The 61,540-nt window shown below is 32.6% G+C and overlaps 2 protein-coding genes across 2 annotated transcripts; both read left to right on the top strand.

Annotated features, from left to right (window-relative positions):
• Positions 1-1,145: 1,145 nt before the first annotated feature.
• On the top strand, positions 1,146-8,288 carry LOC134699407 (universal stress protein Sll1388-like). The gene is made up of 4 exons (XM_063561010.1): positions 1,146-2,086; positions 5,433-5,513; positions 6,458-6,564; positions 7,834-8,288. Exons 1-4 carry the CDS (start codon positions 1,816-1,818, stop codon positions 8,056-8,058), a joined length of 684 nt encoding a protein of 227 aa, XP_063417080.1. The 5' UTR covers positions 1,146-1,815; the 3' UTR covers positions 8,059-8,288.
• A 5,021-nt stretch (positions 8,289-13,309) lies between these two features.
• On the top strand, positions 13,310-22,616 carry LOC134699408 (stress response protein NhaX-like). Its single transcript, XM_063561011.1, has 5 exons — positions 13,310-13,587; positions 18,426-18,506; positions 19,120-19,152; positions 19,849-19,955; positions 21,237-22,616. The coding sequence occupies exons 1-5, from the start codon at positions 13,482-13,484 to the stop codon at positions 21,480-21,482; spliced, it is 573 nt and encodes a 190-aa protein (XP_063417081.1). The 5' UTR covers positions 13,310-13,481; the 3' UTR covers positions 21,483-22,616.
• The last annotated feature ends 38,924 nt before the right edge of the window (positions 22,617-61,540 follow it).

Raw genomic sequence — 61,540 nt, 5'->3', positions numbered from 1 at the left:
GTTAAGTTTTGAGAAATGTATACAAACACAGCAACTGTCGATGAAAATGAAAACGATTTGGTTCCACCTATATCAGAATTCCATGTTATATACCGTTTTAAGAGCATTTAGAAATGTTCTTCGATATGTTCAAACGTACCTTCTTGCATCAAAAATTTGTCCTGATATAATTAGACGTAACAGTAGTTTGTCGATGTTCAAATCTCATATATACATACTGAAGATTCAAACAAACGCGGTAATAAGTGGAATTTAGTAGGTCACATTGGGAAAAAGTGGAGTAGTTTCGACATCAAAATATATCCGCTATCATATCTGAAACAGAACTGATGCCGAATATTCGAAAGAGATGATTGATAAACCTGGATACACAGATATCTAAATTAAAAGTTAAGCTAGTGCCATGTACAGGAAGTTTATATATTTGGCGTATGTTGTGGGCATCAATATCCTACAGCCACCTGGTTCATTTTCACTGAACTTTAAGGGCTCAACGTTATAAAGCCGATATTTAGCAAACACATTTGGTAAATTAACAGAGGAAGATGTTTTGCCAACACAATTACAGCAAAAGTACCAATTGATTGCTTTAATCCGTTAAATATTTATGTATTGCCATAGTCCCCAAGTCGACAGATTTAAAAAAAAAAAACAAAAAAACAAGCAAGACGTTTGGGTCACCTGATTGACATGTTCGTCAAAGCTAATTTCCACCGCAATTGAATTAAGCCTTGAAATATCATATATGAGTATTTGTAACTTGATTTTATCCGTACCAATTAGAAATACAATAGTGTTAATCCCATAAAGCTGTGCCAATAGATAACGTCACTGAAAATTAGGCTATTGCATTGCACATGTATGCGACTGTTGTTTTTTAAATTTTATTCAGATTCCTATATGACATTCGTGTGTGTATCTTGAGCTTAATTTACCAATGTAATGCTGCAAAAATGACTTGAAGTACACAGATTTTACATTTTGAAAACGCTTACTGCTTTTGGCAAAGTATATACTTGTATCATGTTTTTGAATTAATGATATAAAAAAAAACTCAGGTAGTCGTTAGTGTATGATACAACTCTCATACTATGCTTCCCTTAATTAGTAACTACGGTAAATCGGATAAGATGGTGACGTTTGGAATTCCTCACTTTAACTTTGTCGTAGGTGCATGTTTGTTTTTCCCGTCCGTTCAAGGTTTGTTTTAACCTCGAGGAAAAGTATATTGTACGTTATACTGTTCAATATTTAAACAAGGAATAATTCAGCCAATTACGCCAAGACTAAGTATGAACGGAACTACTAAGAGAATGGGATTTTTTAACATCGACTATTAATCTTCAAACAGTAATTCTCTAACACAGTTTAGAACCTACGCAACGGAAATAATACAGAAGGACCTCCGTAAAGCTTAAATCATTGAGCAACAAACTCACATATATACAAATGAAACGATACCAAAACAGGATAACATGTATCAAGGACCGGACGTAATAATCCTCTCTTTATTTTTTCAAATATTTATGCAGGAAACATATAAAGTTCAGTAATTGCATTACACATATTAAACGTTTCGATAACATACGCTCTGGTAACCTTGTTTACTTCAGATATCGAAATGATGACAGTCATCGATCATTTTTTTCACGACAAAATGTAATTATAATCTGTGAAAAACAAGGTTTGTCATGCGAGAGATTCAATATTAGCGATATAAATTAGTATCGATCAATTGGTCCAGTGACAGAAGACACAGAGCGGATACATATATCATGTTTCGTATCATCAACAACACTTTACCGTTAGTTATAAATGATTTGGTTTTATTGCTCACGGACATTTTATATAATTCGTTTGATTATAGTAACCAATTACAATTTGGAATCGACATTTTGTGTTATATTCGTTGAGCTGATTAGTGGTACCGTTCGACTGGTCTTATTAACTCCGTATCTGGTATTTGATTTAATTATGGCAGATGGAAATGCAGCATCAGCATCAGAAGCAGGTTGTCTTAAGGATGGGGGGAAAACTGTAGTAATTGCTTTTGATGGGAGTGATAACGCTAAGCATGCAATGAAATGTAAGTAACAAGTACTATGTTATTTTAACTTTCTTCAAATATAATGCACTCAAGTAGCCTTCGATTGCATAAATATGTTCACATTTCAGCAGATTCACATGCAAATTACTGTCAATAAAATAATAACAGCCAATCTGCAAGCGTTTACAGACAATCAATGTAAACGCAACCTTTGATCACATGTATAATATCGACTAGTAGTATTTTGCGCCGTGGATGATTAATTATAGCTTGTCCAAAATGTAAGTATGATAATTATCTATATTATGCTTTGTTTTTATCAGTGTGCGTAATGGTTTGTTTATTCATATGTTATTAACCAGATGTTTTATTGACAAAATGATGCATCAATGTTTTCCTTTTTTTCAAAGAGTTTGTAAACATCCCTTCATCATCAACGACATAATGTCAAGGTTGACATGGTTAATTTCCCTACTACAATACGTACTTTGACAATGAACTGTACTAATAATAATTATATAAGAATGGCGTAATGTGACAAAGCGGGAAATCTAAGTAAGACCACAAACTTCAATTAAACGAATTAGTAAAACAAAAGTGCATGACTACAAATGCACAAAAAGCAAAGTTATTGCTCAATGTTGATGACATTACAGTCCTGTCATTTTTAGGTGAATAACAGCAGACAAAGCAATGTTCCTTCGCTTTTGTTTTTCGACTATTTCAAAAAGTTTATTACCATTTTATCATTGCTTATTTATACTGCCAATTTGCAATAAAGACCTCTGGTCTTTCGATGACCTTGTCAACGATTGTTAAGAAATTAAGAAATCAATGTAATGCGCGGTACACAACAAGTGTTTAAAGTCATTTTACAACAAAAATAAAAACTTATAACTGCACAGCTTTTTTCTAGTATTAAAATGTATAAATACAATGTTAGGAGAAAGTCAATGGAACAATATTCCAACAACATAATTACTATGTAAACAAAAATAGGCTGCAAGTCAACATGCGAGCAATCATCCATAACGCATATGTTTACAACGAATTAATCGTCTAAATATGACGCGAATTAATCAATCGCAGAAGATAGACATTCTGACAATAATAATAAGTAGAACAGAAACAAAACGAACACATAAAAAGCCACTACGAGACGTGCACTGGAAACAGAGTTGTTGTTCTATTCCTTGCATGTTGAAGGAATCGATGTAACATTAAGAAAAAACAATTCAAATACAGCTCTGTTTCTTTGCTTTATTTTTTTCACGAGGGGTGTAGTGATTTGTGTCCTGAATTGATAGACCATTCGTATAGTATTTCTTTCTCTTTGGTAAATTGTGATACAAAATGCGGAAACTGATCAAATCTTTGTGAATCGATACTTGTGTTATTTCGTCTTTCTTTTGTCACTAATGTTTGCAGCTCTTCCCTATGAAAGACATTGTATATTAATTAGCTACAACAGTTGTGATACTATCAACACTTTAAATGTTGAACGCAATTAATGTCTAAAGGCAAACAAATGCTTACTTCCAAACAATCCTATATCGAAGCTGCCATGTCTTATTAAAATATACGGTCGTAAATTTACGTAATCTGAAGGTTGTAAAGATTTAGCATTTTTAAATTGTTGAGTTTGCTTAGGTCAATCTAAACATGTAAAGTATATTCTGGGGACAATATAACGCACAGCTTAAGTATACACTACGTGTGTACTGAACATTGTTAAAATAATGTAGCTGAACTGAACAACAAAATTGAAAGTATAACAACATATATAGAGAAACGAGGCATCACTTGAACCACATAACAAAAAACATACGAAAAGGCAAAAACGGTGTATAAAACACTATAGAGTGCAGATACTAACCCTATGAAAGTCATGGGTATGATATTAGATGCATATGCTCTAAAAGGGAAGAAACGATAGAAAGAATTACTCATCAATATGATAATTTACGATAAAAATGTAACAAATCATTCTATGTAAAAACATTTATATAGAAATGGCGGTAATGTAACTACTTGTATGTATTAAAGTATCAGTTGGTGCCATTGCATTTCTCCAATAGCAGTGTTGTCTTTGTGTCGTTCGGATGAGTCAAGACTTTTTCAGTTGATTTTTATAGTTTGCTCTAATAATGTACTGGTACACCGCTGTCCCATGTCTGGGTTCAGGGAAGCGGATTGCAATTCCAGAAACAAAGTTACCTCTGCAAACTTTTATTTCTGTCTTTCCAAAGTCAGAAGTGTGTCATTCAGTGGATGTCTTTTGTTGAGTCAGCATTAATCGTATTTGTTTCTCTTTTCCGTTCATTTCTTTTTACATGAACACAAATTGGTCCGCCAGTTTTCTCATGTCCATTGTTTATCAGCACCTGAGATCACCCCAGTTCTTGTGGGGTTCGTGTTGCTTATTCTTTAGTTTTCTGTGTTGTTTCTTGTTTACTATAACTTGTCTGTATGTCATTTTCCCTTTAGCCATGTTGATGTCTTTTTCAGCTTGCTATACGGTATTTATTTAATCTATAATAATTGAAGGTGATGATTAATTTATAAATGCTAATTTCTTGGTCGATTTCACTCTGGTTCAAAGATTTCTCATCCGCAATTATCGCACATCTTCTAAATTGTATATTTGATTCAGTTTCGCATTTATGAGACACATTCGCCCGTCTTTAATCCAAATAAATTCAATTGTCCAATAATTGAAAATGACACTTTATAAAACTGGTTCATCAGAGGCGCCAAATTGTATAAGAAGTTTGACACCTAATAAAATAAAATAATCGTTTTCCACTAGTTTAAGTAATTAAACTTTGCAAGCGAAATACAGTAACTGATATGGGCGTCATCTATCCATTCAGTTAAACAATTAAAGGTTACTGAATGTGAAAGTCCATGTTGGATAAAGTGAGAAGGAAAAGAGGAAAGACGAAGGTGCCCTTTTTATATAAAAATAATTACGAGTTCTTGGTTTTTGTTTTAATAAATCATAAAACGACCACCTTAGAGTAACTAGAACTTGCTGATATCAGCCCTCACTTTTGAGTGTCTTCTTGTTTATTTTAGAAAACTATGGTGACATCAGTAAAATACCTGCAAACATTTGAATCAAAATTTATCCAAATGGTGATAAATTTATCTATATTTCGTCTTTACATTTATTGGTAAATTTTATTTTAGACATGTACATCATTACAATTATTTCCTGTTTCCTTTGCTTTCTCGTAGTTTGTCACGATTCTGATTATTAATTTGGCCATATCGTGTAAAAATCAGGAAACCACTATCATAGCAAGACTGCAAACATCTGTGGCGAGCCTGAAACCCATTAGAAGTAATCACAGCAAGTAATTTATCATTTCTTCTCTTGTAGTTTATGCAGATACAGTACACACAACAACAGATAATGTAATAGTTGTATATTGTGTTGAACTGGGCGATGTCATTACGACAGGTAATGAATAATATATTGTAAGTCGTTCATTTGAAAAGGTTACAATTTGAACGAAAAACAGAGAGAGAATAACGGTCTTTATTCTGTTTAAAGACGAATTAACAGTGTTGTCCTGAAAGCAATTAGTTGCACCATATATTAATGTGTACACTGTTGTTTGTTGTTGTTGTTTTTTTATTATTATTATTTTCGTCTTCATATTCCTACTGCCATGTCCTGTATTCATTAGGTGAAATACTGATGTTCAATTTTGGCATTTGAAAACCCGTCATTTTTCCGATGAAATCACTAAATGGTTCCTACATTGTATCTCTCCTCAAATAGCGTTTAAACGGCAACCTCACTGATTTGACATGGAAGCATCAAGCATTTGTATACGAAGAATTACTTTGTATGAACAAGTAGTGGCACAAACTATATGTATTCGCATTCTGTACTGGTTTGTTCGAGGGTTAACTGTATTTTTACATTTAAATTTCTTGAATGGATATATGTCTATTTTCTATTTTATCATACATGTACGTATGAATGTTATTTTAATTTAAAGTCAGAACTTTCCATTTTGCTTTAAAAATTGTATAAATTCGCTGCCATGACCTTAAATTAAATGTTTTATGTTTTGAATAAAGAAAGGCAACTGTAGTATACCGCTGTTCAAAACTCATAAATCCATGGACAAAAAAAATAATCGGGGTAACAAACTAAAACCGAGGGAAACGCATTAAATATAAGAGGAGAACAACGACACAACACCGAAACGCAACACACACAGAAACGGACCAAGCAACAGACAAAACACCACGAGAATAACAAATATAACATCAAAACCAAATATGTGAATTTGGGATAGACAAGTACCGTGCCACGTCTTATGTGTTGTGTGCACGTTTAAGAATGCATCGATCAACCTTTTATATGACACAATTGTATTCTTTTTTTAACAGCCCATTTTTCTGTGGATCAGGAAGCATTCAAGGAGTTGATTCAGCATGAATCAGACAAAATAAAAAACAGATTAGTAGAATTTGCCATGTATATGCGACATATTAAGGTAAAATTCACGATGCATGATTGACTTATGAATTATTATTTGTCCAAGCAGAGCGTAGACAATTTCCAGACATACTTTATATTCTCAATTATGCATAGTTTTTGACTTTGTCCCTATAGTTCTATACTATTAACTTTGTCAATAATTCAACTCATCAATCAAGAATGGCTAATGCAAAATATGATAGATTTATATGTCCAATGATTTGACATATACTTCTTTTCAATATATTGATAAACTATTTCGCAGTTAAATTACTGTCAGCGCCTCCATTGTATCAGTGGGGACCATTTAACAAATGTATATCTGGGTTCATCTGAAAAAAAAACATTCTGATCGCGTATTGACAACTGTCGTTTGAAATCTTTACCTTGTTTGGTGAAGTAAAAAAACACAACACTGACATACAAAAGGTCATTTACTGAAGAGCTAAACTTTGTTGCAACCGTTGCATCCTACATAAATTTACTAACACTGGATATCAGATTCGATTAATTAAAATAGCGATATCCGTATTTGATGAACATTCCGCTTTTAATGTGCTGGTTTTATAACGATAACGTATTTTCTTCTGTTTTATCCCTGAAATATATTTTGAATTGCACTTAGATGATTGAAGAATAACTGTTAAAAAATAAATAACAATGTATTCAAGTTATTCAAGTACAGTCTCAAAAGGCTCCTGGCCTATTCAAGTTTATAATATTAAAAGCCTTATAGGGCATAACATGCATTTTCAAATATCTCCCTCAACGTTATTAATATTTCTAGAAAGCATTTTTTATACCAGAGTGCACACTCTACTCCTTCTTTGATCTTGATTGGTCAAGAAAAAAACGAAACTGATATATCCATAGTACAAGCGAATAATCAAATATAATATGCTTTCATTGAATCTTAGATCTATCAAACAGTTTCCAATGTGTTTCGCAATTTTATAGATCTTTATATCCAACATCGGATGAAACATCAGGCATTGAGGTGAAAATCATGCCATGTTTACCATCTTGCTTAATTACGTTCTCATGTAAAATCAAAGAAAATATAACATGATAAATATTTGTGCTTGCAGGAATTTTTTAGGAAAACTATGATTATATTTTTTGTTTGAACTTTATGTTTAACGGTGTAATTACAGCAATGAAATTTAACACTTACAAACATTCAAACCAATTTTCTATAATTTAAGTATGTATAATACGGTTTATTGTAAACATTACCGACGGCAGACTATTCTTTCTATAAACAATTATCTTTATGACATTTCAGCTAAACGGAATAGTTAAAAGTACACATGCAAGTACACCCGGGTTGGGTGTTGTCAACTTAGCCAACGAGTTTAATGCTGATTTGATTGTGACCGGAAGCAGAGGACAGGGTACTTTACGGAGGACATTTCTCGGAAGTGTTAGTGACTACATTCTACATCATTCGAAGGTTCCTGTTTTGGTCGTAACACTTCAAAAGGAAGTCGATGACAAACATAGAACCTAACATTCTGATTGTTTTCCAATTGAATAGGTAACAAAGATGAATATTCAAATGTGAAACGTGCACTTAACATGAATCCTTGACATCACGTATATTAACGCCTTATCTTTTAAATCATAATAGACCGTCGCATTATTCACAACAAAATTGACTACTATACTTAATGTTTCAGTGGAAAACAAAAACATTATCGACAATAAATAAATTAAATAATTACGCACTTTAATTGGCATTTATAATCAGTTGCTTGATAATCCCGTATCATCAACAATTGAATTTGTTTTGTTTTGAAAATGATAAGTTCTAGTTTGAAAATCTACAATTGACAAAGTAATACTATTATTTTTTCCTCAGAATTGTAAACAACATATCATTTTATCTAAACGTATAATGAACTTTGCGATATAAAAACCTGTGGTATGATTTCCGTATTAGACAACTACTACTCGAAGGACATTGTTTTTTTCACGTTTTAATTATTTGATATTTTGGAGTGTCATTGGTAATTGTTGAAGGTCGTACACCTCAATAGGTTTCAGTTGTTCAACCATTTCTGACTCGAGCATCACTGAGGAGACATTTATAGTCGAAATGCGCGTCTGGTACAATACTATAATTGGTATCGTTTATGTAAACATAAGGTCATTTGGAATTTGGTGAATAGTTTCCTCATCGGTAGTCATATCACATTCCTTTATATATTAGTATAACAGTTATTTTAATATCACCGTTTTGAACAATATTCACATAGTACAGGGATATCACAAAACTTTGTTTGTACAACTATATTCCACAGAAAAGTACATGTATGATTGCTGATTGCAGGATTAACATAGATTTGATACGATGATATTAATACAATAATCCAGAGTTTGCATTTCCTAGGCTATAACAATTTCTTTGATAGAAGCTTGATGCTAACAAGAAAGTTATTTAACAAAAGATTCAAACGAGGCCATCACTAGTTTGTTGACCGTTATGGAATATCTTTTTTCACATATCACCTCTTTTCAATGTGACATCACAGAATTAGGCTTATCGCCGAATTTGTACTTACGTGAGCAACATGTGAAGGGTGTCACACGAAGAGCAACATCTGTTTGCTCTTACCGGGCATCTGAAAACACCCCAGGTAGTTTATTGGTATTTTTTTTGCCATGTCGGATTTGGTTTGACAAGGTCGATTTATAAGTTAGTCACACCTTCTTATTTATTTAGTGCGAGAGGTGCGTTATGAGAAGATTTTGCTAAATTCGAAATATATGGTGATTCAGGATTTGGTTTGGTTCAGGAGGGTCATTGGTTGTATTTTAGGTGGGGATTGTCTATCTCGACGAAAAGTTAGTAGTAAAGAAAAGAAAATTATATATATTAAGGACATTAATATCGTAAAACCGGGTTTTTAGCAGATTTTTTTTTAAAGAGGAGTAGTTTTTAAACATAAACCAATGACATAAAAGACAGAATTTGACTATTCTCAAAAAGCTAATCGCCTACTATTCACAATGACTCCGATATTGACTGGATGAACGCAGAATACAGATACTAGTACGGGGGAAAGTGTTCCATCACAGTTAGTTAATAAATCATAAGTATATGTGTGATAACTCATGAAACAGTAGCTATACTTAATGAATGAAACAATAATTTAAAAAAGAAATTTTCAACACAATCGACACCTACTATGATTGGAACGGAAGTTGGCTGACTGAGACGACTAAAATTTGAAGCCAAAACAGCACAGAATAGAATAGACAGAATAGACAAGAGTAATTACAAATGTACCATAAAAAGTGGAACAAGGTTTTAAAATCAGATTTCAAGATGGCATGCAACAGTAGGTAAAAACTGTGAGCATATTTAAAATTCAGTGGGAACAAACTTTTTAAAGTAGACATATGTTAAAAATCAAGCTGTGTTTAAAACATATGTTTTACTAGAAAATAATCCCCTGCGGAAATAATCTGATCTTACTACCATTGTTTTCATTTGATGCTACATAGGAAGAAATAATATCAGGGTGTCTTTAAAATCTTCCGCGTAAAAACATCAAAAGTCAAGGTCCGTATCAAACGGGAATATATAAGACCCCACAACATGTAATGTACGAGAATAGAGTGATGGACGACATTGCACAATTAGAGAAGAAACGATCAATTAGTAATATACTCTTGAAGCTTAATTTAGTGCGTAGTTTCCACATGTGTGCAACACATGTGACACTAGACATTTTAAGTTACGTAAATATGATGAACTGCTTTGAAGTGATGCATACATACACATATCACTGTTATCCTCAATATCAGAAAGGAGTTTTATATAAATTAAAGGTCTACGTATAGACTACTAGTACATTGAATTAAATAAAGAATAGAAACGGGAATACTCAGAGGCGAGCTTTAATAAACAATTATGTGGACTGGACGCCAAGTTTTAATTATTTGAAAAGCGGTTGTAGCATGTACAATCCTCTTACTAACGACAAGGTAAAAATATGATTAAAGACAGTAATTGTTTGCTTTAACTACGCCTAATTTGTGTTGCAAATATCTTTTTTTTTTAGATGAATTCTTTGATTTGCAAATTTCATAAAAAAAGATATCAGGAGTTTATAAGACTACAATACATGAGACGAACCACCATCACTCGAATCCCAAAATTCATATTTTATTTTTACAATGAAATCTTTAATAAAAAAAGAAGATGAAAAAATAACACTCCAAGCCGAATAATTGAAAACTAAAGAACCGAAGTAGAGGAAGAGCTATGTGACTTAAATTACCTCAAAATAAAAGCCAAAGTTATCAAAGTCCTAGGGGATTGGAAACCGAAGCTTTTTTTATTTAATAAGTACATATAAATTTATAAACGGATAATTGCATAACATATTTGCGAATGAACATTAAACGATACATCATTAAAGCATGACAACTAACCCTCATAGAGTTTTATGAATAGATTTTAATGCATGCCTTTTGTGAATAGATTCTAATTTATGCCGTCAATAGAGTCTAATGCAAGCTTTCAAATTTCTGAAATGTGCTGTAGCCGATCCAATAATTGAAGAATACAGTATTGTACAATGTTTCAAGACATTTATTGAATGTAATTTAAATGATTTTATCATGTCCATTAATGATTATATACGGAGTAAACAAACAGTTAACTGGCGTTCTGCATTATGAAACATTTTGAGAAAAACAAACTTATCGTTGTAATTATATACATTATTCATAATTGTTTGTGATGTTACCTAAAACATCATGCAATTAAAAAAAAGGCTTCCACAATGTCCTGCTTATGTGTTTTAAAAAGAAACATTAACTTCATGAAATCACATCTGTATCATGTGGGTCAATGGATAAGGGTGAACAAGGTTGATGAGAAGGCAACTAGACGTAACGAAATGCTATGCGATTTGGTCGGGTTGTTGTCTCTTTGACACATTCCCCATTTCTATTCTCATTTTTACATAACTATAATAGCATGCAGGTTAAACTTTATATACAAACAATAAAAAGCAATACCATGTCTTAAGTTTGAGCACTAACTGGCAGAAAGCTCATCAAATACTGTACCTGCGAATATGAAATGAATTGAAAGACTTTCCAGATTTTTATGAGGACCGTTGGCTGTTTTTCCAAATAGGAATCCTTCAAATGTAGTTTTATTTTCCGGGTCCTCGGCTTTGTCAGTTGGGGTAGATTTTGTTTGTCTTTCATACATTATTAGTAAGGTTTTTATGGTACGATTGAAGTTAAGACACATAAGCAATTGAATATTTACAAAGATGCACCCCTTATAATTGTTGTCTTGTGCGGAGTATTTTGGATAACAGGTATCATTTCTGCAAATTTCGAGTTGAAGTGATTAGATTTATTTATTTACAATACTTTGTGGGCTGCAAGGGTTTGTTGTTGATGTTGCGAATATAAACACAAGTTGTGTTCATAGTCTCTAGTCCGGAATCAAAAGAAACGAAATATAGGTACTTAAACATAATGTTTCTGTTGTTGTTGAAATTATTGTGTCTGCAAATGTGATGAAAGGATCAGAAAAGTTATTGAATAGAACTGACAAATACTTATTGTTGTAACACGTTAATAAAAGTCAAATGTCATTAATTATATTTTCTTAGTGCCAAAGAAGTTCATTTACATAAACGTAAGCCTATTAGCAACATCTACCTTAATTTATTTCAACTTTTGTTTGTCTTTTCTGTAACTTATTTTACTAAAGGAGGAACTGTTGCTTTTTAAGACTTGAAAACACTTGAAAATTAGTTACCTTGTACAACTTACTACTATACACAAAATGTCATGTGTTTACAATGTCCCATTGTCTAGTGTTAAAGTCATATGAAACGTCATGGGCATAGTACTGGACCAACTAAAGTATATTCCATGAAAAGGGGACATCACCATCAAGGATAAGAAATTAACAGAAGGAAAGGAAAAAATTGACAACTGATTTCGATATGCAGTTTATGTTATGAATTTTATGTGATATATGTTAGTTTCTCTTATTTGACTGAGTATCGGAACCACAGGCACTTGTTCTATCCATGGAAAGGTCGACTATCCATAAAAAATGCAACTATATAACAAATGGATTGTCGACCTTCACATAAATAGATCCAAGTGCCTGTGGTCGTAATGTCATACAACAGAGAAGATCAGAGAAAATGTTATATGTCGATAAGTTATATAATCCGAAGACGGTAAAATGAAAATAATCTAATGTTTTGACCTCACCGAACAGTCTAGCATCGATGTAATGCTAATTAAAGGTTCTTTTGTGGCTTTCCTTTTTACGACATTAGATTGATGGCTTGAAATTTAATATTTAATAAGTCAAGATGTAGCAAGATGGAGTGCTATTATAAAACACTAAATGCAAAAAAGTAATTATGAGTTGCTTTTTTATTATTCGTTTCGAGTGATGCGCAAACGAACAATTACCGTTTTCTTGTATTATCAAGACAGAATGTTTACTTGTTCAGCTGTTTGTGCTTAAAACAATTCTCCTACAAGTGGTTCACATGGCTATTTAAACGATCGAAGTGGTTTAATAGCCTGTTATCAATAACACGAGTTCAAACATATTATTTGATTAACTCAAAACCAAAATTCAATTGTAATGTTTTTTATATAGATTTTGCGTCGTTTTTATAATTCTGTTAGTCGTCCTGAAAAAAGTTGGAAGCGACTTATACAACATGTGATAAACATTTATTGTTAATAATATATAATCATTTGATGTTTGGTAAGCTATTGGTGTAATTGTTTGATCGCTGACTCCAATTACATTGACTGATCGACATTTATTATTTTACTTAATTGTCGATGATACATGACTTATTAGTAGTTTGCTTGATAACAATTGTCTAGTTAGAACTGCATCTGCGTCCATTTTAGACGTCATTCATGGCCGAGCACAATGCTGTAAAAACTACTGCTGCCAAAGAATCGGGAGGGAAAACAGTTGTAATAGCTTTTGATGGAAGTGATTATGCGAAACATGCGATGAAATGTGAGTAATAATTATACATTACAATAAATATGATTCGTTTACAAAGTTTGATCATTGATCTAATAATTGAAAGGTCGTACAATTTTAAAGAACCATAATTTTTTGAAGCTAGTACTTGTTTCGAAGTCTACGATAAAGTTATACTTGTTTTGTTTTTAAATAGTCTCTAGTCAGTGTTTATGTATACGAGACCAAGTGAAAAATAAAATAACAAAAATACGGAACTTCAAGGGAAATTCAATACAGTAAAGGCCCTTAAAAAATGGCAAAATCAAAAGCGCAAACACATCTGACGAGTGGAGAACGACTGTCATATTCCTGACTTGACTTTCTTTGTATGAATAACATGGTAATGTAGAGTTCTCAGGTGCAAATACAGGATTTGATGTAAAAAAGGGGGGGGGGGGGGGGGGGCTCATGAGAATTTGGAGTAAGAGCATCACAAATCTTAATCCGCGTATGAATTGTTTACAGAACCTGTTAACAATATGTATTTTAAAAGAAATGCTGATAAATCTTCAGTATACAAGTCATGTATCTTGAACTATCAGTAATTAATCGACAATGTGTTATTTTGTTTTAGTGAATTGCCTAGTACTATATTGTGTAGTTGTTTACAAAATAAGTGTTTAACAGCATATATCAGTAACACTCGAGCTATCAGAAATTAATCCATAATATCTTTTTTTGTGAATTATTATAACGAGTTGTTAACACGATAAGTGTTTTACATTAAATGATATGATATACCAATTAGGTTTTAAATTAGTTTATTAAGATAATGTTTACGATTTACATTTTCGGTGATTTACATTTTATGTGAATTTGTTGTACATTTTTTTTTAAATGTACTGCTTTCAACACCAATATTAAGGGAGTGTGAATAAAATATTAGTTGAAAACAAAATACTACCAAAATGTACTTCAGCCGATCCAGTAACTCCTAAAATAACTGCATTCAGTTCGATGCTACATGTAGCATAATTATATGAGAACCTCTAGTTTCATTTTGGTGTTTAGACACACCAGTTGAATGTTCATGCAAAACATAACCATCTTTATGGAATCGGCGTTGTGGTGTTGAACAGTTCGATTTCAAATTTAAATGCCTTTAAATATCAATACTGGCTATTATTCTTTAGAAGCCTTATCTTATATCAAATATCTAGTAATTAAAAAGCAACAACATTAAAAAATCAAATCAAGTTGAACCACGATTAATTTTTCTCATTTCAATAACATGTCGATATGTATATGTGTGGGAAACTGCACCATCTGATGTAAGGTCCTCTTTTTATAAGCATGTACGACTTCAACTTTTTATTAAAGAAATATCATGTAAAACTTTTATAAAATGCACAATATTTGGAGTATTAAAATGCAAATAGATAGTTTATGTAGTATGAGTCTGTTTTTTATAACCTTGATTTAAAAAAAAACAAAAAACAAGTATGAATTAAATTTTGTAAATATCTAAATGTTGGAAGACTTTCAGAGGGAAATGTTTTGCTAGCATATATTGACGTATCGACTCCTATCGAATATAAATCAAACTTATATTTAGTGTTCATTTCGGAAAAGTACATGGAGATACTAATGCTGAGTTCACACGTAATTCGAATTCGATTCGCATTAACTAATTCGAATTAGTTTAATTCGCATTCGAAACGTTTTTCGTCCTAACGTCAATTCTAATTCGAATTGCAATACGCGTCAAATTCGCTTTACTGTCCAAACGACGTTAACTTTTAATTCGTATTAACAAAAGCGTATTTCTAATGCGAATTGGATAATTCGAATTAGCTAATTCGAATCAATTCGAATAAAAAAAGAAGAGTGTGTGAACGCGATTAGCGAATTCGATTCGCATTCGATTCGAATTCAATTCAAATTAAACGTACGTGTGAACGAGGCATAACATTGGGATCGATATATATTTATAGGCGGTTTCAGTGCATGTATATTTGGGGTCTATGTTAGTTTACACTTGGGAACAATTTATAAGGGATTCTTTCGTCATTACATTATCTTAAATTATAGTTTGTTTGAGAACAGATTACTATTACATGTAATAAATTGTTGTGGCTAGACTAGTAAAATAATGATTGATGTTTCCCCAAACAGAACGTTTAGACTATTTCGGTCTGCAAAGGTTAAGAAAAGAATTACGCTATTTGTAATGTCATAATTCACCTTAAGCAGGTTTGTGATGACGTAACAGTTGATTTTTACCCCACGAAATTGTGTGTCTCTACCAGGCTATTCGTCGTTCTTCGGTATTTGTCGATTTGTGTACGTCTTTTTTTTTCGGAAGATTTATAAGTTGGTGGTAGGTGTGGTCTGTTATGCTGACTAATATTTTTGATACTTCCTGTTATCTTTTTTTTTGTATTATAAAGTAATCATAAACTTGTTATTTTTCTATGTTTTGTTTAAAAAGGTTACATTCATTTTTCAAAGTATAAATTTATTATAAGGAGTGTTTAATTTAGAAAAAAAATACTTCTTTATAAAATATATATGCAGTTCCTTGAGATATTTTAACAAAACTGTGATTTCTCATTTATTATCTAAAATTCTCATACATGGAAAGTTAAAATGAACAAAACAAAAACATATTTTTCCTTCGGAATTCAAAGGTGTAAATATCTAACCAAACCAAACTCATGAACACACTCGTGATCATTATTTATGCTTCGGTATTGATATATGTATCATACATTTTGAATGGTTTTACACTAGTAATTTTGGGGTCCTTTAAAGCTTTTTGTTCGGTGTGAGCCAATGCTCCGTGTTGAAGGTCGTACATTGACCTATAATGATTTACTTTTATAAATTGTTATTAGTTGGACGGAGAGTTGTCTCATTGGCACTCTCACCACATCTTCCTATATCTATTAGTATATATAATTCTTTCAAAAGAAACATAATTTTCTGAAATTCGATTACAAAGATCGAGGAATTTAGAGAAAAAAGTATTTTAGTTAACTAGAAACAAGCTAGCTACAAAATCTTTTTTTTAGAAATTTATAAACATGTAGTAAACTGGGAACTTGCTCGTTACAAAACCTGGATTAATTCACTATTTTCTACATAGTTATTCGTTTGACGTGTTTGAGCTTTCCATTTTGCCATTTAAAAATAAAATAAAAAGAAAATTTCCGTTTTGAATTTTCCTTGGAAATCGGTTTTTTTTTTTTTTTTTTACTTCTTCATAATAAGCATAATTATGAAAAGTAGGTTCTGCTAACGTTGCCTTTATTGGATCGAGTCACTTTAATACATCGAATTCTGGGATCCCGTCAAATTCATTCTTGAATGATCGTACGGAATAAGAATATCAAAATCTAATTCTGACTTTCGAAAAAAAACTGTAAGTTTGCAAAGTTTACATACATTTACACAAACTACTTGTATTCACTCGCTAAAACTGCAGTATATTTTGACGTCCATACTTCTTTTTTACATATGCTGCAGTTGTTTCTACCTTGTTTAAATTAGATTCACGTTTTCTGTTGTTGTAAGTACTGATTATGTTAACTTGACATATTACTCGGAATAATGTTTCAGATGACCGAATTGTATGTAAATGATCCTCCTATCTATCACTGAAGCTGCTGTCTTTATTATTATTTTCAAATAAAGATGCTGAACTGTCAACAAAATATCGTAGCACTCAAGAGTATCTTTTTTGTAGCAACCACTTTCTCGCGTAATCACATTCAATTTGTTTATCAACAACATGTGCTTACAATATTAGTAAGGTCAAATGAGTGATTAAACGATGTATTCTGTTTAGCGTTAAGCAAACGATAACAACAGACACACAGAGTTTTGAAAAATGCAATGCAAGCGAGAATATTCCAAACATAAGATTTTAGAGGAAATTTGCCATAAAAAAAGATGTGTTGTTTGTATTTTTTTTAATTTTTGCTAGTGTGCTTTGTCTGTGAAACTTTTTGTGTTTCTTTGATACATGTACAATGTACTATATGACGTGGCTCTGTTCTTTAACATCCCACCATTATGTTATTGTTCTATTATAATTTTTGCATACTTTGAACGACAAAATATTTTTTTCTCTACCTGTGTGACGTTTACAGTTTGACGTCAACCGCGCGATTCTACACCAGAGTTGATGTTAATCTAGCCATTCGGTAACCATGGTAACAGGACTTAAAACATTTCAATCCTTTATTGGTTGATTTTAACATAGTAATAAATAATCATATACAAAAATATGTAAGCAATGAACGTGATTATTAAATTTGATATATGCTTTTTTGTGCTTCTTTGTTAAATATTTATTTGTTTTTGTTCTGATTGCGATTGTGACACGATGATGACTGCTGTATCCTTATTTTGACAATTCTACCTATTATGTCTGTTTTGTTAACGCATCGTTGTTGATATAATGGAATTTGATGCGGCTGTCATACAAGTGAGATGTTTAGCGCTATGAAACTACATGTAGGTTCAATCCACCATTTTCTACATAAGAAAATGCATGTATTAAGTCAGGAATATGACAATTGTTTTCCATTCGTTTGATATTTTTTATCTTTTGATTTTGCCATTTGATTAGAGATTTTCCGTGTTGAATTTTCTTCGGAGTTCAGTATTTTTGTGATTTTACTTTTTGAGACAACACACGAAAAGAAAACAATACTGTTTTTAAATGCAGTTCCAATATACTTGATTGTATTTTGAGTATCCGTTTAAGCATCACGACCATAATTTTGAGTAACTGTATGTTACCTCTGTTTCATAAAAGTCTTTATACATACATGTACATGTTTATAGGCTAACTTACTTATTATATTTGTATATTATTTAAGATTTTGCAGAAACCATCTACCTGCCAACAGATAATGTAGTTGTTGTGTATTGTGTTGAACTTGGAGATGTCATTACAACAGGTAGAGATTATGTGATTCAGGAATCAACCACTTATATATCATTGAGTTACTGGGGAAAAAGGGGGGGGGTAAAAAAATGTTTGACAATACATTTTGTTAAAAAAAGGAAGAAAAAACTGTTTACTTAATGATTGAAAAATAAGGGTGTTCCCGTTAGCAGGTTAGTTTTTATAATATAAAACAGATTTGTTTGTTTGTTAATTAAGTAAAAATAACACTGTTTGAACGACGAAAAAATCTACTAGATATATCTATAAAAACGGCTAACCAAGTTAAGTTATATATTATCTTTTATTTGTCAAGTCTTTATTCAAGTACATACATGAAGTAACAAAATAGTCTTTCTTGGAGGAGTAGTCGTGACTTCATATATCATCATATCATGTGTATGAGTCCCGTTGCATTGGTTGAATGCTCTCCAACTTTGTACTTGTTTGGCTTTATAAATATTTCGATTTGAGCGTCACTGATGATTCTTATGTAGACGAAACGCGCGTCTGGCGTACTAAATCCTGGTACTTTTGATAACTTATTGAACTATTCTAATTTTGGATATTTACTGGCCGGCCCGGCAGTATGTTTTCAGAGTTTTATACGTATATTTTTGTTGTAGAAAGAACAATATATGGCTTAAGTCAAGCGGGAGGTAAGACTCTCTATTGTATAATTAAATGATCTTCAACTATGTTTAAGATAGAAGAAAAACGATCGGATCTTGATGGTTCGAATATGGAAGCCCTTGAGTGTTAATAAAAAATAAAAAATACCACTCTTGCGCACAAAGTACGAACAGATGCCCTGAAGTCCGACGCAAACATAAACATACAACTTGTGCGCACAAGGTACCCGAATTTTTCATATGTTTTCTCAACTATATATTTCTCTGATCGCTGATAAAGATTATTACAAATTAAAAAGAAAATGTGTTGAATCAGATGTTTTTCAGTGTTTTGCAACCTTGGGTGACGTGATTTTCATATGGCATATTGCTTGTACTGTATCGTTTTTACTACGATGTTTCTTTTAGGTGCTTCAATAAAAACAAATCCATCATTTATCTAATTATCATAAGATACCCTTTTAATACTAGTCTAGGCGTATAAATAATTTATACATAAGAAAAACGGTTTTAAAAAGCCTGCCACAATTCAAGGAACATTATGTACTAATAATCTCAAAGTGTTTTATATTAAATATTGAATGCATGTCTTTAAGTGCACTATACTTTAATGGCGTCTTTTATTTTGATGGATTAACTAGTGATTGATGGAATACAATAAATCCGAGGCAGCTTGATTCTCTACATTTAGTATATAAGAATGTTCATTAATTTTATTTGCAGCACATATCTCCATCGATCATGGAGAACTCAAGGATCTAATCCAGAGGGAAATAGGAAGAATTAAGAATAAGCTGGTAGAGTTTGCTGCTTATATGAAAGAAATTAAGGTACCAAAGCTATCCAATTATGTACGTGTATCTGTCGATTTACCATTGTATAATTATTCATAAACACAAATTGTCTGACATACATCCGTATGTAAAGGATGATTTAACGACTTTAAAAATCTGTTAGGTCTTGAAGTATCTTCTTAGCAGTTAGATACTAATTTATTATTATATTTGAGTTATAAAGAAGCACTAATATGAACTAGGCAATTACCATCATACATTCTGTAATGTTTGTTTACATACAGATGTATATTTATGATGTGGATAGTATCTGTATATCTTGGGTAAATAGCGACTTACTGTTGAAGACATTAGTGAGGTTCTGGATGGACGTCCTTTCTTTCTTTTCTTTTTAAGACTATTTTCCTATTTTCGTTGTTGCTTATTACCTATTTCCCTCTATTCCTGATGTGTTTACCCTTTATTCTATTCGTTTTGCTCATTATTCTTTATTCTGTTAAGTAGCTCCATCCAGATATTAATAAGGCCTTACCATTTTTGAGTAATATGACTATCTTTTATTTAGACAAATTGTAGCACCTTAAAAGTACATTATATTATGTTTATCAATAAGTAAGGCTATCAGAGTTTTCTATTTATATATTTTTCCCTAATCCTGATATTGCTGCTTATCATTTAGAGGCAGTTTACCATGGTACATGTATTTATGTAAATTCAAAATGATCTTTTTCTTGTTGTTTCGTTCTGTCAAAAGATTATTGCTTATTCATTTTTTTAAGTACATACAGTAAACTGACAACAACGAGGCAAAGATACCTAAAGACCAAAAGACAGTATACAAAACACAATATAACAAAACTAAAGACTGAAAAACACAAACACCACCAAAAACCGGGGGTGATCTCTGGTGCTCTGGAAGATAAGCAGATCCTGTTCCACATGTGGCACCTGTGGTAACATTATTTCTCTGTAGTGTCGGCCTCTGTCTTGTACCTTAGTTATCAAATGATTACATTTAGAGAACAATCCATTGTATAGCATTTTAAATTTATTCAACAAAAAATGTTCTAATCAGTTAAAGAAAAAGCATATAGTCTGAGAGTTCGAATACAATAACAATAGATAGTTTTCTCAATCTCTGAGAAAAATATATTGTTTCAGAATGCAAACGAAGTGTTTGGAAACTTTTATTTTGTACTGAACTTAGTCTTATGCTTTTCCGTTGTAAAACTTTTTTTTAGTAATAAAGGTGGATTAGACAACAAAGTTAAATGTTTATCACATGACTTTTTTCTTGTTTATACTTTTTTCTTTCAGCTGAACGGCACAGTAAAGAGTACCCATGCAAGTTCTCCTGGACTTGGAGTTATACATGTGGCAAATGAATTGAACGCTGATCTTATTGTAACCGGAAGTAGAGGTTATGGTAGATTCAGAAGGACATTGCTAGGGAGCGTCAGTGATTACATATTACATCATTCGTCTGTGCCTGTCATGGTGGTCACATATCCGAAAGATCACCATCACCACCATCACCATCATCACCATAAACATAAAGAATAATTTTGATGCAAGAGAAATAAGGCGACACAAGCGATATACAGACAAATGTTATCTCTTCACCTGTACTGAAATGGTTTGAAGGATTTCATTGTATATTTTTAAATTATGCAATTATACACAAATTCAGATGTACATCTCTCAGTTTGATCTGAAACAACTAGGGCTCTTGGATATAGGTGGTGTTGGTGTTGATTCCCTTAAAAGTTTTATGTGTTTGGGTTCCGAACTTTTGTTCTCGAAGAACGCGGTGAAGGTTATCTTAGAAACATTAGTGTCAACACTTTATTTTAGAAACATTTGTACATGTATCAACACTTTAGTCGATATCTTGCGTTTATTTCCAAACATTTTCAATGATGTGACTACTAATGATCTTCTAGCACAATTAAGTTAAAAAAGTAATGACAAATGCGTATGGTGCGATGACATATTATTAAATTGCATGTTTCAAGCCAAAAGCTGAAAATTGTTGATATGGACGTACATACATTAAATGAAGTGTTCTCTAAAAACAATTGTTTTACATGAAAGCTTAGACAAAGTTACCGGAATAGAGATACAAAGATACTTTAAATACTACTATTATATTATTGTCTATAAGCGTGGTCGAAAAATCCTAGCTTTAACTGTTTCTCACCATTGACAGACTTTAATTATAGAATCTGGATGTCTTTAATCTAAGTGCGATTAATCTGACAGTAGAAACAATTAATGTCAACTTAAGATTATATGTTCTTCATAAAGAAAATGAAAGCCAATGCTGAATACTAGTATATATTTTCATTAGGACTATATCAAATCGTCAATATTTCTGAGTGAATTACTTGGTGGTGTATTTTCATATTTTGTCTGTCCTTTTTTTTTAATTTATTTAATAACTAGACCGCTCTTCCAATCATATTGAATTTAAGAGCACCAATGAAATGAAGGTACGGTTATTATAATAAATATTTGATACCGGGCTCTACGTGCACGACATATTTTTTGCTTGGGGAGTTGCAATCCAATATTTAATCAGTCATATCGGTAAACTTGTCGAATAAAAGGAGATGGTGTGTAATCGTCAATGAGACAACAACCCAACAACAATACTTTAATTTAACAACAATTAAGAAAAGTGGGTTCAAATAGGCAAACACCTCTTGACCATGGAGAGCTAGCGGTAAGATCAGATAGATCTCTGCTTAATATGTTTGTTTATCAAATTTGTTAAATTTTTGATTACTTCTGTTTACGAAGCATTTACGAAATACTGCGTAAAAAATATTAATACAACGAATGAAAAAAAAAATTAAAAAAAATTAGATAATCATATTAGTAATATCCGAAAAAAAGATAGATTGAATTTTAGCCTGCTTAACATATAATGGCAAATATTTCATGCAGATTCAAGGCAAGAATATTTATTATCAATTAATGTTAAAAGTAGGTAGACCGGGATAAAGATCGAGGAATTTGGACTGCAGCTAGAAAATGAGGTAATACTGGATACAGGAGTAGACAGTTTACCTGTCAACAGGCCATCTACGGACTCCTCAGAGAGTTGTTGCAATGGTTCTTTCGCGAGCTTGGGACTCGCTTACACAAGGCATCGGATTTAACGTACCCATTGCGACCGGACGTGGCTGCATATTTATACATTCCGCACTGTTGAAATTACACCCCAATTTGAAAGTCTGGTATTTCTACTATAAGAGATGTTGCAAAAAGAAGTATTTAGGCACGTATACGAAAACTATCTTTGTAGCGTTTTGTAGACTTCCATTTGTACTCGCGTCGAGTTTTCTCGGTTTTGTTGCTATGGAATTTCCTGGGTTTTTGTATTGACCCCCCGACATATTCTTTCTTTTCTGAAATTAAACATAAGTATTTTTACTGCTGATAATTTAGTGCGAAGTATACTGACTAATCGTTTTGATAGGGATTTAATCGATTTGTTAATTATAGATGCTCAAATGTCCAATGGTAAATATTAATGTTGGGATCACTGTTTTGTATTAGACCAGAACGACGAGTTAGATTTTATTATGCTAGATCACATGGTAACGGTCAAAAAGTAAGCATATCTTCCCAGTTGGAAACAATATTCCAACTGAAAATGCACGCCGACCAGTATTTGCTCTTACCCCTAAATACCACAAAACAGCAACTACATATTTTAAAGGTTTTGGTTTTGACCCGGTCGGGAAAGATTGATCAAATGAAACTAGTAAATTTGATATCAGTGGTAGGTCGTTGATAATCTCTATTATATGTATTAAACTATTATAAACTCAGGGCTCTATGCATTTTGGATATACACTGTCCATTATTTAAGCCTGATTTTCATCTAGATTTTGTAGAAGTCTTTTTGATATAAAAATAAGGTGATATGGAATGATTGCCAAAGAGATAACTGTCAATCAAAATTCAAATGAAGTGGATGTAAGCAATTATAGGCAACTGTACCGCCTACCGTATTGTCGGCTATAAAAGGCTCTGACATGAAAAATATGAAACAATTCAATTGAGAAAAATAACGATTTAATTTATAATAAAACAATTAACGGAAAACAAATATGACAGACATGAACCAACGACAACCACAGTTTTTTTTTTATTTGTGTGGTTGAAGTCTCGTTGATGTTTTACACACACATTATTTTAATCGTGTTTAACTTACTTTCCAACTATTTAACACTATGACATCATATGTATTTGAATTTTATATGAGAATACTCTTGACAACCTCCAGAATGTTGAGAATATAATGCAAAAGGCTAACATTAAGCTTCCATTAATGACATAGTTGTCTTGTGACAGTATCTTATTAAAATATAAAATATAATTTTTCTATGAGATAACGAGTGGATAGTTTAAACGTTCTGGAGCAAAACATTTCTTTCATATTCAGGAGGAGAACATGTTAATCTGATATGAATTTATGAATCATGCTTTGTACTATACCGACAGACTGTCCTGAATTTCTAACGCAGGTCGGCACGCACTCTATCCATATATATTATTCTGATTCATTCAGTCATTCTTGTCACGAAATGCCTGAAACGGCAGGAAAGTGCCAATTTTCGAGTCTTTCGGCATCAAACCCATGACATTACTCATACACGAGGCCTATAGTTGTTAATTTCTGTGTCATTTGGTCTCTTGTGAAAAGTTGTCTCATTGGCAATCACACCACATCTTCTTTTTTTAAATATCCAGACCTCACGCCCGAACATCTAATATATTCTTTCAGAATCGTCATCACATCGCTTCACAAATTTGTAGCTTAAAAAATAAATGCGTCGTTGTAGCATTTTATATCTGCATTTTACACTTTGTTTTTCTTTAATTTGTGTTCTCGTTGATTTGATTTCTATTTTCATAACGACAAAGGAAAGTTTGTTACGATATTTTACCAATTAAAGTAATGGACTAATAATAATTCCATTTTTGCTATCTAAGTTAAAATAGGGACAGTTTTAAAACACCTTGTGTGTTTGCATCTTTCCTGGACGTAGAATTTAATTGCTGCTTAAACGGACTTTGCACTTTTTTTAAAAGGCTAAAATGGCTCAGTTTTAAAACACCCTATACATTGACGGTAACTTAATCGGCTCCAATGTGAACCAAGGTTGTAATTTAAAAACCTTAACATACATGTATATGACTCTAATTTAATTAACTACTGATGTGGGATATCAATCAGCTGCAGCCTCGATTAACACTTATCTCCATAGCAACTGTACAACGCTAATATATATTCATTAGATCAATTAATTACCTATTACGCAAGCGGCCATTGGAAAGAACATGTGTATTCCGAAAGACTACAGAGGTCATCAACCTAGGGGTTCACGCAAAAAGGCAACAATTAGATAAAACAGACAACGCAATGAAATCAGGCAGTAAGTTTTGTCGTATAAATTGTTTTAAATTTGTCATTTTGTAGCTTACTATGCGGTATGGATTTTGTTCATTGTTAAAGGCCGTACAGTGACAATAGTTGTTAATTTCTACGTAACTTGGTCTCTGGTGGATATTTGTTTCATTGGCAATAATACCACATCATCTTTTTTTTTTATATAAAGATACCATACTTAATATTATTTTAAAATAATAGTCAACCCTGGAAATTATGACGAAATTTAAAGGCACCTTTTAGGTGTGTTTAATGTAGAAATTATATGTCATATCGAAACAGTTCATGAATATGCGTTTAAGTCCTTAAAATAAATCTATAGATATGAAACGATTTACAGACACCGATTGATAATATTTGGAGTCGAGGTGACGGGGGAAAAAAATTAAAAAAAATTTGAATGTCTGAACAACTTGATGTTTGGATTGAAAACTATTATATTTAAGTTACTAACGGTATGTGATTGCAAAAATAAATTAGCAATTGTCCAAAGAATTATAATAACAGGGAGAGGAGCTCGAGTCGATGCAATCTGTATTCATAAGCGAACTTATAAAAACAACAACTTCATTATATTTTGGCTAATTTACAAAAGGACAAGTTATAAAATGAAAAAGTGAGATTTGTTTGAAAAAACTTATTAATTAAAAGTATAAAGTTGAGGTTTCAAACTGTTTCTATTCTAAATACCTGATTTTAGTTTGTTGCCTGGGGTATAAATAAATTGAGATCAAGCATATTATGAATTTGATAGCTACATGCATGTAATGACCAAACCATACAAATTAGTTTAATTGGTTTTAGTTCTGGATTAACAAATGAAATATAGCTTAGTGGTTTTGACCTATTTTCAAACTGGCTACAAAAACTATATATATATATAGCTAATAATCACGATTCATTTCATTAAACTTCTTTACAACAAAGACTGTTTTCACAGTTACATTTCGACTTCAGCCAGGAAGCTAACTTTAATTCCCACAATAGCACCTCAGAGAGGAATCAACATACAGTGGTTGCTTCTCATCATTTTGTAATTTTATTTATCGGAAGCGACTGAGGGATGGCAGAGAAAGAAATTATTTCTTTAACAAGAAAATTATGCCCAACATAGAACATCAATTTCATTAAGAATCCATGTCAGTTTATCTACTGTAACATCTTATATATGGGTCATTTTCAAAAAATGTCGAATTTTGAAATTGAAAAAATGATTAAAAGTTACTTATTCAAACAACCCTCTTCATAAGCAAATCAAAACAAACAGTACTTTAAGAACAACATATTAAAAGATGCAATCTTAATGATGTCAAACAAGAATATGTTGAAACATTTTTTGATCGGTGATACATTATTTTGTCTATCCTGTTACCATTTTCAAAAGAAATTTTGGGTTATTAAGAAAAGGTTTAGATAAAATGTTAAGCTTGTTTTACGTAGTCAATTAGATGGTTTTCAAGAGAATAAACTTCTATATATATTCATTCTGTAATATAATAGATTATTTGCCCATTTTCCAGGTTGTACTGAAAAATGCCTCTAAAAATTGGTTTTCAAAGGTTGTAAAAATTACCACCAGTAATGCAAGTCTAAGATATCAATTCATATTGTTCGGCATTTTTTCACCCTTTCAAATAAACCCAACATCAAGTAAATCCCTCATAAGTTAGTTTACTTTTCTCTGTATTCCATTGGTAACAGGAACATACGTTTCTGATATATCACTATATAAAAGTCTTTTATTTTTTTAATTTTTGTCTAACTACAGGATGATTTTGATCATTGTAATGAAAAAATATCCTACATTAAACAACAATTTAGAAACGCCGATTGTATTAACAAGGAAAAGTATTTGACTTTATATATACCTTTCAGAAATCATATTCAATTTGGTAGATTTATCTGCACAAACCAAAATTGACATAATGTGTTGGTATATTGGTTCAAATGGCATTGCTGTTCATTTGCATATAATAGGGAAAAACATTAATTTTGAATTTGCTTTGTAAAAGATTTCATATAAAACTACAAAATTAATGTATTTGAAAGAAGAGAAACTTTATTTTGTATTTGTTTATCTTATTACATGTAATGGAACTGTAACCTTATCATACAATAAATAAATTTGGTGTATTTACTGTCTTCTGATTGGTTAAAAGTATTAGTTTTATTTTCAATGTTGTCAATTTTTATGGCGACACGCCCACTCTGACGTTGTGTATTCATACGCCAACATGTGTGTACGTTGTTATTGTTAATATAAATAATATAAAATGTTTTTTGAGCTTTATTTTTGATAGAAATTTATTAATAATGAATGGCAATAATTTATTTTGAATTCATTGAACCATAAAATAAATTAATACATTTTTGACTCTTCACATTGAATATTAAAAAGTTAATTTTATGGTTAAATAAATTCAAAATAAATAATAGCCATTCATAATTAATTAATCTGTAAGTAATTTATGTAAACCATTATATAAATACTACAATAACGTATTGAACGGATTGATTAATTATGTTTTTTTTTGTCTTATTGTACATTGTCCAGTGGCAAATATACCATGAACATTCAGGACAAAAACAAATTAATAATAAATCTTCAAGAAAAGCTATGCAAAGGGATTTGACTTGGCCGAAGGACGGTGAATATGAACTGCCGTTGAAAACTTTGGAATACATGCATGTTTGATTTGGATGAAAGTTTACATAAGATTAGAAGGTCGATTATTAAATACAGAATATATAAAATTGAGAATGGAAATGGGGAATGTGTCAAAGAGACAACAACCCGACCAAAATAAAAAAATACAACAGCAGAAGGTCACCAACAGGTCTTCAATGTAGCGAGAAATTCCCGCACCCGGAGGCGTCCTTCAGCTGGCCCCTAAACAAATATATACTAGTTCAGTGATAATGAACGCCATACTAATTTCCAAATTGTACACAAGAAACTAAAATTTAAATAATACAAGACTAACAAAGGCCAGAGGCTCCTGACTTGGGACATACATGAATATTTTATTAATATATTTGTTAGTCCTAAATTATGCAAAATTAATTCATAATGAAATGAAAACATCGGCTATTCCAAGGATTGAAACATTTGACTATAAGTAGGTATGCAACTGAAAATGTTTGCCGAAAGTATTTCTTTTCGCATTGAAATATCATGATAATCATTACTTGAGTTAACGGCAAAAATTAAACGGCTACACGTAAAAGTAGAATCCCATCGAAATTTGTATTCTGGTTGTTCTCATTCAGAATAAGGTATATGCTTAACTAATACACGGGTATCATTCGGTTTATCGAGAGAAATGATCGTGAAAGAATATCTAACGGCGGCCAAGTATTGAGAGACGATCGTGAAAGTTTTGGTAACGGATCGTGAAAGACATTTAATGTAAATTCTAGTTCAGAATCTTTGAAGAAATCGCTTAATTTTCAAAACGCGGAACAAATCCGAACAAAAAAATATGTCTGTCAAAATGGTTTAACTTATGTCTTTAAGTGCACTATACTTTAATGGCGTCTTTTATTTCGATGGATTAACTAGTGATTGATGGAATACAATAAATCCGAGTCAGCTTGATTCTCTACATTTAGTATCTCATAAGATTGTTCATTAATTTTATTTGCAGCACACATCTCCATCGATCATTGAGAACTCAAGGATCTAATCCAGAGGGAGATAGGAAGAATTAAGAATAAGCTGGTAGAGTTTGCTGCTTATATGAAAGAAATTAAGGTACCACATCTATCCAATTATAATTTAGTGTATCTGTCGATTAATCATAATTTGTATAATTATTCATAAATACAAATTGTCTGACATACATTCTTGTGTAATAGAGGCTGATTAGTGACTTTAAAAATCTATTAGGTCCTCAAGTTTCTTCTTAGCAGTTAAATCCTAATTTATTATTATATTTGCGTAATAAAGAAGCACTAACAGGAACTTACAATCATACTTTATGTAATGTTTGTTTACATCCAGTTATATATTTATTCTGAGGATAGTATCTGTATCTCTGGTAAGACATTCGTGAGGTTCTTGATGGGCGTCCTTTAATTATTTCTTTTTTTTAAGACTTTTTTCCTCTTATCTTTGTTAATTTTTGCATATTTTCCTCTATCCCTGATGTGTTTACCCTTTATTCTGTTCGTTTTGCTCATTATTCTTTATTCTGAAAAATTACTCCATTTAAACCTATATTAGTGCTCACCGTTTTTTAGTATGACTATCTTTTTTTTCGACAGATTTTAGTACCGTGAAAGTACATATGTTTATTATTGAGTATGGCTATCAGATTTTTCTGTTTATATAATTTTTCCATGTTTACCATGGTACATGTACAAATGTATTTATGTAGATCCATATTAATCTTGTTTTCTTTTCGTTACCTTTTGTCGAAAGAAAATTGTTTATTCAATTTTTAAGTAGATATAGGAAGATGTGGTGTGAGTGCCAATGAGACAACTCTCTACATAATTAAGTGTATACAATAAACTGACAACACAATAGCAAAGAGATATAACGACCAAAAGACAGGATACAAAACACAACATAACAAAACTAAAGTCTGGAACACGAACTCCACCAAAAATCGGGGTTCATATCTGGTGCTCTGGAGGGATAAGCAGATCCAGCTCCACATGTGACACCCATGGTATACCGTAACATTATTTCTATATAGTAGTTGCCTTTATATTGTACTTGTTAAAATAAGATACCTCAGTTAGTAAATGGTCACAAGAGAATAATCCATTTTATTGAACTTTAAATCTATTCAGCACAAAATTTTTCAGTTGAAGAAAATACATATAGTCTGAGAGTCGAACACAATCTTAACAATTGACAGTTTTTCTCAATCTCAAAATAGCCCTAGCCAGTAAAGTTAACACCGTAACGCTTTATTTTTCAGTATTGACCTACAGACTGCTATATTAAGTACTTCTTTGATAAAAGTATATTGTTTCAGAATGCAAACGAATTCTTTAGTAACTTTTATTTTGTACAAAACTATACTTTTCCGAAGTGAAATCTTTTTTTTTAATATGATATTAAAATAAAACTGTTTTCAAATTAATAAAGATGGATTAAACAACAAAGTAAACAAATGTTCTAACATGACTTTTTTCTTGTGTATATTTTTTTCTTTCAGCTGAACGGCACAGTAAAGAGTACCCATGCAAGTTCTTCTGGACTTAAAGTTATACATGTGGCAAATGAATTGAACGCTGATCTTATTGTAACCGGAAGTAGAGGTTATGGTAGATTCAGAAGGACACTGCTAGGGAGCGTCAGTGATTACATATTACACCATTCGTCTGTGCCTGTCATGGTGGTCACATATCCGAAAGATCACCATCACCATCACCACCATCATCACCATAAACATAAAGAGTAATTTTTGAGAGAGAGAGATGAGGCGATTCAAACGATATACAGAAAAATGTTATATCTTCACTTGCACTCACATGATTTGAAGGAGTTCGTTTTAGATTTCTTATTTATGCAAATCTACAAATAATTAGAGGCAATTCGGATTGATTTGAAACAAACAGGGCTTTTGGTGTTTGGTGACATTGATGTTGAAACCCTTAAAGGTTTTACGTGTCTGGCTTTCTAAATTTTTGTTCTCGAAGAACGTGATGAAGGTTGCCTTAGAAACATTAGTATCAGCACTTTACATTCGATGTCAACCCTTTAGTTGATATCTTCCGTTTATCCGAAAGTTCTAAATGATAATGTGACTACAAATGGTCTTTTATCACAATTAAGATGTAAAGTACAGTGACAAATGAGTATAGAGCGATGGCATATTATTATATTGCATGTTTCAAGCTAAAGACTGAAAATTGTTGATATATTGATATAGACGTATACATGTATTATTACACCAGGGTTTTCGATATCACAAACTAGTCAAAACATTTACTAAATTTTATCATCGGTATAAAGACATCATTCGTAAATATAGCTCAACATGCAGACTTTTTATACGTTCAGGTATTTCACATCCAATTTTTTATGGAAATATTCTTTATAAAGCACAAAGGTGTCAGTATTCACCTCATAAACTTACAAAACCTTTGAATAGACTTATTAAGAAGGGATATAATTACGATACTGTTGTCAAGTCATTAAAGATTGCATATTTTGGCGTTAATATTGAGTCACTGATAAGGTCTTTGCGTCGGAACTAAATACATTTATTCTAAAAACAGTTGTTGGCATGACACGGGTTATGTTCTTCTCATATATGTTATGATGGTATGATACTAAACACCTTACGGGAAGGATTGTGCCTGATGTTCATATGATGAAATCATAATCTTTCAGTCAGTTTAATTGAAGTCTGGAGCTGGCATGTCAGTTAACTGCTAGTAGTCTGTTGTTATTTATGTATTATTGTCATTTTGTTTATTTTCTTTGGTTACATCTTCTGACATCAGACTCGGACTTCTCTTGAACTGAATTTTAATGTGCGTATTGTTATGCTTTTACTTTTCTACACTGGTTAGAGGTATAGGGGGAGGGTTGAGATCTCACAAACATGTTTAACCCCGCCGCATTTTTGCGCCTGTCCCAAGTCAGGAGCCTCTGGCCTTTGTTAGTCTTGTATTATTTAAATTTTAGTTTCTTGTGTACAATTTGGAAATTAGTATGGCGTTCATTATCACTGAACTAGTATATATTTGTTTAGGGGCCAGCTGAAGGACGCCTCCGGGTGCGGGAATTTCTCGCTACATTGAAGACCTGTTGGTGACCTTCTACTGTTGTGTTTTTTTATTTTGGTCGGGTTGTTGTCTCTTTGACACATTCCCCATTTCCATTCTCAATTTTATTTTTTACAGAGTTTGTCTTTAGTGCCGTGTGGAGGCAGTAGAGTGCCTCCCCGTGCTTCAGGTTTATGCTCTTATAATATACTAGATTATGGAGTGTGTGTCCGAGCGAGAACTTCTCTAGTTCATTACTTTAGGAATGTTTATCAAAAAGTAGTATTTCAATATTCAGCCCCATTCTACTAATTGGTCAGCCATCAGTCATACCCTGATATACACTATCTTTTTCGGGTAATTAATACTGATAGCGTTCGACATTTTCAGCCGAACAAATTTATCACTTTTACTTAACTTAATTATTGTATGCTGGTTCATATTCTGGACGCCAATCTTTGCTCCTTTATTATGTAATTCACTAACAAAACAATTATGAAACTAAGAAACGGAAAAATATTAAATACTAAACTTGTTCAAAGGGTATCTACACGTCTCAATTTTCAAAATCGGTTATCTAAAAATACTACCATCGCTAACATTTTTAACAATAAAAATCGTGGTTACCCTTCTATCGATAAGTGTCATGCCAAAAAATGACTTACATGTCCCCGTCTTTCCACCAACAATACGGTAAGGTCCACGTTTAATGGTCGCACATTTTCTTTAAATTTTGAAACTGATATTACTTGAAAAACAAACAGTATTATTTATTTACTCACATGAAACAAACCGGGATGTGGTATTCAGTACGTAGGAGAAACTGGAAGATATTTATCAAAACGCACTCAAGAACATCTGTATCGTTTTAAAAGACCTAATAAATTCAAAAGTATCATTTACCAACACCTTAAGAAGCACAACCATCCTTTTAAATATTTAGCAGTTCAACCTTTAGAAGTAGTAAATAAGCAGCCTGGTGAATCGCATTCAAAGTTTGTACGATCACGGAAAATAATTGAATTAAATTGGATTAAAAAATTACAGACAGTTTACCCTCTCGGTCTAAATGATAATATCATGGGAATTGGTAATATATCTAGAACCAATTCCGTTAACATTTTGGATATTGTTTCTAAAACTGTTCGTAAAAACCGTTCTCACGGTTGTAGAACAAATCGCAATCAAAGAAAATTTCGGGCCAATCATACCAATATTTCGGACCTTATTTCTATTTCAAAAAACAACGGCAGACATTATCTGTTAACAAAACTCTGTTCGTTACCGGTTAATAAGTTAAATAAAATTTTGGAGGATTGCAACACAATTTCATATAGCAGTCCTAAGTATGAAATTGTTCAAATTATTATGGCATATTGTTATTCTAAATTATTTCCCAAAATTGATCGCCCTGAAGATCATAAAAAACATTTTATTAAAATTAAGTATGTCAACAAAGGCTTTGATTTTGTAAATATTGGAGGTATATTTAACGACCATTCTGTTAAAGAACAAATTCCTGGATATTTTGACAATACTGAGCTACCTCTTATTTGTTATATTTACAAGAAATATACCCGGAAATTTGTGTTTAATTATAGTCAATTGTGTAAAGATGTTAATATCAGTGAAAATACACCTACTTCATGTAATTGCAGTAATTCCGAATATATTTATGGACCCATTTCCCATGTTATAACAGGAGATCTTAACATCGTTCAAGACCGAGAGTTAAAATCATTTCTCAGTAAAGGACCTAAATATCGTCCCCCGTCAATTATTAATTGGAATGAGTGTCGTAATATCATCCACGACTCACTCCTTACTTACTGTATGAAATGGATAAAACGGGAAAAAGCTGACAAAAAATCTTTGGACTCTTTTTTTAATTCAGTAATGAAGATAGTTGATATACGTATTCAACATTTTAAAGAACATTTTACTATTAACAATAACCACAATAAACCTATTACTCGTATCAAACATAAACTAAAAGAACTAGCCAAGGAATTTGTTTTTGTCCCGGCCGACAAAGCTGCTAATAATATTATTATTGTTTGACGTAAATTTTACATCGAGGTTCTGAAAAAGGAAATCACCAATTCACCAACATTCCAACTGACTCCATTTTCAGAAAACGAAATCTGTAACAAACATAAACTTTTAGCCACCGCTTTACAAGCAGAGCCAAATACAATGAAAGTTCCAACTATGTATTGGCTTCCGAAGCTACACAAAACCCCTTACAAATATAGATTTATTTCGTCTTCAAGCCATTGTTCAACTACTAAATTGTCTATTATTCTTACCAGCACACTTGGTACAATTAAAAACCTTATAATAAATTGTTCAAATAAGGCCTTCGAAAATAGTGGAATAAATTACTTTTGGAGTGTCAAGAACTCGTTGGAAGTACTTGATAAATTGCATGCTTATATTGGTGATTTTGAATCTGTTCAAAGTTTTGATTTTTCTACCCTGTATACCACATTGCCTCACATTCTCATTAAGAAAAAATTCACACATCTAATTAAATGGGCATTCAAAAAATCAGAATGTGAATATATATGTTCAAACTCTTTTAGGTCATTTTTTAGTAGCAATAAACAAAAAAACTATGTTAATTGGACATGCTTTGATACTATATATGCCCTTGAATTTTTACTAGATAACATTTTTGTTCGCTTTGGGGATTCCGTATATCGTCAGATTATCGGAATTCCAATGGGGACTAACTGTGCACCACTTATTGCGGACCTCTTTTTGTATTGTTACGAGTTACAATTTATGACAAAAATAAGCAAAGACCCATCAAAACAACATCTGATAAACAAATTTAATAATACTTTTAGATATTTGGATGATATTTTGGCTCTCAATAATGACGACTTCAGTATGTATATTAATGAAATTTATCCTGGTGAACTCACTTTAAATAAAGCTAATACTAACAATGACCACTGCCCTTTCCTCGATCTTGATATCTATATCACTAACGGAAAGCTGAATACTAAAATTTATGATAAAAGGGATGATTTTTCATTTCCTATCGTTAATTATCCGTTTTTAGATGGTGACGTTCCCTTGTCACCATCTTACGGTGTTTATATATCTCAACTTGTACGATTCGCTCGTGTATGTAACAATGTTTTAGATTTTAACGAGAGAAATTTATGTATTACTGAAAAATTATTACACCAGGGTTTTCGATATCACAAACTAGTCAAAACATTTACTAAATTTTATCATCGGTATAAAGACATCATTCGTAAATATAGCTCAACATGCAGACTTTTTATACGTTCAAGTATTTCACATCCAATTTTTTATGGAAATATTCTTTATAAAGCACAAAGGTGTCAGTATTCACCTCATAAACTTACAAAACCTTTGAATAGACTTATTAAGAAGGGATATAATTACGATACTGTTGTCAAGTCATTAAAGATTGCATATTTTGGCGTTAATATTGAGTCACTGATAAGGTCTTTGCGTCGGAACTAAACACATTTATTCTAAAAACAGTTGTTGGCATGACACGGGTTATGTTCTTCTCATATATGTTATGATGGTATGATACTAAACCCCTTACGGGAAGGATTGTGCCTGATGTTCATATGATGAAATCATAATCTTTCAGTCAGTTTAATTGAAGTCTGGAGCTGGCATGTCAGTTAACTGCTAGTAGTCTGTTGTTATTTATGTATTATTGTCATTTTGTTTATTTTCTTTGGTTACATCTTCTGACATCAGACTCGGACTTCTCTTGAACTGAATTTTAATGTGCGTATTGTTATGCTTTTACTTTTCTACACTGGTTAGAGGTATAGGGGGAGGGTTGAGATCTCACAAACATGTTTAACCCCGCCGCATTTTTGCGCCTGTCCCAAGTCAGGAGCCTCTGGCCTTTGTTAGTCTTGTATTATTTAAATTTTAGTTTCTTGTGTACAATTTGGAAATTAGTATGGCGTTCATTATCACTGAACTAGTATATATTTGTTTAGGGGCCAGCTGAAGGACGCCTCCGGGTGCGGGAATTTCTCGCTACATTGAAGACCTGTTGGTGACCTTCTACTGTTGTGTTTTTTTATTTTGGTCGGGTTGTTGTCTCTTTGACACATTCCCCATTTCCATTCTCAATTTTATTTTTTACAGAGTTTGTCTTTAGTGCCGTGTGGAGGCAGTAGAGTGCCTCCCCGTGCTTCAGGTTTATGCTCTTATAATATACTAGATTATGGAGTGTGTGTCCGAGCGAGAACTTCTCTAGTTCATTACTTTAGGAATGTTTATCAAAAAGTAGTATTTCAATATTCAGCCCCATTCTACTAATTGGTCAGCCATCAGTCATACCCTGATATACACTATCTTTTTCGGGTAATTAATACTGATAGCGTTCGACATTTTCAGCCGAACAAATTTATCACTTTTACTTAACTTAATTATTGTATGCTGGTTCATATTCTGGACGCCAATCTTTGCTCCTTTATTATGTAATTCACTAACAAAACAATTATGAAACTAAGAAACGGAAAAATATTAAATACTAAACTTGTTCAAAGGGTATCTACACGTCTCAATTTTCAAAATCGGTTATCTAAAAATACTACCATCGCTAACATTTTTAACAATAAAAATCGTGGTTACCCTTCTATCGATAAGTGTCATGCCAAAAAATGACTTACATGTCCCCGTCTTTCCACCAACAATACGGTAAGGTCCACGTTTAATGGTCGCACATTTTCTTTAAATTTTGAAACTGATATTACTTGAAAAACAAACAGTATTATTTATTTACTCACATGAAACAAACCGGGATGTGGTATTCAGTACGTAGGAGAAACTGGAAGATATTTATCAAAACGCACTCAAGAACATCTGTATCGTTTTAAAAGACCTAATAAATTCAAAAGTATCATTTATCAACACCTTAAGAAGCACAACCATCCTTTTAAATATTTAGCAGTTCAACCTTTAGAAGTAGTAAATAAGCAGCCTGGTGAATCGCATTCAAAGTTTGTACGATCACGGAAAATAATTGAATTAAATTGGATTAAAAAATTACAGACAGTTTACCCTCTCGGTCTAAATGATAATATCATGGGAATTGGTAATATATCTAGAACCAATTCCGTTAACATTTTGGATATTGTTTCTAAAACTGTTCGTAAAAACCGTTCTCACGGTTGTAGAACAAATCGCAATCAAAGAAAATTTCGGGCCAATCATACCAATATTTCGGACCTTATTTCTATTTCAAAAAACAACGGCAGACATTATCTGTTAACAAAACTCTGTTCGTTACCGGTTAATAAGTTAAATAAAATTTTGGAGGATTGCAACACAATTTCATATAGCAGTCCTAAGTATGAAATTGTTCAAATTATTATGGCATATTGTTATTCTAAATTATTTCCCAAAATTGATCGCCCTGAAGATCATAAAAAACATTTTATTAAAATTAAGTATGTCAACAAAGGCTTTGATTTTGTAAATATTGGAGGTATATTTAACGACCATTCTGTTAAAGAACAAATTCCTGGATATTTTGACAATACTGAGCTACCTCTTATTTGTTATATTTACAAGAAATCTACCCGGAAATTTGTGTTTAATTATAGTCAATTGTGTAAAGATGTTAATATCAGTGAAAATACACCTACTTCATGTAATTGCAGTAATTCCGAATATATTTATGGACCCATTTCCCATGTTATAACAGGAGATCTTAACATCGTTCAAGACCGAGAGTTAAAATCATTTCTCAGTAAAGGACCTAAATATCGTCCCACGTCAATTATTAATTGGAATGAGTGTCGTAATATCATCCACGACTCACTCCTTACTTACTGTATGAAATGGATAAAACGGGAAAAAGCTGACAAAAAATCTTTGGACTCTTTTTTTAATTCAGTAATGAAGATAGTTGATATACGTACTCAACATTTTAAAGAACATTTTACTATTAACAATAACCACAATAAACCTATTTCTCGTATCAAACATAAACTAAAAGAACTAGCCAAGGAATTTGTTTTTGTCCCGGCCGACAAAGCTGCTAATAATATTATTATTGTTTGACGTAAATTTTACATCGAGGTTCTGAAAAAGGAAATCACCAATTCACCAACATTCCAACTGACTCCATTTTCAGAAAACGAAATCTGTAACAAACATAAACTTTTAGCCACCGCTTTACAAGCAGAGCCAAATACAATGAAAGTTCCAACTATGTATTGGCTTCCGAAGCTACACAAAACCCCTTACAAATATAGATTTATTTCGTCTTCAAGCCATTGTTCAACTACTAAATTGTCTATTATTCTTACCAGCACACTTGGTACAATTAAAAACCTTATAATAAATTGTTCAAATAAGGCCTTCGAAAATAGTGGAATAAATTACTTTTGGAGTGTCAAGAACTCGTTGGAAGTACTTGATAAATTGCATGCTTATATTGGTGATTTTGAATCTGTTCAAAGTTTTGATTTTTCTACCCTGTATACCACATTGCCTCACATTCTCATTAAGAAAAAATTCACACATCTAATTAAATGGGCATTCAAAAAATCAGAATGTGAATATATATGTTCAAACTCTTTTAGGTCATTTTTTAGTAGCAATAAACAAAAAAACTATGTTAATTGGACATGCTTTGATACTATATATGCCCTTGAATTTTTACTAGATAACATTTTTGTTCGCTTTGGGGATTCCGTATATCGTCAGATTATCGGAATTCCAATGGGGACTAACTGTGCACCACTTATTGCGGACCTCTTTTTGTATTGTTACGAGTTACAATTTATGACAAAAATAAGCAAAGACCCATCAAAACAACATCTGATAAACAAATTTAATAATACTTTTAGATATTTGGATGATATTTTGGCTCTCAATAATGACGACTTCAGTATGTATATTAATGAAATTTATCCTGGTGAACTCACTTTAAATAAAGCTAATACTAACAATGACCACTGCCCTTTCCTCGATCTTGATATCTATATCACTAACGGAAAGCTGAATACTAAAATTTATGATAAAAGGGATGATTTTTCATTTCCTATCGTTAATTATCCGTTTTTAGATGGTGACGTTCCCTTGTCACCATCTTACGGTGTTTATATATCTCAACTTGTACGATTCGCTCGTGTATGTAACAATGTTTTAGATTTTAACGAGAGAAATTTATGTATTACTGAAAAATTATTACACCAGGGTTTTCGATATCACAAACTAGTCAAAACATTTACTAAATTTTATCATCGGTATAAAGACATCATTCGTAAATATAGCTCAACATGCAGACTTTTTATACGTTCAGGTATTTCACATCCAATTTTTTATGGAAATATTCTTTATAAAGCACAAAGGTGTCAGTATTCACCTCATAAACTTACAAAACCTTTGAATAGACTTATTAAGAAGGGATATAATTACGATACTGTTGTCAAGTCATTAAAGATTGCATATTTTGGCGTTAATATTGAGTCACTGATAAGGTCTTTGCGTCGGAACTAAACACATTTATTCTAAAAACAGTTGTTGGCATGACACGGGTTATGTTCTTCTCATATATGTTATGATGGTATGATACTAAACCCCTTACGGGAAGGATTGTGCCTGATGTTCATATGATGAAATCATAATCTTTCAGTCAGTTTAATTGAAGTCTGGAGCTGGCATGTCAGTTAACTGCTAGTAGTCTGTTGTTATTTATGTATTATTGTCATTTTGTTTATTTTCTTTGGTTACATCTTCTGACATCAGACTCGGACTTCTCTTGAACTGAATTTTAATGTGCGTATTGTTATGCTTTTACTTTTCTACACTGGTTAGAGGTATAGGGGGAGGGTTGAGATCTCACAAACATGTTTAACCCCGCCGCATTTTTGCGCCTGTCCCAAGTCAGGAGCCTCTGGCCTTTGTTAGTCTTGTATTATTTAAATTTTAGTTTCTTGTGTACAATTTGGAAATTAGTATGGCGTTCATTATCACTGAACTAGTATATATTTGTTTAGGGGCCAGCTGAAGGACGCCTCCGGGTGCGGGAATTTCTCGCTACATTGAAGACCTGTTGGTGACCTTCTACTGTTGTGTTTTTTTATTTTGGTCGGGTTGTTGTCTCTTTGACACATTCCCCATTTCCATTCTTAATTTTATTAAATGTAGTGTTGACTAAAACCAATTGTGCTACATAATAGCTTTGATAAATCTAACGGAATAGAGACACAAAGAGACTGTAGACGTTTGTAACACCGTGCTACTGTTATATTATTGTATCTTTGGATATTTGAAAACTTCTGACTTTGTATTACTAGTAAGTTTATCACCATCGACAGCCATTTAATTAAAGAACCAATAATCAGCTGACATATATCTCTGTTCGATTAATCTGACAGTGTCTACAATTTATGTCAACTTCAGATTATATGTTCTTCAGAAAGAAAATGAATCCCAATGCTGAATATATATTTTATTTAGGACGTCCCCAATATATCATAATATCAAATTGTCTAAGTGAATTACTTGGTATTGTAATTTGATCTTTTTTTTTTGTCCTTTTTTTTATTGAATAATTCGTCCGCTCTTTCAATCATATTGAATTTACGACCACTAATGAAATGAAGGTACGGTTATTATAAATATTGTATACGGGGCTCTACATTTACACGATACAATTTTCCTTGGGGAGTTGCAATCCAAATTAATAATTTAATCCGTCATAAATATCAATAAAATGTAGGATGCGTAATCGTCAATGAATTAGCAACCCGACAACAATATTTGAACACAAATTAAGAAACTTGTGCTCAATTAAGTAATCCACTTGACAATGGAATAAAAATATAATCCAAATATATTAGTAATACATTAGTTATGTCCGAAAAAAGATAGCTTGATGTTTACATGCTTAAAATATAGTGGCAAATATTTCATGCAGATTCAAGGCGAGATTACGTGTAGAATAGTTGACAATTAATTTAAAAAGAATTAGACTGGGATAAACGTCGGGGAATTTAGAACACAGCTAGAAATTAAAGTAAATATATATATTTTGCTAATCAACAGCTAGCAATTTTCTGACGGTCTTCTCGGAGAGTTGTTTCAAGAGTTTTTTAACCAACTAATGTTAGTCTTCTGCTACGGCTTCAGTAACTGTATAAGAGAGTCGTTTTGATACGGTTGACTGCTTTGGTTTTCAACAGATCGAGGATGATTGATTTAATGAGAATACGGAATTTGTTATCAATGGCACTCAGGTCTTTGTTAGATTCTATTATATGTATTATAACTTTTCTGAACTCTGGGACCTACATTTTGAATGGACAGCGTCCATTGTTTAAGGCCTGATGTTCATCTAGATCATATAGACATCTTTTGGTTTTATTTTGTTCTTTTTGTTGATGTCTAAATGATGTTTAACCAACACCTTTGGTTAACTTACTTTCAAAATTTTGATATGAACCCTCATAGTTAATTAAATCTTATATGTATATATTACTCTTGTCTGTCACTAAAATGTTAAGAATATAAAGCAAGGGCCTGGCGGTCAGCTTTCAACGTCCGGATGCAAACATCACATGCATATTCAGAAGATCATGTTAATATGATAGGAATTTGAAATATGCTTTATACATGTACTTTGCCGATAAACTTTACTGAATTTCTAAAGCAACTCTTCCCAGATAATTGTTTTACTGATTCTTAGTCAATTAATCATTTTTATTACAAATGTACATGTACATTTTGTACTACTAAATGTTGCATGATTTGCAGGAAAGTATCAATTTTCAAATCTTTGATTTGACCTGAATCGACATCGAACCCACGGCATTCAACACACACCACACTGGTATACTACCATGTTGCGACCACACTGGGGTACGTTTTGTATCGACGGCTAGATTAACTATCGTAACAGCTTTTATGTTTTGTAAACAATCTACATAATATTGGCGACTTGTACGTTCATCTACATGTATCTAGTATTACTATAACAGAGAACAAAGTTTAACCCTGGAGATTGAGAAAACAGGATACTTTGTTTTACTCGAAGACGATAGAAATCAATGGTATGCTATTTGAAATAAATATTCTACATTAAACAAGAATTTAGAGACGCCGATTACATTGACTAAGAATAGTATTTGACTTTGATGTATACCTTTGAGAAATCATATTCAATTTGGTAGACATATCTGCCTGAAACAGTAATTCAAATAGTAGGACTGTTCAATTATAAGTGCATGTTAGGGGGAAAAGGCGATTGCATAAACATTGTAAAAGATTTCAAATGTTTGAAAAAATAGAAACTTTTGAACTGTAACCTTATCAAAAAGCCTCGGTCACACCTTACCGGATAGCTCGAACGGACGCCTAAAGCCTCGGTCACACCTTACCGGATAGCTCGAACGGACCCCTATCGGATAACTTTTTTTCAATCCGTTCATGTCCGTTAGACGTCCGTTCTTATCAGTTAGACGTCCGTCCATATCCGTTGCATGTCCGTTAAGCGTACGTTTTATCCGTCGACGTCCGTTCTGTCCGGTGGAAAATTTTGAGCATGTTCAAAACTTTGAACGGACGTCCAACGGATAAAATGTCCGTTGAACGTCCGTTAGGCGTCCGTTTTGTACGGTACTCGACCGTTTCGTTTCCGTTTTGTATCCGTTACATGTCCGTTATACATCCGTTGGAGGTCTGGAAGATAAATTCACTAGATTAACTACCGTAACAGCTTTTATGTTTTGTAAACAATCTACATAATATTGGCGACCTGTACGTTCATCTACATGTATCTAGTATTACTATAACAGAGAACAAAGTTTAACCCTGGAGATTGAGAAAACAGGATACTTTGTTTTACTCGAAGACGATAGAAATCAATGGTATGCTATTTGAAATAAATATTCTACATTAAACAAGAATTTAGAGACGCCGATTACATTGACTAAGAATAGTATTTGACTTTGATGTATACCTTTGAGAAATCATATTCAATTTGGTAGACATATCTGCCTGAAACAGTAATTCAAATAGTAGGACTGTTCAATTATAAGTGCATGTTAGGGGGAAAAGGCGATTGCATAAACATTGTAAAAGATTTCAAATGTTTGAAAAAATAGAAACTTTTGAACTGTAACCTTATCAAAAAGCCTCGGTCACACCTTACCGGATAGCTCGAACGGACGCCTAAAGCCTCGGTCACACCTTACCGGATAGCTCGAACGGACCCCTATCGGATAACTTTTTTTCAATCCGTTCATGTCCGTTAGACGTCCGTTCTTATCAGTTAGACGTCCGTCCATATCCGTTGCATGTCCGTTAAGCGTACGTTTTATCCGTCGACGTCCGTTCTGTCCGGTGGAAAATTTTGAGCATGTTCAAAACTTTGAACGGACGTCCAACGGATAAAATGTCCGTTGAACGTCCGTTAGGCGTCCGTTTTGTACGGTACTCGACCGTTTCGTTTCCGTTTTGTATCCGTTACATGTCCGTTATACATCCGTTGGAGGTCTGGAAGATAAATTCACCAACGGACTTCTACCGGACGTTTAACGGATAAAACGGATGTTGAACGGATGAGAAACGGATTAATGCCAATTGAAAATTTCGCGTCAGAAATGCCAACCATTGGTACATGTATGTCAGATTTCTTAAGGTTCATGAATTCTTATTATTCATAATCGATCTTATAGCATAGGCACGTCTTCACAATCAAGCAGTTCTTATTCAGGCCAGACACTGCCCTTTGGCGGAATTTTGAAGAATAAACCAAAACCAGTTACACAGAAACATTTTGAATATATATGCGATTTACATGTATTATTATTGTCGCCTTTGATTTTTCCGTATATCTTGTTCGTCCATTTTATCCGGTACGCTTCCGTTAGGTGTCCGTTTTATGCGGTACTCGTCCGTTGGATGTACGTTCGACATCCGTTCTGTCCGGTACGTGTCCGTCTCTCGTACGTTGCATATCCGGTGTGTGTCCGTTATGCATCTGTTACACGTCCGTTTTATTCAGTCAGTACATCAACGGACTCCCAACAGATAACAATTTTGTCAACGGACAACTTTTATTTTCATCCGTTAGGCGTCCGTTCGTGCTATCCGGTAAGGTGTGACCGAGGGTTTAATGCATTAATCTATTCATTTTTGTCAACCAACTATATCAACACAACAATAGGGTATAACAATTGATTTGTAATGGTTTTTTCCTCTTATTGTTTATTGTCCAGTGACAAATATTACATGCACATTCAGGACAAAAACAAAAACTTTCTGAAAGAAAAGCTGTCCAAAGGGAATTGACCGGACATGAGAATGGAGGATTTTGACTGCAGCTGAAAATTTGAAAAACATACATATTGGATTGGTTGAAAGTAAATAGAAGAGGGTGGATTACATGTATGAACTACATGACTTGTACAGAAAATAAGACAATCACGAATATTGAATTGTGTATTTGTTAGTCCTAAAAATTAATTCATAATGAAATGTTAAAATCGACTATTTCAAGGATTGACACGTTCGATCGAAAGTAGGTCTGCAACTGAAAATGTGCGTCGAAAGTATTTTTATTCGCATTAGAATATAATATAAATAAATCATTACTTGAAACAACTGCAAAACCTAAATGGCAACGCTACGTAAAAGGAGTCTCCAACACAAATCTGTAGTCTCGTTGTTCTCATTCAGAATAAGTTACTCAATAACTAAATAATCATAAGTACATTTAATTGTACGACTTCCCCCCCCCCCCCCCCCCCCCCCCGCAGAGCTATGGTAGCAATACACAGTTAGGAAAAAAACTTAAAATTGACACTCATAATTTTTAAACACCCCCTTTCCCCTCCTGTCTAACAAAGAAGGCTTTATATGTGTGTTATGCATGTATATACTTGTAGAAAGAGAATCTTCCATAGATTTGATTTCTAACGGTCATAAGGGTGAAATATAATCCCTTTTGGGTGTAACCATGGCAACAATCTGCATTTCTTAGATACAAATATAGCAAAAAAGGGGGGTGAACATGTCACAAAAGTCCCCAAAATTTGGTCTAAAGGAAAATTTCAATGAATTACAGTGATACCTTTCCTGAATCCATAGGTTTATATCTATCAAGTGGTCCAAAAAAAATCATATGTCTTCCTGCTCGTTTTTCCATAAAATTGAATTGAAAAGATCGAGCGCAAAATCTTTGTTTATAAACACTACAATAATTTATGGACCTATGAACGGTACGGATAGGAAAATACGGACTGTCAATCATTGAAATGGCCTATAAAACATGTTAAAATCAATCTAAATGTTCATATAAACCCACTAAGAAGGCTATATTATTCTTCAATTACCTAAAAATCAATTTTATTGTACAAAAACTTTCATATTTAAAAAATTCACAGGGGCCATAATGCGAAACTAAACTTCTAACTGTGTATTGCTACCTTAAGGATTAACATTTTTTTTCCCAATTCCACTTTAAATGGATTTCTGTTTTCTACTAGTTAAAACGAGCATTTTCGCCTGCTAGTTTTGAAAATCGGTTCAGAAATAAATATTTTATGAAGGTTAGCAGTTGACACTGAAATGCAACAAAAAAGTGATTTTAGGAACATGCCATGTCAAAGTGCATTTTCTCCTTTTTTAGTCAATTTTCTAAAACTATACCTTCTAAGCCTGTCTTTCCTTGTTTAAAAACCTAAATTAACCTTAACAGTAGACAACTTTTACAAGTTAAAGCTATTTTAAAGCTCTAGAATGTCAATTTTGTTGTGTATTACCATACCAAGGCCTTGGTTAAAATTTAGTCAATACTGAATTTATTTATAACAGCGGGGAAAAAATTGGGCTTAATTCATGCTAAATTGTGACTTTATACTTGCTAAAATAATAAATTTGATTTAGTCGCATGAAAAAATATAAAGCGTTCCCTTCTAAGGTTTCTACATAACGCGCAATCTTCTTTTCCAAGGGGTAGCCAATAAAGTATCAATGAATAACGGAACCAAGTCTATGTGTCAAAATGTCTATATTGGTTGCTAAGGACAATAAACAACAAAACTAACATACATTGTCATACTAAAGGTTGTTTCTTCCTTAGAATTGTATCTATAACCTACATATCAATAGTTTTGTGGTATGTTTGTCTGAAAAAAAGGCAATTATTTGCTTTGTCAAATGCCATAAGGTAGCAATACACAGTTAGGAAAAAAACTTAAAATTGACACTCATAATTTTTAAACACCCCCTTTCCCCTCCTGTCTAACAAAGAAGGCTTTATATGTGTGTTATGCATGTATATACTTGTAGAAAGAGAATCTTCCATAGATTTGATTTCTAATGGTCATAAGGGTGAAATATAATCCCTTTTGGGTGTAACCATGGCAACAATCTGCATTTCTTAGATACAAATATAGCAAAAAAGGGGGGTGAACATGTCACAAAAGTCCCCAAAATTTGGTCTAAAGGAAAATTTCAATGAATTACAGTGATACCTTTCCTGAATCCATAGGTTTATATCTATCAAGTGGTCCAAAAAAAATCATATGTCTTCCTGCTCGTTTTTCCATAAAATTGAATTGAAAAGATCGAGCGCAAAATCTTTGTTTATAAACACTACAATAATTTATGGACCTATGAACGGTACGGATAGGAAAATACGGACTGTCAATCATTGAAATGGCCTATAAAACATGTTAAAATCAATCTAAATGTTCATATAAACCCACTAAGAAGGCTATATTATTCTTCAATTACCTAAAAATCAATTTTATTGTACAAAAACTTTCATATTTAAAAAATTCACAGGGGCCATAATGCGAAACTAAACTTCTAACTGTGTATTGCTACCTTAAGGATTAACATTTTTTTTCCCAATTCCACTTTAAATGGATTTCTGTTTTCTACTAGTTAAAACGAGCATTTTCGCCTGCTAGTTTTGAAAATCGGTTCAGAAATAAATATTTTATGAAGGTTAGCAGTTGACACTGAAATGCAACAAAAAAGTGATTTTAGGAACATGCCATGTCAAAGTGCATTTTCTCCTTTTTTAGTCAATTTTCTAAAACTATACCTTCTAAGCCTGTCTTTCCTTGTTTAAAAACCTAAATTAACCTTAACAGTAGACAACTTTTACAAGTTAAAGCTATTTTAAAGCTCTAGAATGTCAATTTTGTTGTGTATTACCATACCAAGGCCTTGGTTAAAATTTAGTCAATACTGAATTTATTTATAACAGCGGGGAAAAAATTGGGCTTAATTCATGCTAAATTGTGACTTTATACTTGCTAAAATAATAAATTTGATTTAGTCGCATGAAAAAATATAAAGCGTTCCCTTCTAAGGTTTCTACATAACGCGCAATCTTCTTTTCCAAGGGGTAGCCAATAAAGTATCAATGAATAACGGAACCAAGTCTATGTGTCAAAATGTCTATATTGGTTGCTAAGGACAATAAACAACAAAACTAACATACATTGTCATACTAAAGGTTGTTTCTTCCTTAGAATTGTATCTATAACCTACATATCAATAGTTTTGTGGTATGTTTGTCTGAAAAAAAGGCAATTATTTGCTTTGTCAAATGCCATAAGGTAGCAATACACAGTTAGGAAAAAAACTTAAAATTGACACTCATAATTTTTAAACACCCCCTTTCCCCTCCTGTCTAACAAAGAAGGCTTTATATGTGTGTTATGCATGTATATACTTGTAGAAAGAGAATCTTCCATAGATTTGATTTCTAATGGTCATAAGGGTGAAATATAATCCCTTTTGGGTGTAACCATGGCAACAATCTGCATTTCTTAGATACAAATATAGCAAAAAAGGGGGGTGAACATGTCACAAAAGTCCCCAAAATTTGGTCTAAAGGAAAATTTCAATGAATTACAGTGATACCTTTCCTGAATCCATAGGTTTATATCTATCAAGTGGTCCAAAAAAAATCATATGTCTTCCTGCTCGTTTTTCCATAAAATTGAATTGAAAAGATCGAGCGCAAAATCTTTGTTTATAAACACTACAATAATTTATGGACCTATGAACGGTACGGATAGGAAAATACGGACTGTCAATCATTGAAATGGCCTATAAAACATGTTAAAATCAATCTAAATGTTCATATAAACCCACTAAGAAGGCTATATTATTCTTCAATTACCTAAAAATCAATTTTATTGTACAAAAACTTTCATATTTAAAAAATTCACAGGGGCCATAATGCGAAACTAAACTTCTAACTGTGTATTGCTACCTTAAGGATTAACATTTTTTTTCCCAATTCCACTTTAAATGGATTTCTGTTTTCTACTAGTTAAAACGAGCATTTTCGCCTGCTAGTTTTGAAAATCGGTTCAGAAATAAATATTTTATGAAGGTTAGCAGTTGACACTGAAATGCAACAAAAAAGTGATTTTAGGAACATGCCATGTCAAAGTGCATTTTCTCCTTTTTTAGTCAATTTTCTAAAACTATACCTTCTAAGCCTGTCTTTCCTTGTTTAAAAACCTAAATTAACCTTAACAGTAGACAACTTTTACAAGTTAAAGCTATTTTAAAGCTCTAGAATGTCAATTTTGTTGTGTATTACCATACCAAGGCCTTGGTTAAAATTTAGTCAATACTGAATTTATTTATAACAGCGGGGAAAAAATTGGGCTTAATTCATGCTAAATTGTGACTTTATACTTGCTAAAATAATAAATTTGATTTAGTCGCATGAAAAAATATAAAGCGTTCCCTTCTAAGGTTTCTACATAACGCGCAATCTTCTTTTCCAAGGGGTAGCCAATAAAGTATCAATGAATAACGGAACCAAGTCTATGTGTCAAAATGTCTATATTGGTTGCTAAGGACAATAAACAACAAAACTAACATACATTGTCATACTAAAGGTTGTTTCTTCCTTAGAATTGTATCTATAACCTACATATCAATAGTTTTGTGGTATGTTTGTCTGAAAAAAAGGCAATTATTTGCTTTGTCAAATGCCATAAGGTAGCAATACACAGTTAGGAAAAAAACTTAAAATTGACACTCATAATTTTTAAACACCCCCTTTCCCCTCCTGTCTAACAAAGAAGGCTTTATATGTGTGTTATGCATGTATATACTTGTAGAAAGAGAATCTTCCATAGATTTGATTTCTAATGGTCATAAGGGTGAAATATAATCCCTTTTGGGTGTAACCATGGCAACAATCTGCATTTCTTAGATACAAATATAGCAAAAAAGGGGGGTGAACATGTCACAAAAGTCCCCAAAATTTGGTCTAAAGGAAAATTTCAATGAATTACAGTGATACCTTTCCTGAATCCATAGGTTTATATCTATCAAGTGGTCCAAAAAAAATCATATGTCTTCCTGCTCGTTTTTCCATAAAATTGAATTGAAAAGATCGAGCGCAAAATCTTTGTTTATAAACACTACAATAATTTATGGACCTATGAACGGTACGGATAGGAAAATACGGACTGTCAATCATTGAAATGGCCTATAAAACATGTTAAAATCAATCTAAATGTTCATATAAACCCACTAAGAAGGCTATATTATTCTTCAATTACCTAAAAATCAATTTTATTGTACAAAAACTTTCATATTTAAAAAATTCACAGGGGCCATAATGCGAAACTAAACTTCTAACTGTGTATTGCTACCTTAAGGATTAACATTTTTTTTCCCAATTCCACTTTAAATGGATTTCTGTTTTCTACTAGTTAAAACGAGCATTTTCGCCTGCTAGTTTTGAAAATCGGTTCAGAAATAAATATTTTATGAAGGTTAGCAGTTGACACTGAAATGCAACAAAAAAGTGATTTTAGGAACATGCCATGTCAAAGTGCATTTTCTCCTTTTTTAGTCAATTTTCTAAAACTATACCTTCTAAGCCTGTCTTTCCTTGTTTAAAAACCTAAATTAACCTTAACAGTAGACAACTTTTACAAGTTAAAGCTATTTTAAAGCTCTAGAATGTCAATTTTGTTGTGTATTACCATACCAAGGCCTTGGTTAAAATTTAGTCAATACTGAATTTATTTATAACAGCGGGGAAAAAATTGGGCTTAATTCATGCTAAATTGTGACTTTATACTTGCTAAAATAATAAATTTGATTTAGTCGCATGAAAAAATATAAAGCGTTCCCTTCTAAGGTTTCTACATAACGCGCAATCTTCTTTTCCAAGGGGTAGCCAATAAAGTATCAATGAATAACGGAACCAAGTCTATGTGTCAAAATGTCTATATTGGTTGCTAAGGACAATAAACAACAAAACTAACATACATTGTCATACTAAAGGTTGTTTCTTCCTTAGAATTGTATCTATAACCTACATATCAATAGTTTTGTGGTATGTTTGTCTGAAAAAAAGGCAATTATTTGCTTTGTCAAATGCCATAAGGTAGCAATACACAGTTAGGAAAAAAACTTAAAATTGACACTCATAATTTTTAAACACCCCCTTTCCCCTCCTGTCTAACAAAGAAGGCTTTATATGTGTGTTATGCATGTATATACTTGTAGAAAGAGAATCTTCCATAGATTTGATTTCTAATGGTCATAAGGGTGAAATATAATCCCTTTTGGGTGTAACCATGGCAACAATCTGCATTTCTTAGATACAAATATAGCAAAAAAGGGGGGTGAACATGTCACAAAAGTCCCCAAAATTTGGTCTAAAGGAAAATTTCAATGAATTACAGTGATACCTTTCCTGAATCCATAGGTTTATATCTATCAAGTGGTCCAAAAAAAATCATATGTCTTCCTGCTCGTTTTTCCATAAAATTGAATTGAAAAGATCGAGCGCAAAATCTTTGTTTATAAACACTACAATAATTTATGGACCTATGAACGGTACGGATAGGAAAATACGGACTGTCAATCATTGAAATGGCCTATAAAACATGTTAAAATCAATCTAAATGTTCATATAAACCCACTAAGAAGGCTATATTATTCTTCAATTACCTAAAAATCAATTTTATTGTACAAAAACTTTCATATTTAAAAAATTCACAGGGGCCATAATGCGAAACTAAACTTCTAACTGTGTATTGCTACCTTAAGGATTAACATTTTTTTTCCCAATTCCACTTTAAATGGATTTCTGTTTTCTACTAGTTAAAACGAGCATTTTCGCCTGCTAGTTTTGAAAATCGGTTCAGAAATAAATATTTTATGAAGGTTAGCAGTTGACACTGAAATGCAACAAAAAAGTGATTTTAGGAACATGCCATGTCAAAGTGCATTTTCTCCTTTTTTAGTCAATTTTCTAAAACTATACCTTCTAAGCCTGTCTTTCCTTGTTTAAAAACCTAAATTAACCTTAACAGTAGACAACTTTTACAAGTTAAAGCTATTTTAAAGCTCTAGAATGTCAATTTTGTTGTGTATTACCATACCAAGGCCTTGGTTAAAATTTAGTCAATACTGAATTTATTTATAACAGCGGGGAAAAAATTGGGCTTAATTCATGCTAAATTGTGACTTTATACTTGCTAAAATAATAAATTTGATTTAGTCGCATGAAAAAATATAAAGCGTTCCCTTCTAAGGTTTCTACATAACGCGCAATCTTCTTTTCCAAGGGGTAGCCAATAAAGTATCAATGAATAACGGAACCAAGTCTATGTGTCAAAATGTCTATATTGGTTGCTAAGGACAATAAACAACAAAACTAACATACATTGTCATACTAAAGGTTGTTTCTTCCTTAGAATTGTATCTATAACCTACATATCAATAGTTTTGTGGTATGTTTGTCTGAAAAAAAGGCAATTATTTGCTTTGTCAAATGCCATAAGGTAGCAATACACAGTTAGGAAAAAAACTTAAAATTGACACTCATAATTTTTAAACACCCCCTTTCCCCTCCTGTCTAACAAAGAAGGCTTTATATGTGTGTTATGCATGTATATACTTGTAGAAAGAGAATCTTCCATAGATTTGATTTCTAATGGTCATAAGGGTGAAATATAATCCCTTTTGGGTGTAACCATGGCAACAATCTGCATTTCTTAGATACAAATATAGCAAAAAAGGGGGGTGAACATGTCACAAAAGTCCCCAAAATTTGGTCTAAAGGAAAATTTCAATGAATTACAGTGATACCTTTCCTGAATCCATAGGTTTATATCTATCAAGTGGTCCAAAAAAAATCATATGTCTTCCTGCTCGTTTTTCCATAAAATTGAATTGAAAAGATCGAGCGCAAAATCTTTGTTTATAAACACTACAATAATTTATGGACCTATGAACGGTACGGATAGGAAAATACGGACTGTCAATCATTGAAATGGCCTATAAAACATGTTAAAATCAATCTAAATGTTCATATAAACCCACTAAGAAGGCTATATTATTCTTCAATTACCTAAAAATCAATTTTATTGTACAAAAACTTTCATATTTAAAAAATTCACAGGGGCCATAATGCGAAACTAAACTTCTAACTGTGTATTGCTACCTATAGAAAAACAGTACATTAACGGGTGTTACACTGACACTTTTGGCCGATCAATGCATTTGAATGGGGATATATAGTTGGAACCCCTCCTCCCCTTTTTTTAAATGGCTGGATCCGACCCTGGTGCTAATTTAAACAAAAACATTTGGGTGATGGCGTTGAAAAGTAAATAGTTATTAATTATATACTCAAAAAAGAACATACCGCCCCCTTTATGAAGCAAAATATTCGGTCATTAAATGTTTTCTTCAATATATGGACATGAATAGTATTTTGGACAATGCTGAAAGTAAAGAAAGGATGATACTGACGTGTACATTTTAATAAAAATCAGACAGGAAATAAGTAAATAAAAACAAATATAATATCAAAAGATAAAATCCCTATCAACTCACCAATGCACGATTGATCCTATAAACAAAAATTTTTCATTGAATAGCAGCAAATCTAGAAGAAAATCATTGAACTTATGTCATAAATTTTGGGCGGTAAGCTGCAATTGGATCATATAGTAACACGTGTTTAATCCCGATCAACACTTGCAGATCTAGAGACGAGCATGAATTTAAAAAAAAATCAAAGTAAATTCCTGAATGTATATAATATTAAGACAAAATCCATTTTTTTCATAAACATTTCATTCACTAATGAAGTAGGAAATTCATTCTTTTGATACCATTATATTGTTATCGAATTCATATCAGTGGCGGATCCATGTCTAAATCCAGAATAAAACATGGGGGGGGGGGGCAACTTTATGTCCCCATTTAAATGCATTGATCGTAAAAAAAAGGTTGTTCCAACCCCTGGTACCCCCACCACTGCATATTAAATTCATGTATTTGGCAACAAACGCGCGATTTTTATGATTTTTTTAAGGGGGAATGGGGGCATTGAATGGCACATCCTGCATTTTTTCATAAAAAAAAAAGTTCACAGCCTGTGTATTTTAAAATGAATTAGCCCACCCTCCCCTCCCCGTTTTCCGTTTTATCCATAAAAATCAAACGTTTACTTATCTTACTTACCACTAAAATATTCCTTAACATATTACTTTTCTGCGAAGTTGCATTTTAAAAAGTCTTAAATGTGTACAACATTTATCTTCTTCTTGAAATGGTTCTATTTTTTTTTTATCAAAATATTAGATTCCTGATTTTTTTTTATTGAAAACAAATCTCGGTTAAAGTCATAAGAAACGAGTGACTGGTGAAAAATAATGTTCTTCCAATTCTTGAACCAATGCATACAAACATCATAAACTTAGTCTTCTGTGCTCGAATTTATCATTTTTTTCGTGTAAATTTCGTTTAATTGTCAATTTTGTTTTCAATCGGTCAGTGTTATTGTGAAAATATGGCAGGTAATTAAAGTTCGTGTTTTGAAGCCGAAGTTTAACGATTGTCACCTGTTTGTCAACAATTGACGAAAAATAAACAAAAAAGCATGGAAATTGAGCACGTGTTTAACATGTAAATTGATAATAGTTTATTTTAAGGACATCCATGCGTATTGTGGTCACCGGATTTTTACGAGATGGGTCACACTGAGGTCACCTTGCATACGGGAAATATGTCGGGAGAATTGCTTGCTGGAAGGAAGCTATTCAAATAAAGTAAACTTCTTCTAAATATGAATAAATTAAAGAATTTTCTTCAGAAAAAAGTATATGTACATAAGTTTTTTAATGAAAACTATCCATTTAGTTATTAAAATCATATGCATTTTTTTTTTTTGATTTGAGGTTTCTTATGACTTTAAAGGGAAATGTAAAAAAAATGTGTTTATACTATAATAACTTACATTTACTGCTTTATGGCTATCCAAGTTTCTCAAATGTTAAGTCTTGCTAAAAGTATTATTACTTTCTTGAAACGTCGTACAAGTCAGATAAAAAAAAAAAAAGTAACAAAAGAAACAGGCCGGTTACAACCAGCCGAATAGTTTTTCTGCACGAGTAGTCAGTTGCAGAAAAACTATCCGGCAACGGTTGTTACCGGCCTGTTTCTTTGTTACCTTTGTATTTTATCTAATACTTAACTCCATAGTATTATAAAATAGAAGTGCCCATGTTTATTTACTATTTTTTTTACAAGAATCATTCAACCACCATAGAAAAAAAACAGCCATTTATTGTCACAAAACCCATGAGATGTCATTAAACTATATTTTAATTTCAATCGATGCACGCATGTATATGCCTACCTGAATAAACTCATAACAAAGACGCAAACATGTAAATAAATATTAAGCATACAAGAATGACATGTTCTATACAGAATCATAAAAATTGGTGTAAGGCAGCAACCATTTGTTTTTCAGGGGGGGGGGGGGGGGGGTATGGTTTTTTTTTTTTCTGGACAAATTTCTGAGGGTGAAACAAACATTTTTTTTTTTCTCAGAATCAAAAACAAATTATTTTTTTCTCCAAAAACTGGAAACAAACTTTTTTTTCCAAAAAAAAACATAGCCCCCCCCCCCCCCCCCCCGACCCCAGAAAATCAAATGGTTGCTGCCTAAGCACTTTAAAGGGGCACTTGCTACATGTACAAATGTACGAGATACATAAAAAAAAATATATATACAATATGATTTTTTTATTCAATCATTAAAATGATTAATGAAAATGAATAGTGAAAAAATAATACGCATTTTACAGCCAGTATTGTTAAATTTTCTCAAAAATAGCCGTAAGAAATATTGATGATGAAATACTCACTTGCAAGTGAATAATTCGACCTCAGTGGATCCGTATGTATGTGATTTTCAATTTCACCCTCAGCTAGAGATGGATAACGCATGCATTGTGCGTGTTCACTTATTTAAAGGAAAAGAATGTCAACATTGAAAGTGAAACAAAGGTAAATCATTTGATTGACTGATTCGATCCATACAAAAAAAAATTTCTTGTACGACAAAAATCGATGATTATTTAATATATTATTAATCGTTTATGTCGCTTATATGGTCATTGGAGGTTAGTCCGAGATTTCTCTGACGTCCAACGGCTGTTTTGCCAGACAAGATGGGGCCGCGGGACGTCAGAGCTTGTCCCATATCAAACAGTATATCAAACAGTGGATATTTGCCAATCCAAAATAGATGCGCTGCTTCGTCGCTTCTGGTGCCAACAAACGCCCTTGTAATTACATAAATCGGGTATCATTTTGTTCATTTTTCATTTATCTCTTCATTTATGTAAGCTTCAGCTACATTTGTACCTGCCACCCTTTATTTTTTCTAAAGACATGCAGCTCTGTGCTCTTACCATGAGTGTTTATCGGTATGACTATGTATCAATTATACATGTATATTCTGCTTAATTTCAGTTTAAACCCCCAATTATACATGTCCATACAATCAATTTCTTTGTTGGCAAACACGATGGCTAAAATGAAGTTATTTACATTAGATTGACGTTAATGCTCATACTTTCCGGAGTTACATGTATGATCGACCCAACACACTTTATGTGGATTTTATTAAAACTGAATTCTGCTTTAAGAGTACAAATAAAAATCGACCAGAAGGAGATTATTATTACTAGTATTATGTTCAAGAAGTACCAACACAATAAACATATTGTGGAAGAAACAGTCAATAGTAATTTTACTGTAGCTTGCTGTTCGGTGTTAGCCAAGGCTCCGTGTTGAAAGCCGTACCCTGACCTTTAATGGTTTACTTTTTTTAAATTGTGAATTGGATGGAGAGCTGTCTCATTGGCACTTATACCAAATTTTCATATATCTATGTAGATATTCATGATGTCCCCATTCAGCGTATTTATTATTATAACCCGTCTGGATTCTTCAAAAAGTAAAATTTTTCATGAAACAATTAAATGGTTTGATTTAGTGATTGGTGCAATGAGGGACAACAGGGATGAAGGGTGAAATATAGAATGCCATTGGACAGTAATTATATATTAAAAGCGGCGGTCATTTTGCCTTGCAACAGGGCACATACAGACTACGAATTTATTAATTACCTTTTCGCTAATGACGTATTAATAGTTTGCTTTTAATTTATTTTTTTATATTAAATAAATTAGTGGGTTTGTTTTTTCTAAAAACTAGTAATTACGATGCGAAATATGTTCTAGTTACCCCCCTTTGGCCGATCATTTGATATTCTCGCATAACTGATTTTGAATTGTGTTCACTCCACCTTTAGTTTTAAAGTGAATTCTTTTTCCTAGTCATTACATTAGAATACGTTAGAGTAATCAGATCGAAATTTAGAGTTAGAAGTTTGAAGTTAAAAGTTTGACGATGGCCGACAGACCTCGCAGAGACGTCCATGGATTGAATTATAAGTCACTATCGGAGTACGGGATCCCAGATGCGGGGGAAACCAAAGAGGAGAAGAAACTTGAAGATCCAAGCAGTGTTAAAAGGAAGTTGGACGTGAGGGACGAGAAACAATCTCTAAGCAGTGCGAAGAAGAAGTTGGCGGCAGCCCTCAGTCTAGACAAATCCTGCAATGAAGATGATGTTGAAGACGAGGAGTTGAGATGTTTAAGGGCGGAGTTAAAAAGCACAGAAGATGATTTAAAATCACAGAGATTACAAAACGAAAAGTTGAAGTTGAAGGAAGAGTTAAAGAGAAAACAGCAGGAGTTAGAAAAAGAGAAAGGTGAGAGTAAAAGTACTTTACATAAGAAAGTGGCTACGACATCTAGCGACAAAAGTAAAGAGAAGGTTTTACGGGAAAAATCAAATAATGACCCTTCACTAAATGAACTTAGGCAATTTGAAAAATTAAACGAAATAGTATACAAGACCTTATCAAAGCTAGGTCTTCTTGAGCAAACAATTGATTCTGATTCGTCTTCTAGTACTTCATCTGAAAAATCTCACTCTGTCACTGTTAAGAAGGGAAAAAAGAAAGTAGATTGTATCAGGGTTTCGGATAGTTCCGATTCAGAGTCAGATTGTGACGAAAAGAAAAAGAAGAAAAACAAGAAAACCAAGTCCGGAATTAAAGCAAAGGCTTCCGACAAAGTCAAAACTCAATTGCTCTGGCCCCAATCTGCTCTTCAATATGAATTCGTTAACGAGTCTGTGTCCTTTAACGATTTAGATCCTAAACTTTTTACTGCAGGTGAGCTGGAGATAATTACAAGTAAAAACATTTCAGAAAAAGAGAGGTCAGGTCGTTTAAATCTACTAAAGAAGATAACATATTATAGCAATATTTATTCTTGGAAAGGTCTGCTATCTTTCTATGCTGCGTGGTTACGCAAAATTGAGTTAGGTCAGAAGTCCTGGGATGATGATCCATCGTCTATCGAAGTTCCTATTCTTACTCAGTATATTGTGCCTAAAGCAAAAACATCGAGTTTTCCCGCTAAGTCGTCGGAAAATAAGGATGACCAGGTTTGGTTTTGTACTCTTTTTAATAGGAACCGTTGTACGCACAAAGGGTCACATACAACTTTCATTAAAGGTCAGCAGAGAGTAGTTCAGCACATTTGTGCAGTATGCTGGAAAAAAGATAAAAGCAAACTAAGTCATCCTGAATGTGCTAATTCCTGTCCTAATTTTCCAAAGTCTGGATGACTAGATATATCTTTTTCTCCGATGAATCCTGACGCTGAAATTTTTTATCCTGAATATTTGAAACGAAATCAAGCACGTAAAATTTTTTCTAGTTCCAATACGGTAGTATATGAAGGTAATAGAGATTTTTCAAATTGTTCAGTTTGCAAAGAAGTACACAATTTAGATAAACATTGGTTTGAGTTTTTAGAAAGATCTGTGTCGGACCACGAACTTATTATGAGTTCGCAGAAGTATTAGTGATAGTTGTTAGAAAAACGAGACATGGAAAAGGTTTAAATAAGCATGTCCGTTATATCTTCTTCGGATGTTCAAAAATGTGTTTTGCCTTGAAATGTTTTACTTGCGAATTAGAATATGTACCTATGATATTTTGTAACATTTTCAATACTTTTGTCATCGCTTTGTGAATTGTAATTGCAGAGATAAATATTGACCGGAAATGTCATTAGGCTTGCTCATTTGTACGAAATACATAGAAACTGTTTTGAAATTTAGCAGTAGACTGTTTATGTGTGGTTATGTTCCGGACCATATGAGTATTTGGACCATACGCGTACGGTCATGACCATATGGGTATATACTCATATGGTGCGACCACCCGTATGGTCCGTACGCGTATGGTCGGGGGTAATTGACAGGTTTGCTGTTATAATACTTAACTCTTCATACGACCCTTCTAGTGGTTACGGCATTAAAAAGACACTTTATAAGGTCATTTTTTATTAAAGATCTATTAAAATTTAATTATAACAAGATTAACAAAAATAATAAGCAGTTTCACACAGTAAATTTCATCACTAGTCAAAACTATATCATTTTATTTTATCATCGGTATAATGACATCATTCGTAATTATAGCTCAACATGCAGACTTCTTATACGTTCAGGTATTTCACATCAAATTTTTTATGGAAATATTCTTTATAAAGCACAAAAATGTCAGTATTCACCGCAGAAACTAACAAAACCTTTAAATAGACTCGTTAAGAGGGGATATAGTTACGATACTGTTGTCAGGTCATTAAAGATTGCATATTTTGGCGTTAATATTGATTCACTTATAGGGTCTTTGCATCGGAACTAAACACATTTATTCACAAGAGTGCACACACTGAAATGTCTCGCCTTCTTTACTAATCATTGATATTATGTTGATAGTCCTAAGTATAAAGCTTTATTACAACTGTCACATAAACTTAACAATAACCAAGATAGCTAAACAAAGACCAATGAACCATGAAAGTGAGGTCAAGGTCAGATGAACCATGCCAGGCAGACATGTACAGCTAATAATGCTTCCATACAACAAATATAGTTTACCTATTACTTATAGTTTAAGAAAAATAGACCAAAACACAAAAACTTAACACTGTGCAATGAACCGTGAAATTGAGGTCATGGTCAAATAAAACATGCAGGACTGACATATAGATCATAATATATTTCCATACACCAAATATAGTTGACCTTTGGCATATAATATTAGATAAAAAGACCAAAACTTAAAAACTTAACTTTGACCACTGAACCATGAAAATGAGGTCAAGGTCGGATGACATCTGCCCGATAGACATGTACATCTTACAATCATTCCATACAACAAATATAGTAGACCTATTGCATAAAGTATGAGAGAAAAAAAAGACCAAAACACAAAAACTTAACTATAACCACTGAACCATGATAATGAGGTCAAGGTCAGATGACAGCTGCCAGTTGTACATGTACACCTTACAGTCCCTCCATACACCGAATATACACGTCCTATTGCTTATAGTATCTGAGATATGGACTTGACCACCAAAACTTAACCTTGTTCACTGATCCATGAAATGAGGTTGAGGTCAAGTGAAAACTGTCTGACGGGCATGAGAACCTTGCAAGGTACGCACATACCAAATATAGTTATCCTTTTACTTATAATAAGAGAGAATTCAACATTACAAAAATTCTGAACTTTTTTTTCAAGTGGTCACTGAACCATGAAAATGAGGTCAAGGACATTGGACATGTGACTGACGGAAAGTCCGTAACATGAGGCATCTATATACAAAGTATGAAGCATCCAGGTCTTTCACCTTCTAAAATATAAACCTTTTAAGAAGTTAGCTATCGCCGCCGCAGCCGTAGCCGCCGCCGGATCACTATCCCTATGTCGAGCTTTCTGCAACAAAAGTTGCAGGCTCGATAAAAAACCAGTTGTTGGCATGACACGGGTTATGTTCTTCTCATATATGTTATGATGGTATGATACTAAACCCTTAACGGGAAGGATTGTGCCTGATATTCATATGATGAAATCATAATCTTTCAATCAGTTTAATTGAAGTCTGGAGCTGGCATGTCAGTTAACTGCTAGTAGTCTGTTGTTATTTATGTATAATTGTCATTTTGTTTATTTTCTTTGGTTACATCTTCTGACATCAGACTCGGACTCCTCTTGAATTGAATTTTAAATGTGCGTATTGTTATGCGTTTACTTTTTTACATTGGCTAGAGGTACATTGTATAGGGGGAGGGTTGAGATCTCATAAACATGTTTAACCCCACCGCATTTTTGTGCCTGTCCCAAGTCAGGAGCCTCTGGTCTTTGTTAGTCTTGTATTATTTTAATTTTAGTTTCTTGTGTACAATTTGGAAATTAGTATGGCGTTCATTATCACTGAACTAGTATATATTTGTTTAGGGGCCAGCTGAAGGACGCCTCCGGGTGCGGGAATTTCTCGTTACATTGAAGACCTGTTGGTGACCTTCTGCTGTTGTTTTTTCTATGGTCGGGTTGTTGTCTCTTTGACACATTCCCCATTTCCATTCTCAATTTTATAGTATTAAAACACATTTTTTTTTTCATTACCGATATGATATTACGAGTGAAATTCCAATGACAAAAATGTCAACCTTGGAAGATATCTTCCAAATATATCTTAATGAACTGTTTCATTATAAACTGACGTAAAAGTCGAAAGGATAAAGAGTATAATAATTTGCTTACTTTTGGAACTTTATATAATTAGCATTAGCAGTGCAATATTCAGATTTTTAATACTTATACAGTCTAGTTCTAGTTTAAAAAAAAATAAATGACGTCACCGGCAAACACCGTAGACACATCGGAATGACCCAGGACCCAAGAATAGCTATGGTACCGTGTGGAAGTGAATGTCACCCTACGCAAACATGCAAGAATACAATTAGTGATAAAAAATATTTTTGGCATCAATCATGATACAATTGCATGTAGCAATCATTGGTTTTTTTTATAAAGTTTTCTAATACATATTATTAAAAAAAAAACTATATGGTCCAAATACTCATATGGTTCGGCCCGTTAATAACCAAACGAGTATACTCATATGGTTCGACCATACACGTACGTTCGGACAAT

The sequence above is a fragment of the Mytilus trossulus genome, unplaced genomic scaffold, assembly GCF_036588685.1.
Source record: "Mytilus trossulus isolate FHL-02 unplaced genomic scaffold, PNRI_Mtr1.1.1.hap1 h1tg000062l___fragment_2___debris__unscaffolded, whole genome shotgun sequence".
Lineage (NCBI taxonomy): Eukaryota > Metazoa > Mollusca > Bivalvia > Mytilida > Mytilidae > Mytilus > Mytilus trossulus.
Note: the sequence above shows the minus strand (reverse complement) of the source record. Positions and strands in the feature narration are given on the sequence as shown.

Excerpts from the sequence above, each read along its gene's own strand:
- LOC134699407 (XM_063561010.1), top strand. The coding sequence starts at position 1,816 with ATGATTTGGTTTTATTGCTCACGGACATTTTATATAATTCGTTTGATT. Across the intron at positions 2,087-5,432 it reads CGCTAAGCATGCAATGAAAT|TTTATGCAGATACAGTACAC; the intron begins GTAAGTAACAAG and ends CTTCTCTTGTAG. Across the intron at positions 6,565-7,833 it reads TGTATATGCGACATATTAAG|CTAAACGGAATAGTTAAAAG; the intron begins GTAAAATTCACG and ends ATGACATTTCAG.
- LOC134699408 (XM_063561011.1), top strand. The coding sequence starts at position 13,482 with ATGGCCGAGCACAATGCTGTAAAAACTACTGCTGCCAAAGAATCGGGA. Across the intron at positions 13,588-18,425 it reads TGCGAAACATGCGATGAAAT|ATTTTGCAGAAACCATCTAC; the intron begins GTGAGTAATAAT and ends ATATTATTTAAG. Across the intron at positions 19,153-19,848 it reads TGGCTTAAGTCAAGCGGGAG|CACATATCTCCATCGATCAT; the intron begins GTAAGACTCTCT and ends TTTTATTTGCAG.